This window comes from Equus caballus, chromosome 14 (assembly GCF_041296265.1).
Source record: "Equus caballus isolate H_3958 breed thoroughbred chromosome 14, TB-T2T, whole genome shotgun sequence".
NCBI classification, from domain to species: domain Eukaryota; kingdom Metazoa; phylum Chordata; class Mammalia; order Perissodactyla; family Equidae; genus Equus; species Equus caballus.
Genome location: NC_091697.1, coordinates 68,153,931 through 68,226,019, shown reverse-complemented (window position 1 = coordinate 68,226,019; position 72,089 = coordinate 68,153,931). Strand labels below are relative to the sequence as shown.

General features: G+C 36.7%; 1 protein-coding gene, 1 long non-coding RNA gene and 1 pseudogene across 2 annotated transcripts; 2 read left to right on the top strand and 1 right to left on the bottom strand.

Annotated features, from left to right (window-relative positions):
- The first annotated feature begins 29,847 nt into the window (after positions 1–29,847).
- Positions 29,848–30,875, top strand: LOC138917314 (serum response factor-binding protein 1 pseudogene; annotated as a pseudogene).
- A 2,529-nt stretch (positions 30,876–33,404) lies between these two features.
- On the bottom strand, positions 33,405–38,633 carry LOC138917315 (uncharacterized). The gene is made up of 2 exons (XR_011425133.1): positions 38,480–38,633; positions 33,405–33,584 (listed from the first exon to the last, which is right to left on the bottom strand). It is a non-coding gene; the product is annotated as an uncharacterized lncRNA (long non-coding RNA).
- A 131-nt stretch (positions 38,634–38,764) lies between these two features.
- LOC138917313 (protein FAM170A-like) lies at positions 38,765–51,984 on the top strand. The gene is made up of 5 exons (XM_070233197.1): positions 38,765–38,968; positions 40,705–40,842; positions 41,986–42,135; positions 47,172–47,288; positions 49,014–51,984. Exons 1-5 carry the CDS (start codon positions 38,899–38,901, stop codon positions 49,646–49,648), a joined length of 1,110 nt encoding a protein of 369 aa, XP_070089298.1. The 5' UTR covers positions 38,765–38,898; the 3' UTR covers positions 49,649–51,984.
- The last annotated feature ends 20,105 nt before the right edge of the window (positions 51,985–72,089 follow it).

Genomic DNA, 72,089 nt, shown 5'->3' with positions numbered 1-72,089 from the left:
GGATCCCTTCCATTCTGGAAAGTTCATATATTTATTCTAACAGGAAAAGACACATTCTAAAGTGGGTTTGCTTTTCATCTTCACAGGGCTCCAGTCAGCACCATTATCCAAACAGGGTGTTTGTTCCACCAGCATAGAATATCACATATCAAAACAGAATGGGAAACTTTGTTTCCCTCAGTGGAAGTATGGAAGTACACCCAAGACCATGGCATCCACTTTTTCTACCATATACTGCACCACTCAGAAGTTGCCCAGATGGTAGAGTGTTGGAATAATCAACCAAAGATGTGGTTAAAATGCCAAGTTGTAGGCCATCCTCTGCAAGATTAGGGAGTCTATCCTCCAGTATACAGTAAATAAATTGTAGCAAATACTTTAATACTATACTTTGTCTTTAATAGGAAGACTACAGTAGGTGGAGCGGAAATTGTGCCACTTAGCAATCACAACCAGTGACCCACTGGGAGACACTTTGCATCTTGTCTCTGAATAGTTAGAGGTCCTGGTCCCCAAATGGGACATCAAAAGTCCCTTTGAACTCTAAACTATGGCTGCTACCTGGTTACTTTGGACTCTGTGTATATGGACTAGTAGGCAAAATGAGAATCACTATCTTGCCTTTTTGGACCTCTGTGGTACAAATTATTATGGGTTGGATTTTCTGGAGCAGATGAAGTGGAGTGTGGAATGTAAGATGTTTATAGGGATTGAAACCTGTGAAAAGAAGAGGAGAAAAGCAGGGTTGGGTATAGGAAGAAGTTGAATTGTGATGTATATCTTACAAAATCATGGCCAACTAGTGGGGAGCTTTGGAGCAAGTATTGCTTGTCAGAGTGGTCTGGCATCAGGCTGGGCTTTACACTACTAGCCGATTAAGTCACCAAATACTGACTATCCCAGGCAGATACTGAAACCTGGTAGCCAGGGTGTGTCTATTGATTGTACTTTCCAGAGTGGGCAAACAGTTCTTCCTTGAAGAGAGATTTAGTAGAACCCTTCATGTCTGCTTCAAATGTGATCCATCATAACATTGACTTAGACTCAGGGACCAATTTTATAACAAATTGGTCCTTCACATCATCTGGAAGCTGCTGCCTGAGAGAATATTGGGATGGTGTCTTAAAGCTCAGTCAAGGAACTAAAATAGGGATGATAGTCTTGAGTGGTAGCCTGAATGTATATTTGATACAGGATACACGGTGTGTGTTGAACCAATAGCTATTGAATGGTGCTGTGTCCCTAATAGTTAAAAAACATAGATTTATTCCTTCTAATAGAGCAGCAGGGAAAGAACCAGGTTATTGTATTCTTGGATGTAATCAACACTGATAATCATGAAGAACTAGAGACTGGGGGTTGGTAATAGCTATTGCAGAAAGTGGGGAGTATGTCTGGAGGCTGGAAATCACTGTGGTGCCTCTTGATATTTCAACAGTGAAAACCATAAATGTGCAATTGCAGCAATCCAAGACAACGAGGAGCTCATACTTCTCAGAGATTAAATCTAGGCCATTCCACTGGATAAACAACCTCAATCAGTAGAATTACTGACAAAGGTTAAAAGGAAATCTAGAATAGGTGATAGAAGTGAGTTGATGAATATCACTTACTGCCCTGGAACCTCTTGGAGCCATAGAACTCCAGCTTGTTTAATAACAAACTCTAGCTTGTTATTAACCCTCTAGTTTTTTAGAGATTTTGGCTGGCCAATGGCTTGAAATATCAGTAACCAAATATACACCATGTAGGGCATGAATAGATGTGGGTAGTTCAAGGGATAGGCTGTAGCAAGCACTGGTAATTCCTTATTCTATATTCTGCTGAGTTCCTTGTCAAGCAGCAAGTGGCTGCATGTCTGCTTCTCTGCTTGGTGCTTTCACCGGTGCTGCAGGAGCTTGCTCAGCCCATGAGAAGAGCAGCCCAGAAGCGCCTAATATTCAAACTAGGGAATCCTCAACCACCACAACCAATTAGGCTCAGTATTCTCTGTCCCGCTGTAGGTTGTGAGACAATTCTATCCTTAGTTATCCATAGTGGTAACCGACAATTTATCAAACCTTAGTTGGCGTTTCTGTCTTCCCTCTCTTTTTTCACTTCCTCATTTGTGCTTCTTTCTTATCATTTCTCAAGTAAATCAGTTGTGCCCAATACCATGTCTTGGTGTTTGCTTTTTTTTCAGGAAGATTAGTCCTGAGCTAACATCTGCCACCAATCCTCCTCTTTTTTGCTGAGGAAACTGGCCCTGAGCTAACAGCTATGCCCATCTTCCTCTACTTTTTTATATGTGGGATGCCTGTCAGAGCATGGCTTGATGAGTGGTGCGTAGGGCCGCACCCGGGATCCGAACTGGTGAACCCCCCGCTGCCAAAGTGGGTTGTGCGAATTTAACTGCTGTGCCACCAGGCTGACCCCATTGGTGTTTGCTTTTGAGGAATTCAGACTAATGATAACTTCCATGATTATGATTATTGCTAAGTTTTTGAGGGCAAACTGTGCTCCCAAAGCAAAATTATACTGGAGAAACTAAAAATAAATCGTAAACTATGTTAATACTGCCTCCAAGAAACTAAAGGCTAATGAAGTTAAGCACACTCAGAGATGATCATTTTCATTGACAATTGTTTATTTGAGTTAGCTTATCAGCAAGTTATTTTATGTATTCAAGAATTTTGCATGTACATTACACATTCTGGCTTCCAAAGAAATTGTTTTATCTTTGCTCAAAGATGTGCTCTTTGAGAACTTCAGTAGAGTTCAGCCAGGAGTTAAGGTAAAAACTTGATCATACATACCTTTAAAGAAATAAACTTAATGACGTGCTTGAAATATTATTCTTTATTACTCTAATTTTCCAGGCTGAAGCTGTTGGTACTCTGCGTGTAGATCTGGCCTCATTCTGCACACTTGAACCAGCTCTCTTCACAGTCAGGGGTGTTTAAAGAGTAGTGTGTTACTGGCCTGTCCTGGGGCAGTTGGGCACTGTTCTGACTTTGTACCAATCTCTGCTAAACTTGCTGTTACTCTTCCTGCCTATAACCCTGCCCAGTTTCTTTTGTTAGTAGAACTTTCACCTCCCTCCCTCCACATACTCCTAAGCCACTGTGAAAAAATGACCAAAGCTGGACCAATCAAGTGATCCCTGACAAACCTCTAGCCTTGTTTGATTTTATATGAAGGTGGACAATAGAGTGGAGCATCAAGGGACCTATTTAGCCATCTCATTCTTAAGAGTGAAGGGATGTTATCTACGGCCTTATTATATATATACTGGACCCATTATCCTCAGCTGTGAGACTTTAAGCAAAATTTTAAACTAAGAAGAGCAGTCTCATTCTATGTCCTGTTGGAGGGGAAGGACTGTGGAGTAGATTCCTGATGAGTTTGTGTCTCTGGTTATAGTTATTTGTAACTTTACTCCTGCCTTTCCAGGTTACATGGTTTAATAAGTTCTTTTTCTTTTCTTTTCTTTCTTTCTATCTTCTGTTAATATTGGGATTCTGCCATGTGAAACAAAATAAAATTCTAACTTTTTTACTCATTTCCTGGTTCTTATTTATCAAGTCCCACTGTGTGCTCCACTCCAGGCAACATGTTTCTGTCATGTTACCTATCATATCCCTACATGATTCTTGAAGCTAAGATAAAATGGTAGTCAATATTGTTTTTAGAGTGTCTGACATATTAGGCAGAGATATAAAATTTCATAACTGTGAAATAAATATAAGGTTTTTAATGGATGCTTTTTAGAAAGGAAAATGGATTTAGCACTTACTTGAAATCTACTAGATATAAAAATAATGAGCCCTCTTCTTAGGTACTTCTGCATTACAGTAAAGTCCACCACTATAAAAAATTCACTAAGAGCTCTCTCTCTCTCTCTATGAATATATTTTAATATTGATTATATAATTGTAAAAAGATAATAGAGGTACGTAAAATTTCCATTCATTAAAAATAAATTCAAATTTGATAATAAATGTTTTGGAAATTTAAGTGTTTTCTTGAAAATATCAAACTTGATTCTACAGAGAGTCCCATAAATATAGCTTATATTATGCAGTTGTCTCATTTGTTGTTCTTAGATTTTGACAAAAAGCTGTCTTGGACCTTGGAGTACACTCTTCCTTTCCACAATCTGCCACTATTGCACTGGTGCCTGTTGGAATTAAAGGATGATTTGGTTAGAGCACAGATGGCTGTGGTAATGTCATCACTGGGGCCACATGGGAAAATCAGAGCTATGAAGGCAAACTGTCCTGAAAATAAAATATTCTATGTAGAATGCTAAATTTACTACCCTTGAAGAAGAAACATCTTGAATCTGATTCTTGAATATCTAGTGTCACTCTTTTTTTTTCAATAGTCTGTTTGTATGACAGCTTTCACAAGGGACAACGTGAGGCAGCATTTAAACTAAATTTAAGTATTAGTTCTTATCCAAATGAGTGAATCTCAGAAACATTGAGTTTATTTGCCTATCTCTTGCTTTGAATTTTACCATTATAGACAGATATCACTTATCTTCATGAATAACTCCATAAAATATTCTGGTAATTTGTTTGCAACCCATATAAAATCAGAACAAATTTCCCTTATGTCTAGTTAAAACCATTTCTACTACAATTACCAAATTTTCTTCCTCTCAAAATTTCTGTTCATCTGGGTGAGCTTCATTTTAATTCTCTCTAGGACTTTTCAAATTTTCTTAAACTGAATCACCAGAAAACAAAATTATATATGAGTGAAGGACTAAAGAACAGTGTAAGAATTCTCTTATGTGTTCATGCAGTCTGTGTTATAAAGTGTCCTTTTTACATTATAGTATATTAAAAATGATTATATTTTCCAACATACTGGGGTAAATAGAAGAGACGGGTTACTGTTGGATGGATACAGTCCCTTCGGGGGTGTGGCTAGTCCAGCCCCTCCCTGAATACACAAAGCCAGATGAGGCTGATAGCTCAGCATGGCTGTAAACCACTAGCACCATAGTAGTGAGTTCTGACACATTTGTTGGTAAGCTCTGCTCTCTCGCTTTAGAAGACTTGCTAATTAACCAGCTTTGCATTTTTTGACTTATGTTCGGTTTATGATCTGGGATGATTTAGGTGTATAGGGTAGTATTAAGTTTTTCATTTTTCACATTTAATGGAAATGGCCTATTTCTTTAAACGATATTTACAATATCAATTATTTCTCTGCAATGAGAAATGTTAAAATGAGCAAGTTTCTTCTTCCCCTCTTCTCTTCTCCTTTCATCCACTACCTGATATTAGATAATAACATTATATTTCTATAATGATTTCCTTGAAATTCTTAAATATATTAGTACATCTTTAATTTTTTAGTTGTAAATGGTATACTTTGACTGCTAACTACTACAATTGATGATAGTAGATTAACAACTGTTAATCAACAGACTTACTTTACCTCCAATAATTTTTCATTCTTTTCTTTCCAAGTTATCAGTTCTGTCCAAACACATTGTTGGAACATATAATATTTGTATTCTGTGTTGTAATTCTAATACTTATATTTGTTTTAGACTTAGTCGTATGCTTATATAAATACAGTGATCTTTTTCAATCCTTCTGTAATTTTTCAGGTTTTAAGATTTTCAAGTCAATTCTTGAGTGTCTAAAATTTCTTCTCTAATTCTTGAGAAAGATTCATGAAAATGAAAATGAATTCTTACATGCTCAAAACTCTGTAACCTTTATACTTGAAGGACCGACAGCTGAAAATAAACAACTTGACTCACATTTTCTTTCCATGAATATCTTGTTGGATTGAATATTACTTTGTGGAAATCTGAGGCCATTCTACTTTTTCCACTTATAAGCCAGTGAATTCTTTGCCAGGTTACCCAAATAATGCTTTATCTGTAGATTTCACTAATCTTTTTTAAAGAGTATATTTCAGCATGGACCATTTTGAATCAATTTTATCTAACACATAGTATACCTTTGAATATATATGTTCAAGTCTTACTTTCTTTCTTTTTTGTTTCTGGAAAGTTAGAAATTTTTTTCTGGAAAGCATATATACCTTGTTTAGATTTTTTTGAAAGGAGCTCTAAATTTGCTTATGTTGGATTTCCTTTGCCTGTTTTCTCTATCAATTATTTTCTCCCTAATCCTTTTACTATTTAGTTCTATTTCTTTTTAGTTGCTTTTTAAATCATATTTGTACACGGTCTATCTTTTTATTGTGCTGTCCAATATTTTTTTCAATTCTGTGAGATATTTGTCTTTTCATTTCTAACTTCTGGCAGTCTCAGCTCATCTCTCTGCTCAAAGCCCACCTTGTCTTGACTTAAAAGATCTTAGAGTCTTGCTTTCCTTTACCTCCCCAACTTAATTTCCTGCTCCTCTCTCCTCATTTTCTCAGTTCCAGGACACTGCTGTTTGGTGGTCTTGAAACAGACCAGGCACACTCTTGAGACATTTGGCTGTTCTCTCTTGCTAGAATGCTTTTCCCTCAGATGTCAGCCTTGCTAGTTGCCTCACTTCCTCAAAAGTCACAGTGAAGCCTTCCCTGGCTACTCAATCTACCACTTCGATATTCCTTACCTCGATTATGTTGTTCCCGCTAGAATGGAAAACTCCATTTAAGGAAATTTTGTCTCTTTACTACTATATCTTTAGCACCTGACACAAAGTAGGAGTTCATTAAATAGTGTTAAACAGATGAATAAAAGAATTACAGGTTTTCTTAACTTTATTTCCCAAATGTTTTATTTAAATTTTTTTTTTGCTGTTGGATTTTTAACTTCAACAAGTTCTTTTTCATAACCCAATGTTTCCTTCTTATAGCTTTCTATACCACTTAATTTTATTGATGTAATATTTTCTTATTCTTTCTGAAGCTATTAAACCATTTAACACTTTTCTTCTGATCATTGCTTTGTACTGGTCTCCAACTTCCTTTAATTTGGTCTTTGTTTTTTCTCAGAAAAATGCACAGGACACCAAAATAGCTGATTGAAGTTTTTGTGTATGGTTGTAGCTTATGGAGTGCTGGGCTTCACTGTTGGATATTAGAGCTGGACCTTTTTTGATTATCAAGTATCCAACTCTTAGTGTCTTGAGGTTTTACTCTGGGGCTAGTAACGTTTCCCAGAGAGGATTTATCCACTACAGGACATAAGAAGTATGACTCGGGCTGCTCGTTTTCTCAGAGCAAATAGAGGAAGGATATTGAATCTCACCACTTAATAGGAAGAATTTTCTTTAATTTCCTTTTTCAATATGGTTTCCAAATCCTCACTGGGAGCCATGTGTCTTTCATCCTACATCTGCCCTAGTTCAATCTCTCCAGAGAAGAAAATTCTGATTTTCTCCTGCGTGGGGAAAAGTTGTTTTCTTACCCACAAGATAGGGCCAAGGATCTGTAACCCAGCTTCAGAAAGGTCTGTTCCCTCAATATCCTTACCTTTTCTGTGATTCTTTAGTGTTAATTTGCCCTGTACTTCTTCCATGGCCAGTTTACAATTTGCTTTCTAAGTCTAAGTCATCTAATACTAATGTGTCTGTCTTCCAGGTTTCAAATTTCATTTTTGTAATCACCTTTCCTCTTCTTTGTCCTTTTTGGCTTATCCTTTTTTTTCCTTAAATCTCTCTGGAGTAATTGCAGGAGGGAGCAGAGAAAATCACATTTCAATTAGTTCATTTAAAATGATAAAATTACTTTAAGAGTTCTAGTTTTGCATATTTAATGAACAGTTTTTAGTATACTTTATCCATAATAATTTCTAGCTAAATAATTTAGAACAGCAGACAAATTTAGCCCATTTAATTTCCCGTATTTCTTATTTAGAAGAAATGAGTTATCATAATAGAGTAGAAAAAAATAATGTAATTTTAGGATCTCAAAAGGTCAGGATATGAGCTGTAACTGTGCCATTAAGTCTGTTCTTATATAGTTCTTTAACTTTCTTGGCCTCAGTTTCCCATTCCTTAGGTTAATAGGTTTAGATAGCTGGTCTCTAAGATCATTATAGATTAATATTTTACTTTTTATTAATATAAAAAAGATTACATTGGTTTGTGTGATTTGGCATGGATTTCATTGAATCTGTGCTAAAACTTCCCAAATATGTAATTATCCTGTGCTGCCGCTTAATTGAGATCATTTTTGACTCCATTTTTTATTTCATGTATCGTGACTGAGCTCTGAAAATTTGCTTCTCCACAATTAGTGTAGAGAATTTAATCAGACTCAATTAGCAAAATTTTGCTGTGCTTAGAGGTCCTATTGAAAATGAATATAGAAATCATTAGAGCTAGACAATTACCTAGAGATAATTGATCCAACCTCCTCCTTTCACAGATGAGGAAACTTAAGCCTCTATAGTGATATGGATTTCCCAAGATCACAGGGAGATTTAATTAAAAGGTACTGCCAAGACCTGAACTATATTATTCAAAATCCTGACACATTCAAGATTCTGTCACTGTTGTTGTTGTAGTCATTTTTTTTTCTTTGTATCATTGTGTTTTTGTTCTTTTTTACTTTTAAATAGGGATCAATCGCATGGAGTGATGTCAGCATCCTGGTGGAGTGAACTCTTCCCTTAGTCTCTTCCTGCCAAGATACAACAAAAAGGACATTCATAAACCAACAGAGGACAATTCATACAGCACAATAGCCCTCTGAGAGATCCACACACATATACATCTGAAGTGGGGGTGCTGGAGTTTGCTGGGAGGCAGTGCAAGGAGGTAAGCAAGTCTCCTCTCCCTCCCCAGTGGCAGTGATCCAGGCCATGGGACTTCGCATGGTGACCAGCATGTGACTCTGAGAGGAGAAGGGGGAAAAGGTAGCCCTCCATGGAATGCTTTCACTCTCAGAGTTGCCTCCCAGTCTGTGGGAATGCTCCACAGTGAGGTGGCTAAGTGATTGCAAGGGTGTCCCTACTAAGCTGAGCAGCCCAAGTGGTCAGTGAGTATGAAGCAGGAGAGTGCAGGATAATGCATGTGAAAGAAAGCACCCCTCCCCCCCACCACCTAGCACATCAGCTTGGCCAGTCAACCAGAACAGAGGATCCCCACCAGAGCAGCCTATACCTACATGTGTAGAGCAGCAGCAGCCAGTCAGCAAATGCAGACAGGCCCTGTCAGTACAACTTCTAACAGACAGGTACATCTTCCAGGGGTTGCAGCGGGCTCAGAAAACACAACTCCTGCTACCTCCCCCCTCAGTGGTGGCAGGTAGAATCTGAAACCAGTACTATCACTATGCGATGGCCAAAGTCAACCTCATCAAATAGCATGAAGAAGTATATTAACACTCCAGATCAGAAGGAAAATAAGTACCCAGAAATGAATCTTGAAGTCACAGAAAGTTGCAATATAAATGACAGAGAATTCAAAATAGCTATCATAAAGAAACTCAATGAGTTACAGGACAACTCTGAAAGACAGTTCAATGAACTCAGGAATAAAATGAAGGAACAGGGAATTCTTCACAAAAGAGATTGAAGCTATAAAAAAATTCAAAAATATTGGAGATAACACAATGATTGGAATAAAGAAAAATCTGGAATCCTTAAAAAACAGAACTGACATTATGGAGGACAGAATTAGTAATTTAGATGACAGAAATATAGAAATGCTTCAGATGGAGGAGTAGAGAGAATTAAGAGTAAAAAGAAATAAAGAAACTCTCCAGGAAGTATCCAACTCATAGGAAATGCAATGTAAGGATTATAGGTATCCTAGAGGGAGAAGGGAGGGAGGAAGAGCAGAGAGTTTGTTCAAAGAAATAATTGCTGAGAATTTCCCAAATCTGGGGAAGGAGATGGAATTACATGTAAATTAACCTAATATAACTCCTAATTACATCAACATAAAAAGACCTTCTCCAAGGCATGTATTAGTAAAACTGGTAAAACTCAATGACAAAGAGAAAATATTAAGGGCAGCAAGGCAGAAGAAAATAAGCTTTAAGGGAACTCCTATCAGGTTTTCAGTGGATTTCTCAGCAGAAACCTTACAGGTTAGGAGACAGTCAAATGATATATTCAAAGTTATGAAAGACAGAAACTTTCAGCCAAGAATACTGTATCCAGTAAAAGTATCCTTCAGATACAATGGAGAAATGAAAACTTTCCCAGATAAACAAAAGCTGAGGGAGTTCATTGCCACAAGACACCCCCTACAAGAAATGATAAAGAAGGTCCTCATACCTACGGAAAAAAAAAGGTTTAGAAAGCCTCAAGCAAGGAGATAGACACGCAAAATCAGAAAATTGCATCTCTCTCAGAACAGGATAGCAAACACTTAATTAAAACATTAAAGATAAAGGGGACAAAAGCATCAAAAACAACTATTATCACTTCATTTTAATCACAAACTTACAACACAGAGTAAGTTGTGACAATAATAACTTAGATGAGAAAGAGGAAAGAGATGGAATCTGCTTAGACTAAGGAAATAAGGGGCTGTAAGAAAATGAACTATCTCGTCTGTGAGAGCTTTTATACAAACCTCACAGTAACCACTAAACAAAAAATGAGAACAGAGACACAAATGATAAATACAGGAAAGACTGAGGAAACCGTCATAGAGAATCTGCCAAACTGAAGTGGCAGGCAGAAATACATGGGATGAGAAATGAAGGAAAAACAGAATAACTGGAAAACAAGTGATAAATGGTAGTGTCAAGCCCTCATATATCAATAATCACTCTAAATGTAAATGCACTGAATTCTTCAATCAAAAGACATAGAGCAGCTGGATGGATTAAAAAATAAGAGCCAAGAATATGCTGCCTCCAGGAAACACATCTCAGCTCTAAAGACAAACACAGGCTCAGAGTGAAGGGATGGAAGACTATATTCCAAGCTAATGGCAAACAAAAGAAAGCAGGTGTTGCCACACTTACATCAGACAAAGTGGGCTTCAAGATAAAAAAAGGCAATGAGAGACAAAGAAGGGCAGTATATAATGCTAAAAGGGACACTCCATCAAGAGGACATAATATTTATAAATATATATGCACCTAACACAGGAGCACCAAAGTATATAAAGCAACTATTATTAGACCTAAATGGAGAAATTAACAGCAACACAATAGTAGTGAGGGACCTCATCACCTCACTTATATCAATGGATAGATCATCCAGACAGAAAGTCAACAAGGAAATAGTGGAATTAAATGAAAGACTAGACCAGATGGACTTAATAGATATATATAGAACACTCCATCCTAAAAAGGAATCAATGATGTCCACTTTGACCCAGCTCTTACATGGTAAGTAGGCTTAGATTCTCACCAGTAGCCACACAGCTTACTCATTCTTGTAGACACTTTTTACTCATCTATTATTAAGTACTGATTCAATGCATTAATCCTTAGCTTCACTTCCTATCTTTTTAAGAGACTACTCAAATATAGTAAAAAGGAGCTTGCAAAAACAACAAAATGTTATCATCTGAGATTTTAGATGATAGCTAGCTAAGGAAAATGAGAATCCTTGCTAAAACATTAAAGACTGTTCTCTTTTAGATTTGTTCAATAATTAGAATTGTAGTAAAGAAATATAATATTTTAGCATTTTTCTCTCAAAATTTTATTTGCCAATTGAATGTAGTATAAAATGATTTCTTCACTTTAAGACTTTGTTTCTTTTAGAGCAAAAAGAATCTTCTTCAAGAGTAGATACTTTCAGTGGTATGATGGAAGCTAGTGGCCGGGCGTGGGGAAGGAGGGATTCAGTTTTACTTAAAATGAACTTCCTTTATGATGTAATTTACCAAAGTATAGCTTTTCTTTATAGGTAGGAAAACTCACTTGGGAGATTTTTTCTTGCCTATTTTTAAGCATATAATGAATTCCATCAAGAAAGTCCCTAAAAATGTTAGACTAAGAATTAATATGCATATGTAATCATAATTCATTTTCATTAAATGTCTATGAGGTGCCTAATTAGATTCTCCATGTTGGATAAGACACTTTCACATTTAGAATGTTTTTACATCAAAATTCTTAATTTATAAATTATAAATTTTCATTTTGGTCATGACAGTAGTTCTCCTGGTGATGCATTCTACTCTTCAAAGTTAGGGAAAAATTCCTCAAATTCAATGATAGAGATGAAAATGGGGATCCTAGCAATCCTACTTTTTCTTTAAGGGTTTGCAAGCTAAGTGTTCATCTAAATAACTCTAATCATAAATGAAACTTTTCACTAAAATGTGAAAAAAAAGCTGAATAATTATAAAATGATTGTACATTTTAGAATTTTCAATCAATCCCAGTGGGTTATAGGACTCACAAACTTATTATTGGCACAAAAAGTTATGGAACATTCTTGAATGTTTGCTCCTGTGATGTGGTTCAAGGGATGTGATTTGAGTAAGTCCTGTCTGTTTAATTTGTAGTCACTTTTGTTCTTATGGTCTTGCTACTTTTGGCTTTGTAATAGTCATTTTTTTTCTTAGCCTTCACTATCGTGAAGCAGCAAACTTTCTCTGTTCTCCTTAAAAAGAAGTGATTTTCCACTAACATTACAAATCTACCCAAGTGGCCTAACAGAAATTGAAAGTTTAAAGGCTCAGAGGGACACAGAAAAAAGACGTGATAGCTGTTACAACTTATCCATGCTCAGTGTAATAAATTTCATATATATTGTTCAGTGGCTTTTCTTTCTCTAACAAATCTTTTTTCAGATGCAAATATAATTCAAATGCTACAAATGAGGAAGCTTCCAGAGTGAGGAGAAGGGAAGATTGTTACTAAAGAAAATGAAAGTACAGAGAGATTTTTCTGGGTTAACTGGAGACTCTTCCCTCTGTTTATCAACAATTTTTGCCAGTGAAGGCAGCATCTTCCCTAGGGTCATGCAGGTGTGTGACTGTACTGATGGAGGGAGCCAGATTATGGAAAGTTTTTCACTACCCTATACCAACTTTCCAATTCACCCTCCAATAAAAAATAAATTTTTAAAAGACAGGAAAATTATGTGCATAAAAACATCAAAGATAGCCTTGAGAGGAAGAGAGTTTATAAGCAGTGTATGATTTGAGTGGTATATGCAGATTTCTTAATAATGGATTTCATGCTCCGTGGAGATCCCATTTATGTTTTTTAACCTCCATGCCCAGCACAGGGCCTGACTCCTAATTGATCCTCAGGAGCTGGTGTTGTTTGGTATAATTTTCATATATTATTTAGTACCACCTAGTTGTTACAACACAGGGAGGACTGAGTCATTGCCTGTCACCTCATCTTTCTCATACAGTTAATTTTCACCTTCCAAAGTCAGAAGCCTGTGAGATTCCAGGAAAGGCTATAAGTGAAAAAACAGACCAATGAGTTAGAGAGATCTATGGTGAAAAGATGAGTGATATGCTTTCTTTTGTGCTTTTCATATCTAAAAGACTTCTTCATAGAATTTGTCTTACTTTTTCTAAGTAGGAGAAAAAATGTTGTTTTATGTCATTTATAAAGTTACCCAGACCTATCAGGAACTGTTTAATTAAAATGGCTTTGCTGAGAGTCAACAAGGATACCTGGGCTTTATTGAATAAGAATTTCCAGGGAATGGACCAAGACATCTGCATGTTTAGCAATCCTTCTAGATGTTTCTGTTATACACAAATTTAGGAGAACTAGTAAACTGGATAAAAGGACAAGCTGAATTTAGAGTTGGAACTTTGGGCATGAAGAGACATGAGGAAGGGAAAACATTTCTGTATATTTAATTCTTAACAATATTATCCATTGCTTTTATAAATTTCTTAGATGAAGGAAAACCGTAAAAGTGAGGCCAGTGCCAGTGGTTATTAATAATTTGAAGAAAACGTAAGATTAGAAAAGTATGTATATTCTACAGCTAAGTAAGCTCTATATAAAATAGTATATATGTGAAACAGCAAATATGATATTTCCCCCAAAGAGTAATATACACCTGAATAAATTATATTAACCACTGTTTAACTCATAAGTCTGAAAAGATTTTCCTCAGTGAATAGAATGAAGTGACTAGAATGATAAAGGAGAAGACTGTGTGATACGTAAATAAAAATGTGCACACTTTTACTGCAACACCAACCAAGGAATTTCAAGTTTCAGTGTGTGCGTGTCGGTGTCCTTGGGTCTGTCGAGTTGAAGGCATAAGAATGTTGAGCCAGCTAAATGCTGCCACGGGCAGGAAACTTTTATCATCATGATAGCTGTAGAGCTGGGCTCAGGGAATAACTTTCCTCTTAAAAATCTGTCTCTAAGTATGGTAATTTTCCTGAAATGTCATTATTATGTATTTGGGAGTTAATAAAAATGTTAGGGGTACTCACAGATGTAATAACTCCAAACATTTTTCACTTGTGTAGGATTATTCAGTGATTGGGTCTGCTATTAAACTTGTCTTTCATTTTTCTTTCATGAGGAGTGAATATGCTGAGTTGTTTTTGCTTTGAAGCATTTATCTTTGTTCTAAAATACATTGGTAAGGCTCACATAATACTGGTGTATCTTTGCATTTACTGGGGATAAGTGAATGTGAAAATATATTTTAATGTAGCCATTTTTATACGTACATAAAAACAGAAGAAATATCTGTGTAAATGTACTTAATAACTGTAAATATGTTAAGACTCATAGTTTCTCTTATGTGATAGTAGGCATAGGGAAGTGCCCTATCTTTATCACCATTCTTCTTTCTTCCCATTTCACCTTCTTTTTTTTTGCTCTCTCCCCTTCGCTGTCCTTGTCTATTGCAGTTCATCAGCTCAATAGAGCGCATACTGATCACTTGCAGTGGTATATATTTTATGGCCTAGTGGCTAGCTAATCTTAGAGAAAACTAAAAGAAGAAGACAAATCTATTAAACCAGCTTACCTTGGACTGAAGCTTCCTGAGAAACTGGAATTTTATTTCTTAAACAGGGATAGTCCAGGGAAAACTGAGTCTTTTGGTCAACCTACTGTAAAGATTTTGGAAAAAAATAACTCTTTTACTTAAAAAAATTTTGCTGGAAAACAGAAAGCTTTCTGTTTCATTGAATACTTAAGTGAATGTGTTTACCTCTAATCATCATGTAGCACAAAGCAACCCGAATATTAAAGAAAGAGAAATGTTCACGTGAGATGAATTCAACAAATTTATCAGAAATCGGTATTGTGCTTAGGAAGAGAATTCTCTTAATGGAAATATTGCAAAGAATTATAGGCAAAACCCACTGTATTGGCTCAATATTTATTAACAAAATTTCTCATGTATTTAAAACAGTCATGCTTTTGATAAAACAAAACAAAAGAACAACAAAAGAGCATGACAAACAGATTGCAGAGAATAAACAGATTACCAGTCGGCAATTAACCTTATCAAAGAAAAATTGTACTGGACTGAGTTAAGCAGGCAAGGAAGACTATTTGACACTATTGCAATAAGTGAGAGAGAGTGACTCAACTTGGCTCAAATGAAAGGTAGGAGGATTTTTGAGCCCTATGGTGAGCTAGTGGAAAATTAGTGGAAGAAGTTAGGAGGGAGGTTCGTCAACGTTGGACTAGGCCATCTGTGTTTGCTATTTGGCACATCTCCAATTTAGGCTCCTACTCTTCACAGAGGCTAGCAGATAGGGACGCTGTCTCAGTCTCCTTGGGCTGCCATAACAAAATACCACAAGCTGGGTAGCTTAAACCACAGAAATTTATTTTCTCACAGTTTTGGATGCTAGGAAGCCCAAGATCAAGTTTTCAGCAGGGTGGGATTCTAGTGAAGGCTCTCATCCTGGTTTGCAGATGACAGCCTTCTCGCTCCTTCCTCACAAAGCAGAGGGCGGGGGCATCTCTGGTGTGTCTTTCTCTTTTATAAGGACATAAGTTCTTTTGGATCAAAGCTTCATCCTTATGATCTCATTTAACCTTAATCACCTCCTTAAAGGCCCTATCTCCAGTATAGTCACATGAGGGGGTAGGCTTCAACGTATAAATTTTGGGCGGACACAATTCAGTCCATAGCAAACACTATCTTCCTTGATGTGTACATTCAAAGAGATGGCTCCCAAGTCCTTGAGAAAAACATTTCTCACTTGTAAATCTGGCAAGAGACTGGGAGAAGATTTATATCTCAAAGAGGTAGAGAATTACAATTGCAAGTTTTCTAGTAATGTTCTAAGAAAAGGGAGGTCAGGGACTGGAGTCAGGAATAAACTCGTCTAAAGTTCGGTCAAAGTGAAGGGAATGTTAAGGCTGTTCTGGCCAACTGTTTGGTCGTCATTGCTTCGGGTACCCTCTAAAAAAGAAATCACCACAATTCCTTTATCTTTTCCTTCATTTATGGTAAAGCTGACATAAAATATTCTATACATTGGCCCAGCTATGTCCTAGAGGACCTGGGACATGCTGCATAATGCAATAAGTGGTGACATTTAAATTTGTACTCCCAAATTCTTTTGCTGCTTGTTAACTAAAGGGGTAAAGAAATGAGGTCTATGTTTAATAATAAACTCTGTGTCCCTTGGGATCTCACTGTCCTTAGGCCAATTATCCAATTTTTTCTTCCTATATAAATGACAGCATGGGATGAAGCACCCAGTTCTAAAAGCAGAGGTCAGCCCTTTATGTATCTTTGAATATAAGGGGCAAGATCAGGTTTGTGTAGCTATGTTTTAAGGAAAAAATATTAAAGGTATGTAAAGAGAGGGGGGGAAGTGGGAAAGGAAGGAAAAACAGTAAGAGGGAATGTTGTCTCTTGGATTGGCATCATCAATATTAGCTATAGGTGGTATTGTTGGTACATTGCCAAAGATTCTCTCACTCTCGAAAGTCAACTGCTCACAAAGGGGCTTTTCAATTTAGCTACCATTTGATGAACTTTTATTGACTGAGACAAGATTGGGGTGGGACTAGGATGAGGTGAGAGACACATCTGCCTCTGGGTGCAAAATTTAAAGGGACATCAAATAATTAAAATTAATTCAAAACAGGACGCATATTACTGATTTTTCTTCTGACCCAGGGTCTAATATCTCTCTGTGAGACTCAGTTACTAATCCTGTTGCTATGGAAAATCTTGATATTTTGTTTCCCATGATTTTTTGCATCAGTTATGGTTTTAAAAAATACCACATTAAACATTATTTATCTTGGTTGCCAAACTTTTTTGGCATATCCTTGAATTTTGCAGCCAAGATGGCTCACTGTGTCAGCCTAGTCCCTACACTGCTGGAGAAAGAAATTTGGGATACTTCCTCTAGGTTTAGAATTTGTTGTCAGTCTTTCTAGTTGGTGTAGTAGGTCTAGAAAGTATTACTGAAGCAGTGCTTTCCTCATTGTGCGTTAACAGAGATGAAGATTGGTCTGGTTAAGGACAATATTGTTCATTCCCCACATAAGTCACTCAGACACTCGGGAAGGCGGGATTTTACCAACGGGGCAGTTTGATGAAGAGAACATCTCTGAGAGTATACAGATCGTTCAAAGCACACAATTTCATGTCACTAACAGAGAATTTTAAATGGATACACCGTTGAGTAAGAGATAGAATATGTGATATCTGATGTGACAGTTTCATCATATGCTTTCAAGTCTTTGAAACCTATCTAACCTTCTTTAGTCTTCTAAAGAGGGGATTTATTCAGTCTACCTCTTGGCACTGTGAAGAGAAAATGAGTGTACTTTAATATGATCTATAAATATAAGTTCAAGTCCCTGTGGTTTAGGGGGATATGTATCTCTCACTGTTTACTTAGCTGGGTACCTGGAAACAAATAAATACTATGCTATTTGTTTAAACGACTTTTTTTCTTTTTATTAAGTTCATAATCATGCTATGTGTAATTAAAATATACAGAATCCTAATTTTAAAAGCAAAATAATCTGTAAACTATAGAATAGAAATGTATTATTTCTGTTGGCTTAGAAGGGATGCTTTACAAAACTCTGACAGTTCAAATAACTCTTTTGCAATTTACATGGACCACAACTAAAGTAGCATGAATTAATGTGTTATATCAGTGTTGGCAAACTTTTCTTAAAGGGTAGCGTAATACCTATTTTCAACTTTGCAGGTTATATGGTCTCCGTTGCAACCATTCAACCCTGCCACTGTAGTAGGAAAGCAGCCGTAGGCAACAGTAAACAAATGGGCATGTTCCAATAAAAGTTTGTTTACAAAAATAGGCAGTGAGCTAGGTTTGTCCCACAAGCCACAGTTTGCCTACCCTTGTGTTAGATGCTTCTACATAGTTTATTGAAAACTATAAAATAGGTTATCTATAATAGTGGGCCATAAAGAATTCATGTCATTTATTGAGCTGAGTGTCCAAGCTATCATCTAGACATAAGTGAACCTTCATTACTAATGACTATGGAATAGTTCATGTGTCTATACTCAATCTTATCTCTTAGGATTCTACATCCAACAAGATTATTTAATGTTAGATCTTATTGCAAGGTAGATATGCCATCTCTCTTTTACCAGTATTTTTCCCTCTTATAAACTCTTTAAAAGTCCCGAAAATTTAGCACTTTATTGAAGGCCATGAAGCTTAAGGACATTTCTGCATGAAGACAGTTTGTTTCATTGGCAGTAATGAACACTTCTTAATGGGTCAGTGACTCAGCTAAAACCACAAAATTGAGGCGGCCTAACGTGGAAAGTTGCCGAACTAGATATTTTGTTTTCAGTTGTGTAGGACATCTTTCTAATTGAAGGAAAATTTACTGTAGCAGTCGGGGCGGAGGTTAAGTGGTGCTGAAACCACACTATTTTTAAAGTGGGGCTGCATGTTCGGAAAAGCTGTTCTGCAAGAGAGCACTTTGCTCTGTGCGCTAAGCAATATCTTTGCTGTTTATTCCAATTAATGGCCGCTTGGATATTATAAATTACGAGCAGGAAGACAATATACAGTGATTAAAAAATTGGTGCAAACTGCATTTTATTTAATAACTCTATCTTGGGGAGAAAGAGGTAATAAAGCAGTAGAATGAAATACTAGAATGTCCCTGGTTTGCTTTTCTAAAGATTATTGTATAAATGATATATATTTGAATTAAATTGATGGGACTATGAGATATTATTATAGCCATGCTTTTGGACGGCCCATAGCTAACCCCCATAGTTACATCTTGGATGAGGATAGGACAAACAGTGATTTCCCCAACAGAGAGTTTGAGGAAAAGTGGTTTTATCAGTCACATGACCAAAATCAAATGGAATAGCCAAGATTTCAAAGAACTTTCAAGTCATAATAAACTTCAGAGATTATTTGCTCAACTCTTTAATTAGAGATAAAGAAGCTGATGCCCAGAGAATATGAGATTTTGCTAAAGGTTACACATAATATATTGACGGATTTTCCGTTAGTGCTTTGGTCTGTTTTATTGCTGAGCTTTGCTCTTAGAAATGAACTTTCATCCACATTTAGGCAGTCACAGGGACTTGTAAGCGTGTGGAGACTGTGATCCCAGTGCCAGCATGCAGGTGCTACCAGTTAGTGTTTGTAATGTTTCTTTCACAGCTAGTTTAATGGAATTAGAAAGTTTGCATTTCCACTTATATCTTCTTTACTTCGTTTTAATTTATTTGTCATTAGGCTAGATAGGTTAGAATGCCTAGTATCAAAATCTGAGGTCAATCATAGTTCCTAGAAATTATCTTAATTTACAATTAAATGGGAGCATATTTGGCAGGTGTCATTTTAATGTAAGTGCCCTGAATTAAGGTGGATGATTTAATTTTTTTAATCTTTTGGTTACTTTTCTGGTTTCACCACATATGGAACAAACTTTTGTCTCCAAACCTCTCTTTCATAGCTAGGACTATGGTGAGGCATCTCAGACACACAAATAAGGAGACTTGCACTTGCAAGACCCTGAAATTAAGCATCTTCCTGGATTTTGTGACCTAGGAGCCTCTCTCCTCACCATAGTCTCAGCCCTCTCTTTCTTTATTGATTTCTTCCCTGACAGTATATTGAGAGAATGACCAACAGTTTATGTCTGTAAGGCAATTTTAGCTCTGGAGAAGAAACATCCTACAGTATTATCATATTATCATTTGGTATCGATTCTATTTTAGTCAGAATATTTTGGACATAAAATATTTAAATTGTGAGAATTAACTCGTTGTAAATATAATATATAGTTCAGATAAAATTCTCCTGGTTATGTAATGTAGATTACCATACAACCTAGGGCTCCTTCAGAAATATCTCACTATGTAAGAAATCTCCTAATCTTTCACATTTAATCACAGAGCTTTATCCAGACTTCTACCGATGCTCCATATTTCCCATTTTTATTCAAATGCCTGCTCAAATTCGTATTCCTATTTCCCTCGCTGAGTTTTATTCTTTGTCCTATTTGTATACTGTATACCTTAGAGAGAAAGAGTGGAAAGAAAGAGACATTTATTTAGCTTTCTACTTGGTGAGCCCTTTGCTAGATATTGTTCATCTAATAATCTATCTAATCATTGTATTTCTAAGGTGCCATGATTTATACTTTTTCCTATGAAAAGAATTATTAAGAGACACAGAGTCCACAACTCATGATAATAAAGGCTTTATTTCTCCCTCTTGAAAAAAATTCAATAATGAAGGTATTTTTTATAGTTATATATGTATAGGTATAAAACCTAAATATCTCTGAGCAAACCTCTCATTGATTTAACCCAACTTTAGTTCAAGAATAGTGTGACTCTGTCATTTTGCCATCAGCACAGGTTTACCATTTAATTCCAATGTTTATTGTCCATTGTTAGGATAAATGAAGTACAAACCACTCAAATACAGCATAGATGGAGCTAAAAGCTGTTTTTTGCTAGAACTTCAATAAGTTCTTTGCTGTACGTATTTTTTTTTAAGTAACATTCTAAATTAAATAACAAACCCTTAATCCTGACAGAGAATGAAATTATGAATTGATCCTAGGACACTCGTGAAATTCTTTTGTGTGTTCCAGATAACCGGTGGAGGGATTTTTGAGAGTGAATTGAAATAACTCAGAAAAAGGAAATAAGGACCATGGATTTCATTGCTATGTGTGGGGAAAAACAACACGTGCTTCCATTTTACCACAAAAACAAAAATGGTTATGCTTCCCTGGAGCAGTGTTTCAAAGAGTCTTGGAGCTTTTGGTCATAAAACATATTGTAAAGTCTTACTTTTATTTTTTTCCTTCTGGTGAACCAGTATAAGTGATCACATTATTATATGGAGAGCCTTAAGGAAAACTCAATGGGGAGGATCAAGTAAGTGTTAGGAGAACATTTTAAATCAAAATAAATGCAGCAAATATTTTCTAAAAGTCACTTTCTGTTGCTATAATGAAGTAATCTCCTTGGAGTGAGTTATTGAAGTCATTTTTTTTTTCTTAAATAAAATTACTGGTTGAGTCCCAAAACGATGTGCATAACGTGCATTTTGAATGTCTTCTTAGCTGAGGATTTTGAGTCTTGAGTTTATATTCTGAACTCAATTTAAAAGGTCAAGAATCCAAATTGTTACAGTTTAGTACCCAAAGTGAATAGAGTGCTAATAAAAATATAATTTTTGGTAAATGGCTTTAAATCTGCATAATAATGGTATTTTTTAATTGACATTTTAAAAAGGAATTATATTTTTTAATTGAAGAGGATAATTCTAGACTGTAAATGTTAAATTTTAGAATGTGTTTTACTATTAATTCATATTATCCTAGAAGGTATTTTGAATATATTTAATACTGTTCAGAGGAGTTTATTTAATATTATGGATAGATCACTAACAAGAAGTTTTTTGCTTATGAACATGTCATATTTTAGCCTAAGGAAGTGATGATGAAAACTCAGAAGCTAAATAATTGTATTTCCTTTTTTCACTGAAAATATTCAACATGAAATCATTATTTTATTTTTGTTCTAGATAGACATAAAATCCTTTGATCTACGACCTTGAAATTTGTGAATTACAAGAAAACTGGTTATTTTACATTTATATTTTCCTTGTTTCCTGTGCATTTTCAGAGTTTGTTAACTGTCTCTTAAAAAGTCATATGTTTAAATATGTCTTTCCTGTATTTGTTGAAACTGTCAGAGCACTCCATTTCCTAATTAATCTCGTGGTAACAGAATATGTTCTTTATTTTCTAACATCACATTTTCAAAGAATTCAAATTTAGAAATTATTTTCTTCCGATATCATTTTTAGACTATTTTTAATTTAGTTTCCCACCACGCTACCAAAGTAACCAGTCAATTTAATTTAAGCAGTTCATTTCATTGAGTGTAAGATATTATTGATGATTACTGCTTACTGTTGTAAAGCTAAAATGATCAATTAATTAATTACACATTGTAATTTTTCCATTATTATTTTTTGATTTTCTAGGTTCAGACTAGTTTTTAAAGTATGTAAATGTATGTTGTGTTCTTGAAATAAGCTCCTGGTTCCCAAGGATTATTAATGTAATGGAAGAGATGAGTCAGGTGACTAGAGAATCATCCAAACAAAACAAAACAAAGCAATTATGGTAACTACAGGAGTGAATCAAAGGGTCATAGTAGTATTTAGGATTTGGTACACTTTGTTTTTGGAAGACCCTAGGGACATAAACTGAATGTATAGAGGTATCCTGAGTTTAGTCATACATAGTCATCTATCCTGAGGATGTGTACATTAAGTAGGTCAATAGCTGAGAGAACCTCATTTTCCTTGAGCCATGTGGCGGAATCCTTGACCCATCTCAATTCAATTGCACTGCCACAGATTCTGATTTTTTTTCTTTTTCATTTGCAGATAGCCATGGTCCTTCATTTGTTACTCTACCATTCCAGTCCTATAGAAGTATCAGGGCAGCTAAAATGGAATACTGCTATGAAAATTCAACAAAATTGATAAAATGTGAAGAAATTGATTGGAATAGCTTTCCAGAGGTTAACTTGAATTATAAAGTAATAGTAGTTGTTGAATAAAGAAGAGCAGGTAATTCTAAGGCTTTTTCTCGCGTGTGGGATAGATGGAGGAGGAGAACTGGATTTCTTGGACTGTGCTTGAGAATTAAGTTAAGGATGGAGGTACAGAAGAGATGAGAGATGACACAAGGCATATTTCAATGGAAAAGTAATAGTTAATATGTGCTTGCTTCTGGGGATAACTGGAAGCCAGAGGCCTAGGAATGAATTAAGGAGAAAGAAAGTCATAGCCTGCATAAATTTACGAAAGTAAGAAAAGCTAACTAAGGATGTTCCTGTTATATTTCAATCCACGGAAGCGGTAGAGCTGGTTCAAAGGATACACAAATTATGATAGAAGAAAAACACCTGGAATTGACTCATAGTTTCTTTGTCCCAAAGTAGTGTATTTTCTTTTTTAAAATTAGAACTCAGGCCACTAAATTTGTTATTGTGCTAAAACTAGGAACAGAATTGGATTATCTCCTGGTTTTGACTTTCTCCTTGGGAATAAACTTTTACTACAAAGTAGATTGTGGCATATAGTAACGGTATTTTTATTGTACAGCTCGTTGGTTTGTATTAAATTCCCACCCCAAGATCTGCCTTCTTTTTACAAGGAAACATTGTTCTATGGGATTGTGTGTTTAGATATGCATTTAAAACATGTCTACCACCTTAGGAGAAACAGTAGCCTCTGAGATTTGGACCACACATTGTTGGTACAGAAGCTGAAGATGATGTTTTCATTTACCTCACAAAATGCCACGCTTTTCTGTGTTTAATTTCTATTTCCTTCTTTCCCTCTACTTTTCACCCTTTTTGCATAGTTAAATCTTCAAATCTGGTAAAAAAAAAAAAAAAAAAAAAAAAAAAAAAAACCTCAACCCCACTACATTTATTCTAAATTCACGAGGATTGTATTTACTTAAAAAAATACTTCTTTCAGGATTGACACAGTACTTCTGCTTTCAGTAAATCCAACAATACTCAGTGTTACTGGATGTTGGATGGTAGCTTCACAGCATTAAGAATGCAGCATGCAGCATGATGAAGATCAAAATGACTTACGCAGGCTTGAGCAGCTGTGCTGCCCATAGGATCAGGCATTCTAGTTGGTGTGATGAAACGTTTATAAATTAAACCATTCATGTGCATTTTGTATTGATTTTCTAACATACAAAATGAGTGTCTTACCAGCAGAATAAAATACAATAAAATATGTGTTTTTTTAAATTGTGGGATCAATAATTCGAAGAAAAATTCAGAAAAACAAAGAGTAGTATTGATGTCATCGGGGAAAACTTCACTTAGACATTTGGACTTGAGCTTAACTTTGAAGAATTGGAAGAACATGGTTAAAAGAGAGGAAGGAAATATTTCAGCAAATCATGTCAGCGAGGGGATTGCCCTAGACCAACTAGAATCGCATTAACCTGTTAGCCTCTCTAGTACATATCTCATGCGAGTGGGCCTTTACTTTTATTTTTCAGTGTGTTCTTGTGGAGCCCTTGGCAGCTAAATTTCCAGAGGAGATTTCACATCTGCTTGTCATATAAACTTCAGCTCTGGTCTAGCGGTCTAGCGAGGATTAAAGTCTTCCTGAGATCCTGACTGAGCAGCATTTCTCCCGCTTTATTTGACATAGCACTCTATCATAGCGATGTTGGCTCCTTCCCCACTCACTGTGTGCTGTAAATCCACTGCACGCTACAAGGTCAGCTGAGTATTAGATGCAGGGTCCTGTCAGAAGTGCTGACAGCTCCATCTTTCTGAGGGAAAGGGAATGCTGGGTCCTGAAATTTGGTTGCAATCCTGGCCCAAGAGTCAAAAATGCTTTCATCTGAAGGATGTGATGATTATTATGGACTATGTTTCTATGATTGTTAAATCTCTTTCCAGACATGAATCTTGTGTTGTCCCTTCTTAAAGTTTTTGGAAGTGCTGAGAGGGAGAAGGAGCTATAATTGAAAATGGGCAGGAGTGGCAGGAAGAAAATAAGTCCAGAAAGTGACACAGAATTATATATATATTTGTTATGTATCTAGTAGTTACATTATGCTTCATTTTTCTGTAGTGCAAGATGGGAGATTTATTTTAAGAATATTCATTGCTTGTATAAGGATGCCTTTAGGATCATTTTCTCACTCTGCTTGTCCTGGTTAATTTTCATTTGAAAAACAGTGATTTCATTGCTTGAAAATAACAAGTTACATTAAAATAGAGAAAATCAAAAATTGCAAAATATCTTCTGGGTAAAAATGGTGTGGTAAAGCTATATCTAACTATCTTCTTTCCTTAAAACCTATCAAAATAAAAGTTAAAATATACTTTTCAAAAATAGTCACTAAAATTTCCCAGAAACAACCAAATAAGGAAAAGAAAACGATACCAGTTCAAAGAGGAGTGGCCAAGGAAAGAGATGGAAGATTCTACCACGTCTCAGGTTGCTTTTTTTTAAAGATTTTATTTTTCCTTTTTCTCCCAAAGGCCCCTGGTACATAGTTGTATATTTTTAGTTGCAGGTCCTTCTAGTTGTGGCATGTGGAAGGCCGCCTCAGCATGGCTTGATGAGTGGTGCCATGTCCGTGCCCAGGATTTGAACTGGCAAAACCCTGGGCCAACAAAGCAGAGCGTGCGCACAAACTTAACCACTTGGCCATGGGGCCAGCCCCTCAGGTTGCTTTTAATACTACTTTCACCACCAAAGCAGGATTAGGGTGTGAGTGCAGGATAATGCAATCTTAAGAATAGATGAGTGGACTAACGAGACTGAGTGGGGAGATGGAAAAATATGGCAGAGAAATTAACCCACAAGAGGAAAAACCCTTAACTGTTTCCATTGGATCTCAGGCAGGGCTAGTTTGATGGGCATGACACTTGTGCATAGGGCCCCACATTTAGAAGGGCCTCATGCTTGATTTAATACTCTGCTGTCACATTCTTGAAATTAACAATTTTTAAACAAAGGGCTCTGTATTTTCATTTTGTACAGTGTGTCACAATTTATATAGCCAGTCCTGATCTCTGGGAAAGAACCCACATCTGGTCTCACAAGAGGGATTAGATGCAAGTTGGAAGAAAAATCCCTAAATGAGGCACTAGCTACCCTGAACACATATTAGAATCATCTGGGGAACTTTTTAAAAATTACAATGCCCAGGTCATATTCCAGACCAATTAAAAGGAGTCTTGATGGAGGTGAGGACAGATGGGGATAGTGGGGCAGGGTGGGACAAAGCACCAGTATTTTTAAAAGCTCCCAAGGTGTTACAGTATTCAACCAAGAATAGCAAGCACTGAAAGGAAAAGGAATGAGAACACACAAATGTGGAACCAGAAGAGACAGGCACATTAAGAGGTCCGAGTGAAGCAGGCAAACTAGACTTGTGAATTACTATTGATGAGTGTTATTCTTTGTGTTTCTGTTTGACCTAGAAATTGTTGCTGGTGGAAGAGGATGAGAGAAGGATTTGAATGATTGGGATGATTTTCTTGGACAGAGGCTTTATCTTAAGAGATCTACTCTAAATTGGAAGAAGACAATACCACCTCACATCTCACGAGCAGTGAGTAGGAAGAACCTCAGTACAGGACATTTGAATTTCAGTAGGGAGAGCAGAATTTGTGTTAACCAGAATGTGGTGCCAGCTGAGATCTGTTGGTAACACCTACCTATCAAACTCTGGGTCAGGGAAACGCAGATTCCCAACAAGCTGTCTACTAGTCTGATTATAAATTAACTAATTGTAGAAGTGGAACTAGAAATAGGAATTTTCCACCTTAAATGAATGGACCTGGCGAGACAAAGCTTTATAAATTATGGTTTGGATAAGTTTAATGCTCCCTCATTGATAGGAGAAAGAAGGAGGCAGGCAGTCCCTGGTTAAGTAGAGGTCTATAGGATTAGAGATTCTCAACATTCAGGGAAGGCAGAACAACTATGAAAGTAGAAAAAGTGGGGGGTGGTATTCTAAAAGCCTGTGAGTTACCGCAGAAACTGGATCTCACTCTTTGGGGAGGAAAAGTACTTTCATCAGAAAGTTTTAGCAGATGCAAAAGTAGCAATATGAACCAATCTCGTACAGTAGTCTTCCCTTATCCACAGGGGATACGTTCCAAGACCCCCAGTGAGATGCCTGAAACCACGGATAGTACTGAACCCTATATATACTATGTTTTTTTCCCACACATACATACTTATGATAAAGTTTAATTTATAAATTAGGCACAGTAAGAGACTAATGACAACTAATAATAAAATAGGACAATTATAGAAATATATTGTAATACAAGTGGATCATAGCAACCTCAGCATATGACTTTTTTTCTTTCCTTGCTAAGTCAAGAATTTTCACCTTTTCCTTAAAAGAAGCACTTTATGGCTTCTCTATGGCATATCCAAAGTGTCAGAATCATTACTCATGCATTTGAAGGCTATTATTAAGTAAAAAAAGGGTTACTTGAACACAAGCACTGTAATACTGTGAGAGTCAATCTGATAATTAAGATGGCTACTAAGTGACTAATGGATGGGGAGTGTACACAGCTTGGGCAAAGGAATAAGTTACGTCTTGGGCAGGACGGAGTAGGATGGCAGGAGATTTCATCATGCTACTCAGAATGGTGTGCAATTTAAAACTCATGAATTGTTTATTTCTGGAATTTTCCGTTTAATATTTTCAGACTGTGGTTGACCATGGGTAACTGAAACTGCAAAAAGTGAAACCACAGATAAGGAAGGACAACTATATCCTTTTTCCTTAGGTTTCCAGGAGAGATAGTCATTGCCATAGTCATTGGCTTTGAGAGCCAACTGAGTTCAATTATGGCTCTTATTGAGTATGGTTAGGCATTCTGGGGTTGAACAATCCTGGCCTTGGTATCTTATCAAACCTTGTGAAGTATTACACTAAAATAAGCCAAAGTCTTTTACTTCAAACACAGCATTGATGCTTAAACTCAAGTGCTAGGAGTATCACCAAGTTACCTCAATCAATTTTCAGTTCTTAATTACTTTGGATCAGTCTAATCACCAGAGAGACAAATTCTTAATAGAAATGCATTGAGACTTCTGATTTCTCAAAATATAGTAAATGAGCATAGACCCACATTCTTCCTCGCACAATCCCCATCATGGACAGAGTGCAAAAGGCCTATGGAGGCTGATGGGTTGGTTAAACTACAGTAAAAAATGAGAAACATCAAGGATGAGAAATACAAGTTGGCTGGGTGACAGTGTGTCTGTTGAAACAGCATCCAAGAGTGGAATAGGGCAATTGTATATGTGAGTATGGGTGAGGGAGAGATTGGTAAGTATGCCCTGGTCTTCCTCAGTATTTGATCTGTAAATTAGAAAAAAATCCCATCCAGCACTGGGCTGACTAGGAGTAGTAGGGTAACATCAGAACTACTCTAGGACACCCCAGCTGAGGTGCGCAGTGCATGACAACACAGCACAACAAGGGATAGTGATTACCACATGGAAAAAGAAGGATCAGGGCTCTTTGCCCTGGAAATAAACCCATCTCCATCCTCAAAACTTGGAGGCTAGGACTAGAACATTGGTCTTTCCACACAGATTCAAATTACTAGGCTAACAAACCACTATCTCCAGGAAAGAGTCATCTCAGAGAGAAAAATAAAAAGGTGTTTTAGCACAGCAACCACTCTAGAAGAAAGACAAAAAAATGGACAATCTGGACAAGTTAAAGTAGATTTATAGGACCAGGCAGAAGAAATATAGGGGATAATATTGGGAACATGACTCAAGAAAAATAAGACACTAAAGTATTGACTGAAAATATTGAGTCTGAAAAATAATATCGCTGGTGAAAAACAATTCAACTAATAAGCTGAGCTGCAGAATGGATACAGCTGAAGAGCAAATGTGTGAACTAAGAGAAAAGGAAAAGTTAACTCTCCCAAAGCCAAGACAGTATATCATGACCAGGTGGGATTTATTTCAAAAACAGAAGTATTGTTCAATAATAAGCAATATAGCAGTAAAACTTACGATATTATATCCAAAGGTAAACCCATATGACGAATCTCCATAGGTGCTGAAAAAGCATATCACAAAATTTCACATCCATTCTTGATTTTCAAATGATTAATTAAAATTAAAATAGATGAATATTTCCTTAACATGATAAAATGTTTGTCTTGACTTAAAATACAACAGTTTACTTAGTGGAGAAAAACTGGAGACATCCCCTCTATAATCAGGAAAAATAGAAAAATGTCTACTACACCATTGCTGTTTAACATTTTATTTAAAATATTAGCTAACACGATTAGACAAGATAAATATGTTAGTGAAACAAGAATTGTGGATTAAGCTAAACATGGTTAACATATAAATCAATAATCTTCACATATGAAAGCATCTAGCTGAACAATATACTGAAGAGTACACTCCATAAACAGCAAAGTAAAATAAAATATTATGAACATACTAAACAAGAAATATGTAAAAGTGATAGGAAAATTAAAATGTTTCTGAAGAAACCGGAAGGAGGCTTGAAAAAATGAAAATACTCAATGTTTTTGGATATGCAGATTTAAGATAAAAAAATGTCAGTTATCCATGAGTTAACATAAATGTAACATAAGCCTAATAAATATACCAACAGAGTTGAGAATTTTCAGGAGCGCTTACAAAGAGAGAAGAGTAGAGAGTTTGGGCTGGAACCTTTAGACATATTAGAAATTTTAGGAAAATTAAGAAATCGTAGCAGAGGGAAAGCAATAAAGTAAAAAAGTCTTTCTTTTCTTTTTCTTTTCTTCTTTTTTTTTTTTTCAGTTAAATGATTAACTTTATGAATACCTAGACCTAATATAATGAAATCCTTAAGAAGCAGTAGGATACAGTGGAAAGAGCATTGGAAATTAAGTGATTTGGAATCTCCTCCTACTCTAACAATAATCATCTCTTGCACTCTGAAAGTAATTTACTTTGTTCATCTGTTAAATAAAGGCAAATAAATTGATATCCTCAAGTTATTATCTGTCTAAAAAGTCTGTGAATCACAAAATCAAGTTTCTTCTTTGTCTTCATCTGGATTCAATGTTTTTTTTCAAAAATGAAAAGAATGCTAAAAGCTGCTGTCAAAGTTTTAAAAGATGCAAGACAAAATGTTGCTAAAGTTAAGTCATTAAAGAATGCTTCAAAAGAAAATCACTCCAAAGACACACTGTGTGTTCAAATGATGGTGCAAGCAAGTTACAGCATGAAGTAACTATTATTAGTGAACAAAGAGGGAAAGAAGCCAAAATATTGACAAAGAAACCAATAAGCAATTCAAAAGAAAAAAATAGCTAAGATGCAACACAGACCCAAAGTAGTGGACTTTCCAAATTCATCAAAGCCTTCAGAAAAGGAATTTGTAGTTTTCCCTGAGCCCCAGAAGACATCTGGTGACCCGAAAATGAAAACGTTAAGTCAAACAAAAAAAAGCAAGGGTCCAATAGCCCTCTTGGTGGTAAGAGTGATGGGCAAGAATCACATGAGGAAGAAAGGTTTTACGAACGGTCTTCTATGTCTTAGGGTAGTGATAGTGGTGATGACTTCTTCATTGGGAAAGTCATTCTTCCTTCTGAAAGAAGGAAAATAGTTGCCATTCTTCAGTTAAGGAACAAAAAGAAACCCCTAAAAGTGTTATCCGAAAAAGATATACTTGAAATCTATCATCATATAAGAAAGGACAAAAACAAGTTAAGTACAGAAGCCAGGGAGTTTCAATCAGTGCTTTTCCATTCTTCATCTGGATCTAAAAGCTCTATAAGAAATTGCAGAGAACAGCAGGCTCTGAAAGGCAGAACTCCAGGTTTGCAGCAAAAGGAACCACAGATCAAGAATCAGTTTCTTTAAAAATACAAAACCCCAATTGCAGCTGCCCCTTCTTCCTTCATGGAAGCAAGCAAGAGATGAAAAAAATAGCAATCTAAAATTGTTGTTTTAGGGGAAAAATTTACATTCAATGACTGATTAGTAAACTTTTTCTGCGAACATTTCCATCTAAAAATTCTTTTACTTCCTTTTTTTTTTTAACTAGCCTATTATTTAAACATGTATTTGACTAAGTCTCAGGAGAGGTTGTAGAAATAAGTTTGTTCTTGTCTTTGTTTTTCTTTCCTAAATGTCTTCAAGTTATGTTTACATGAGCCTTTCACAAATCAAGTGCATACTCAAATTGATTTTTAATAATATACTTCAGAATCCTTCCTCTATGAAATAATTTTGGGATTATAAGTGTCTCATATTTCTCATTTATGCTCATCATGAAATGTATTTCACTGGTTCAGCTCTGTTTTTGCCTTGAAAACAAATGTCATGATATATTTAAAGTTACAATAGAAAATTATGAGGAAACTGTAGCTATTTAAAATAGATCACTTCTGTTAAACTTATTAGCAAAACTAAGAAACTTTTATTATGGGTATACAGATAATAAATTATACAAATCAAAATTAAAGTTTTATTATAGTTTAAAAAATAAAATAGATCCCCAAGAAATCTCAAATATTAGCACTAGGCATTTAGCATGGATTTCTCTTTTAAAAGATTTATATTTGTAAACCGTCTGTTGGTTAGTAACTACTTTCTCCTATGGTGCTTGAGTTAGTTTATTAAAAACTTGTGGAACATTATGTTTTGCTATTATGCAAACTCCCATAAAGAAACTTAACTACAGGTAATTTGACACAATGAAACATTAAATATCCTTTTATCACCATAGGAAGAGATGTTTTTATCACCACAGGTAGTAAAAGACAGCCATTGCTAGAAAACAGATAGAACTTTTTGCATCTAATCTACCAGAACACTCATTTTAAAGTGCATTTAAATGAAGAAAGTGGAAAAATATTCAGCAAAGTAGCACAATGCCAATTTTTAAGAGAATTTTAGAGAAGCAGTTCTTTCATAAGATTGTCAAAGGCAAATGAGAATTGCCATTTTGGACTAATAAAGGAGAACAACAAGGAAATTGACTAAAATGACTTCTGTCATTAAAATTAAGCAGGATGTGAAAATATTTAGAATAAGTGCTGAACATAAATTAACTATTTCAAATGCATTCAATATGATTTTACCAAATTTTCAGCGCTAAACCCTGACATTTTGACTTAGGAGTTTTGTAATTTTTTTTACCCCTCTTGTGTGAAAACATTCAGCATACAATCAACTCTTGATATATATTTATTGAGTGTTAACAGTCACCCAGGAAGTGTGTTAAGACTTTTATCACTTAATCTTCAACTCCATAGGATTGCCACCATTTTACAATGAAGAGATTGATGCATAGAAAGTTCAACTTGCTTGCCTAACTTCCAATAGGTACTAAGTGAGAGATTTGGGATTCAAACTCAGAGCTTTCTTCCAAGACCATGCTCTTCAATTACTCTGCCTTACATTCATAAATCTGACTCAAGCCAGGTCATTATAGGAACTAACCTCACTTGTATCTTTCCTTTCAAGCTACACATTCAATAAGGAATTATGGCAGAATTTAAAAGAGAAGATTGGAGGACAGGTTTGGGATATTAGCCCTCTCTTATATTTTCCTCGCTTACTCAATCTTGTGACCTCTATTCCACCTTCCATCAGTTGTCAGAAGCAAAAGCCAAGTAGACAAAAATTGAGAAGTCTAACTCATGGCTTTCTTTTTGCATTCTGTTTTTCTTCTTTGTGCTCAACCTCACACTTCTCTTTGGACAGCTTTGCTTCAGCAGGGACTTGTTACAGATTGGATGTTACAGGAGGATGTGAAGTCTGTTATTTAAGCTTTCTCTTGAGAGCTGGCATCAAGCAGGTGCTATTCTAGTCAGTATCTCTGACCTCTACAAAATCTGCTGTTTGGCAGTGTTAAAAAGCTAGGCATTATTAAAAATCCCATAGCTGGTTTGTGAAGTCAGAATTTCCACTGATAGATTAACCTGATAAGTAATGACTCTAATAAGCTTATACACTGTATTATTAAAAGCAGCGTTCAAAACAGAATACAGCTTCTCTTGGGTCAAGGAAAAATCAATTTTGTTTTATTTCATGTTAATTTAGTAGAGAGACTCTGCATACTCACTAGTCACAAGACCAAGAAGATTGGTTAACTGTCTGAGACTTTAACCTTTCCTCTTTATAAATTATGACTAATATCCACTCTTTTGTGAGAACAAAGGATGTATGTAAATGAGTTTTAAAAAACTGTTTATTTTATTTTTGGTGAGGAAGATTGGCCTTGAGCTAACATCTGTGCCAATCTTCCTCTACTGTGCATGTGGGATGCAGCCACAGCATGGCTTGCCAATCTGTGTGTAGGTCTATACCCAGGATTCAAACCCACGAACCCCAGGCTGCATAAGCTTAACCACATCACCACTGGGCTGGCCCCTGTAAATGAGTTTTAAAGCTAAAATATTCTGTGTTAGAATAGATATGTTCTATTATGAGATGTATTGTTTCTTTAGCTAATCCAAGTTAACTAATTTAAACCAGAGAAAAGTTCAGCACACTTCTATCTGAATTAATTCATCTTTATTTATCTATAGATTTATACATATCTTTGTTCAATAATTCTCAAATGTCTTCTGCAGCTTCTGATACTAGAGATATAGCAGTTAACAAGGTAGATCATAAATCCAGCCTTTATAGAGTTTACATTTTGGTGGATATCTTGTATCTTGAGGATTTTTTTCGCCCCTAAAAATTTAGTAAGAGACAACTTATCATTGACTCATCCCAACTCTATGTATAATTGTAGCTGTCCATTTAGAAGAGTTTATGCCATAGCCTGAGTTGCTATTAAATGTTACAGGGTGTATGTTAAAAAAAATAAAATAAAACACCTTGACCTGTGAGGATGTCTTTAAGACAGGGTACCTCATAAAGCAGTCATAAGTTATATAATTGTATTCATGTGCATTTCACTATCATTGGAAGTTTACCAGACTGAGTAGGTCACTACTGTTGTTGAATGTGTTTCTTTTCTTTCGTTGATCATTTTTGGATGATATTTTACATAATTATAATCTAATTGGTTAGCACATAAATTCCACCTTGTATTTGTAAGAGGACAATTACATAAAAGTGTTTATCAAGACTCTTATACTCCTTCAAGATTCAGAAACTTTCAAGGATGTGATGACATTATTAAGTAAAAGTACTTTAAAAAGAAGAGGTACTCAGAGAAAGGAATGCAGAACTAATTATCCAAACTTTTCAAAATATTTTCCCCAGATTTATGTTATTTTCTTTACAATTTAGCACAAATTGGGGCTGGCCCCGTGGCCGAGTGGTTAAGTTTGCGCGCTCCACTGCAGGCGGTCCAGTGTTTCGTTGGTTCGAATCCTGGGCGCGGACATGGCAGTGCTCATCAAACCACGCTGAGGCAGCATCCCACATGCCACAACTAGAAGGACCCACAACAAAGAATATACAACTATGTACTGGGGGGCTTTGGGGAGAAAAAGGAAAAAAATAAAATCTTTATAAAAAAATTAGCACAAATTTAGTGTCATTAAGTAATATATATTAAAATGGAAACTCAAAAGTTCTTAAAAATTTTAAGCTTAAAAATTACTCCAAATTACTTAATTGTAACCATTTTCAACATTAGCTGGATATCATTGTAGTTGAATATACATATCTATGCCTATGTACAAATAGAGGGATAAATGGATGGGGGGATGGATGATGGACGGATGAATAAATGAGTGGATAAGTAGAAAGAGAAACAAAACATATTTTACAGAAACTGAATCATACCATAATTATTTGATTAAAATATTAAATTTAATTATACTTGAATTTATCAGAAAAAATGGAACAGGAATGAATCTAAGAATGTTGTTGAACTTTAAATGTTTCATAAACATTAGTTTATTAATACTTAAAATACCCCTTATGGTTAAGAATAAAGATAAGAAAAATAGTGAGGGGGTATAATTTTAAGTTTCATTTTTAAGTAGTATCAGTTCAATTCTGCCATTAATGATGAAATTAACACCTTTTTACCCACTTTCTCTCTACCTATCTCCTAGTTTTTGTAGCAATTTCTGCTTTCTAAAAGTGTTTAAAACCTACATTCTCTTTTATAATCATAATCTCTGCACTTTTGTTTTATTTTTGCATTTAAATGGATTCAGTGCTCTTCCCTGGACATTTTACCATATTCATGGTATATGAGGGATTTTTTTTTTTTTAATCATCTCTTGGTTGGCTGGATTTCATTGTCAAGTTAATTTTTTGGATGCATTTTCGGGTAAGGTTCATGGATGCCATACTATCGAGAATTCTGTTTGCTCTTAAAATTTTATGATTACCTATGTCTGGCTTTTTTTACTTCAGAGAGGATACTGAGCGCTCACTACTGTGCTAGACTGAGTATACAGAGATGCATGTTTCGAAATTCCTGACCTGGAAAACTTTACTGTACTAAGTGCAGTCACAATTAAGCCCGAGATGTTGTATGAGTTTTCAAGACAGGAGGAGCAGATTGATCAAGAACAGAGATAAGAAACATCACGCAGAGGTACCACGGGAATTTAAATAGTGCTGGAGGGCCTGGTGAGACAGAATAGGATGACAGCAGGTCTGGAGCTGTAGACCTATACCAGTGCTTAGAGGCCTGGAACCCAAATTTCTTCATAGGAAATGGTATAATATATTGGGTCAGTCAGTTTCCACCCCACTCCCACCTCTATCCTCAGGGCCCTGCTGTTTGCTGCCAGTATTTTACTGTCTTTTGGCGTGGAGTGTTAAATTTGTCATTTCATGGCATTTTCATTCTTTTTTGAGTTGGCTCTATTACAGAGTTATGACTTTTTCAAGAATGGCTCTTATAGCACACATATTCCCTGAAAAATTTTTGGCACACATTTGACAGTCTGCCACTTGCTTTAACACTTGAAAACAACTTGGCCGCTAATCCTATTGTGGTATCACACCTTCTTTTTATCAATATCTGCAGCTACTACTCTGTTTTCAAACAGTAGATGTTGCTTTATAAAAGGGTAAAGCTAGTTTAATGTTCAGTACTTATAAGAGACTTTCTTCTTCTCTTAGGATATCTGAAGAATTTCATTTGTTTGTTTTATCCTTTAAGATAAAAAAGTGTAAGTGGGCGTTGTGAATTTCTATAAGTTGTCCTCTGTCTTTTTTTTCTTGAAAAAATATGTCCCATTTTCATTTATGGTTTCAGTTCTTCCTGCATCCAAGGAATATTTCACTGTGTTTATCTTGAATAATTGTCTGGTTTATTTGTTAACCTCTTTATTATTGTGTTACACCATTTGTCCTTTCTTTTTTTTTGATCTAGTGTCTTCTAATTAGTTACGTATTTATCTCTTCCCTTTACACTCATCTCAAATCTATATATCAGTGTTTCAGTTTGAAGTTTTATGTTTTCTTCTGGTTCTAATTTGTTTATTTAGTCCATTTTGACGTTGTTCAGAGTCTTATTTTTTTTTTCTCAGCTCTAAATTCTCCATTTTTATTTCTTTGCCTTGACTCATCGTTTTGTCTTCGAGCTCTTGTTTTATTGAACCTAGTTGCCTAAATTCTGTACCATGAAGAATTCTCATGTAGTTGCTCTTCTATTTCTTACGTTTAATTTCAAACTATATCTTTTGTTTCTTTATTTCTTTCTCCTTTGTTGTACTCAATATGTTTACATAGTTGCTGTGCCCTTTTTTTCTTGCTGCTCCTGTTTAATTTGGATTTCTCTTCTCAGCCTACTATATTTTACTATAGGTGAGTTTACTCTGCCACTCTCTGTTTTTGTCTTGGTGTGGGAGCTGAAAAGTTCACTTTTCCCCACCCCCCTCAAAAAAGGTGTCAACCTCCTCATCCCCAGATTCTGTGAATGTTACCATAAGTGTCAAAGTGTCAACAGAGCCATTGCAGATGGGATTAAGTTAAGGATTTTGAAATGGGAAGATAATCCTGGATTGCCTGTGTGGGGCTGATGGAATCACAAGAATCTTTGTGGGAGGGAGGGAGAAGAGTAATAGAGCAGAGATATGACTATGGAAGCAGAAGTTGAAGTGAGGAGTTTTGAAGATGAAGGAAGGAGCAAGAGTCAAGGATTGTAGTTAGCCTCTAGAATGGATTTTCGCCTCGAGCCGCCAGGCAGAACCAATCCTGAGGACACCTTGATTTTAGGCCATTAAGACCCATAATGGAATTCTGACCTGCAGAACTATAAGATAATAAATTTATATTTTAAGCAACTAAATTTGTGGTAATTTGCTATAGCAGCAAGAGGAAACTAACACAATAAGGGATCTTTAGAATAATCCTTTCTCTTACATTTAGACCTAATTTGAGCCATTTTATTTTTGGGAGAGGTGTTTTTTTTATTTACGGAGTATTGAGTTAATAATTCTTATTCATTAGCCTGGTCAAGGAATCGCTTATGTTTATTTCATTGAATTATATTTTCTTTTTATCTCAGATCACCCGTGCCTTCCTGATGCTCCTCCCTGTAGGCATATATTTTAATGAACTTGACTTCTATCCTTGGAAATTAATTCTATAGCATGCACCTACTACATTTTGCTTATCCATTCTTCTTGGGTTGGAAACTAAACTAAAATTCCAAATCCCTGTTAGTATAATGATGCTATGACTGTCATCCTTGTAAAGACCCTCTTATGGCGTGGGGTTCTGTGGACATAGGCTATATGCTTATTTAATTTTACAAAATGTAGGCTAATTGATCTTCAACATGGCTACATAGATCAATACTTCATTTTACATCATGGTCTTTATTAGATCATTTAAGTCCTTTTTTCACATATCCTTCTAACCGTTTGTAAGGTTTGATCTAATTTTATCATTTGAGAGACGTGAAATAGTATCTAATCCTTGTTTTTACTTTTTCTGATAGCTAATAAGGCTGAGAATTTCTTGATAAATGTGCCTATCATTTAGTGGTTGTGAGAGACTGAGCCCATGGTATTGGGGGGAACACTCAAAGACAGGGGCTGTTGGGGGTAAAGGAAACTGAAGGAGACTAGATCATGGCCTGGTTCTAATGTAACTGCTAAGGTTGGAAGTAAATACATATTGCTCCTAAGGGTGGAGGTGTATTCAGTGGTATTTAGGAGGTAGAACAAAGCTAACCTCAGAGTTCAAACCCCATACAGAGCCCAGCTGTTTCCAGAAGATTTAGACTGGGGCCTGGACCAGAAGCATAAAGAATGAGACCTTTAGGCTTGACCAAGACAGGATTCATGATGAGGGCTGGGGCTGGAAAGCCAGGGGCTTCCTCTTTTCCCAAATTGCTTGAGAAATGACAAGGGAAAGGGTGGCAAGAGAGACAATGGCTTGTTTTAAAAATACAAAAGACTGTTCTCAATAGTGGGGGAAATTCAATAAATGTTAGAGTTGTATGGAATTATGAGATCTTCTCAAATCCATACCTATTTACCAATATACACCTCACATATAACTTACATTTGTACATAAGTTAAACAGCACTATTAATAAGATACAACTTTTACTGTTTTCTATGAGACAGGCATGATTCTAAGCCAAGTTCTCTCAAGTACTGCCTTATCCTCACCACTGAGAAGATTTAGTAATGTGGTTACCTTAGACACATAAAGTAATTTCCTTTGTTTAATGTAAGTCACCTGTCCTCTGGTTTTGATATCAAGTATAAGGTGTAAAAATTTAAGTTAATGATCATTTCCATTGGATAAAAGGCATCATCCTAGTCAATGGATTGTCAGCCCTGCAGTCCTTGAATACCAGCTGGGTCCCTGGAGTGCACTGATGTAATCCATAGGTCATAGTATACTGCTGAGGCCTTAAAGAGGGCTTGCATCATAATAGCCCTGATGGTGTACTGAGCACTGGTCAGGACAGTGATTTAGTGAGGAGATAGCCTCTCAAATGGTTTGTTGTTCTTGACTGTATTAATTTGATTCTGTATCATCAATGACTTTCGGAGAGCAGAGTTTCAGAGAGAAAGGTAACTGATTTGAGTCACTCTCCAAAGAGTTGAATCATGAAGCGGAAACAAAAAAGGAAACACCTGGAAGATGCATACATCCCCCAAAGTTCGAACAAGACAAAAAGTATGTGTTAAGCGTATTCTATGAGCTCAGGGTAACCAGGAATTGCCTGGTAAAGAAAAAGGGAGAGAAGATTCCTAGTCGTGGTGGGGGAGGGAAGGAAGGGAGGGAGAAAACCAAAGAGGGGGCGAGAATGGGGAAGGGGGACAATGAGGACGGGAGATGTATGCTAGTTTTTTGAGGGCCCAGGCAATCTGAGACTAAAGAGGAAGTTCAACTAAACAGATCCTTGTCTCTGTGGCTTAGCATCTGTATTACCTACACCATGTCTGAGTTACTGTGTCACAGACATAGTGGTTGATTAATATAATTTTTCTTATAAAAGGTATCTCCTTTTATTTGATTTTTGCCTAAAGACATTGGTTAATCAAATGATGCTGTTATAAGTTTTCCAATAGTACTTCCTCCCATTAGTGAAGAAGAAAGCGTGGCTCGTAAAGATGACCGAAAAATTGGGAAAAATGTTTAAGTACTTAAATCTGGTTGTTCAGGGATGAAGGTATAAAGTCATAAAGAATTTATTTACTCAGGAGTAAAAAGAAGTTGCTTTGCCTCAGACTATGAAGATGTAAATGTAAGACTCCTATGTGAAATGTAAGAAAAAAAAACAGGATACACACACAGACACACACACACTATTTAACCAGGATGGTAAAATTGAAGAGAAAGTTTGGCTCTTTCTGGAAAATGGGAAGCTGAAATAGTTCTGGTTGCTGTGGAGATTAAAAGTCAACAAGTAACTCCTATGAGGAAGAATCATTGTTCAGTGGTGGGAGGGAGACAGATTGGAGCCAACCCCAAAGTTCCAAGCGATGGCTCATACTCCTGAAGAGAACTTGATATTTCCAACGTTTGAGATTTCTGCATACTCCAGTGGGTCCTTGGAGAGAGGCCTGCAGAGGGAATCTGTCTTCATTTCACCTTCAATAGAGTTACTGCATGTTCAGAGATGTATTTGAGTGTAAACTGTAAGACAAGTAAAACATACACTCACACCTATTCACATATACACATATATAGAACATAAATAAGCCAGGAGAACAGAGATATTAATATCTAACATAACTGCACACTAGCTATGTAGTAGGTCCAATTATTTGCCTCTCAAAAACACATTACATCCCTACTTCAGTAGTTAGATTAGGCTTAGTAACTCATACGCAAATGAATCTATTTATTGTTTATGTAACAAATCAGAGTCTAGGTGCAGGCCAATAGGGCAAGTCTCCTCCATGACTTACTTCATGGGCTTGGACTGATGAAAACTTTCTTATCATTAACATGCAGCTTTCAAATAGATATCAACACCCCAGTCAGCTAGAAAAGAAAAGAGCATTGAGGGGCACAGAGGTCTGCACAGTTATGCTTGGAAGTGGCTCATGTGCTTTCCACTTATTTTCCATTGTTGAAAACTTAATCACATGGTTAGAACTACCTACATGGGAACTAATATAATCTAGTTGTATGTCCAGGTAGAAAGGAGGCAGCTAGCAGTCTCTGCTCCATTTACAAAGAACACACCTTGTGCAAACCCAGTCATTCGTGATATATATTGACAGAATAAATATTACTGTCTGTAATTTTCATAGGAATCATCTTATGCTATCCATGGAGATGGAGGCCATGTGTATTCACTGAACATGTCACATAGTAGATTCTTATTTTTTGTTTAATGGATGGATAAATACACAAACACCCAACATAGATCACATCTCTTTTATTTTTATTTAACTTTTTAGAAACGTTGAGTTTACAAGAATATGCTCTGCAGCCTAGACACGATAGAGTGGTCCCAACTCAAGACCAGGAAGCAAAGGATTCTTCTCCTTCAGAATACTTCCCCGGCGTCTCTTCTGTAGACAAGCTGGCTGGTGCTGGTAAGGAGGGACGGCTTAATAGAATGCAGAGGGAAGTTGGGATGTAGGCAGAGCCCAGAGAAGAGCTGAGTGATTCTGCCCAGTAGTCAATACAAGGCTGCCCAGTACCGAAACAATTTGGTGAATGCCTAACAGTTAAGTCGTGAGGCCTTAGTGTCAATATTCTATCTCTTGACCCCTTCAGAACTCAATCATTCATACTTGTTTCATCTGATGCAGTTTTCTACTTGTATGTTACTATACACTTGGCCATACACATTCTTCATTTATTTGGCTCTTCGCAAAGTTCCGTATTCTGAAAGCTCATGTATTCTTTGTCTTACATCCTTTGATTTTTCACATCTTTGTGTTCTCTCATTATTCCCTTATATTTTACAAACAAACTAATTTGACTAGTCTCAAAGCGAGTATTTACAATAATAACATTGCACATCTAAACCACATTAAAATATGTAAAACACACAAATCTATAAATATAAGACATGTAATCTAGACACATAGGTATGTGCTGAACTAACACACAGACACAAAGAACACATACCATCCTCATTCAAACACAACTCACTCCATATTCAGATTTCCAAACCAAAAGAATCACACATTAACCCTAACCTAGTTTTAACCAACATGTTATGAGTTTACACATGTGAAGCACATCACATTCACTATACCATTTTTCTGCAAATGTGCATAATACATCTACCAGAAGCATTCATGAGACATGACGATAATCTTAAACAGTTAAATAATGAGCTACGAGCCTGGTTAACCTTGAGACAGGGACAGTGGCATACTTATAATCAATAGTGTATTTCTTCAAAAATGAAAATTTACCAATTGTTTCCTTGGAGATTGTGAATCTCTGAGAGGTGGGATATAGGGGATGAAAGTGTGAAAGATGTAGAGGAAGGCAAATGGTACCAAAAATCTTCACCAAGGTGTGTATGTATGAGCAAGCATGATGGCAGGATCCAAATAGCAGCACAGAATACTGAAATATGCCAATTGTCTGCCGAAGCTAAAGATAAATGTTCAGAACAAATTAAGTCTTTCCATGGGGCGGGGCAGAGTGGAGTAGGTTGGGGAGAAGAGTGTGTGAGAGTGGAATGAGCTGTTTTTTGTGACTTTTATTCCATTTTCTAGGAATCTCAAACTTTAACCAATATAATCCTCAATTTGGGTACTCTTTGGAGAACAACAACATGGTCCGTGAGGCACGAGACAGATCCTCTGAATCAGAATACTTCTCATGCTACTCTAGTTTCTCAAATTTTTACAATGTCTCTAACACTGGTAAGGATAAAGAAAAAGCAGCCAAAGTCTAGGCAGATCAGGGCAGTGGGATCTGAGCACACCTGTGGAAATGCAGCTCAGCATCTCTGCTTAGCCACTGGTAGAAAAGTGTACCTTGGGCCCAGTCGTAATCTTCTCTTCTCTCTTCTTATTTGGGCGTTGAGGTCTCCGTTTCTGTACCATCAACAGGAACTCATTACAAATGTTTTTCAGCTTTTTGGGTTTTAGGGAGGAGCTCTGTGCATACATTTTGGAAAAATGCATTTATTGGGGAAGAGGTAGAATTTGTAGGCACCTTGTTCATAATTGCTGTGTTGTCAGTTAAACTTAACAGTGAAGAATTAATGTAAAATTAAAACATAGCTAGTTGTAATCCAGTAAGGTCTGACAGCAGAAAATGTAAAAGAACATGGGACTGTCGGTCAATCATGATGAAGAGTCATATGGATAACAAGTTGGCAAAACGAGCGCACAATGTAAAACTACAACACATAACTATAAGTTAGATTCTGCAAACACAACAAACAACCAGTTTTAACTCTGAAGAAGATGATTTAATTGAATAATGTTGTAGAGAAGGTAAATAGTTTTTAAAATAGTTAAAGATGTAAAAACAGAAAACACTGGCAAGAAAAGAATAGATTAAGAACCGAAAAGTAGTTTGAGATGTGAAAAATATTGTCTTAGAAATTATATAAATGTGGATGGTTAAATAGCAAATTAGACATAGATGAAAAGAAAAGCCATGAACTGGAAGATAGAGTTAAAGAATTAGCTGCAATATAAATCAGAGAGAGAAATACATGGGAAACATGAAACAGGGATTAAGATAAATGAGGCTAAAATTTCAAAATATAATACATGCCAACTTGAGGTTTAATAAGATAAAAACAAAGAAAATAAGGCAGATAATCAAAGAGATAATGGCTAAGAATTTTTCAGAAGTGATGGGAGACGTGAATCCTTAGAATCAGGAAACATTCTTAGGAAGTGCATTATGGAGTAGATAAAAATAAATCCACACATAGGTACACTAATCCCCAAATTCAGAACTCCAATAATAAAGACCTTAAAGGAACTAGAGAGAAACACAGAATACTTTCACAGGAATGATGATTTGTCAGACAGTAAACTTCTCAATAGCAGTTGTAGAAACCTAATGTCAATTTGAAATAGTATGCTGAAGATAAAGAACAGTCACCATCCTATGAGAATAGGGTGAAACAGAGAAATTTTTTGGAGAAAACCCAGAAAAACTAAAATGTAAAAAACACACCCAGAAAGAATCTATTTAGAAAAATGAAATAGAACAGAGAGGAAATATGATAGTCAGAAACAAAAGGTAACCTAAGAAATTGGTAATGCTGTGATTGAGTATAACTAGGCTTTGCTGATTAAACGCCAAGAATCACAATCACTAAATTGGAACTGACCAACAAAACAGGTGTGACTAAAGTGTTGCATGACAATAATGTGTAAGAGAGTGACTGAGAGTTCAAATGTTCCAAGTTCCTTATTTTGCACAAAGAGTGGGTGGCATCACTGACTGAAACAAGCAGCTCTGCACTCAGGAAAGAAGGGAAATAGGGTGAATAGAGCCTCCTCATTTGGAAAGCCCCATTTAATTCCAAATATATGGAGATCCTTAGTCTAAGGTTAGTATATTTCCTTATTAGCTATAAAATGCTGTAAGAAATTACCATAAACTTAGTGACTTAAGAAAACACACATTTATTCCGTTATAGCTCTGGAGGTCAGAAGTCCAAAGTATGCCATATGGTGGGGCGGGGGCTAAAGTCAAGGTTCTGTACTGGTAAGTCGGGTTCCTGGTGGAGACTCCAGTGGAGAATCGACCCCGGGACTCTGCTAGCTTCTAGGGGCCTCCTTCACTTCTTGGTTGGCAGCCTCTTTACCTTCTCGTTCCAAATTCTTGCTCCCATTGTCACATCTATTATTGCTTCTTTTGGCTTTGGTTGCCTTCCTCTTGTAAATATCCTTGGGATCACATTTAGGACCCACCCATATAATCCAAAATAATCTCCCTGTCTCAGGATTCTCAATTTAATCACATTTACAAAGTGCCTTTGACCTTATAAGGTAATATTCACAGGTTCTTGGGATAAGCTATGGCCATCTTCAGGAAGGCCATGTTCAGCCTAGACGAAAATGAATGTGTTAAACATAATGACATATGTATAGTCAGGTAAACAAATATTAAACTATCTAATATTGACTGCGCTTTTTGTGACAGCACAGTTCCAAGACACACTGCAAGCAGCTCCATAAACACAACATACACATATTCACCTGGCCATCCCCACTTGGGAAAAATTAAAAATTACTGAATGCTTATATTTTAGAGGTTTTGCTGGAAAAGAGACTGCAGTTTCCATGCGTATCTAGCACAGATCGAGCAATCAAAATATACTGAATGGATGAAAAATTGTAATTATCTCATTAGTTTTCATTCGATTTAACAAAAATCTTGAAGAAACAAAAGGAGACTCCACAGCCTGCTCTTATTCCCCAGCCGGGGGAGAAAAAATTATCTATCTTACAATATTTATACAGCCTCTTCTTTGCCAACAAGAATACTCGTAAGCGGAGACATCTCAATTGGAGGTGGGGTGGGAAGTGTAGTATTAAGCATAGCTGAGAGAGCTGGCTGAGATTTCCTGTCCACAAGCTGATAGATAGGAGATAGAAGCCGGGACAAAGCCATGTCCAGACTACACCAAGAAGACAAGGTCACCTTTTCCCCTAGGAGGTATTCATTGCATCTGTATAAAAGAAAACTTTAAGAGTCAAGAGAGATCTCAGAAAGGACAACAGTCTAAAAGTGCAGGAACAACAGAACAGGGCAATGTTTGAGAAGGTGGAGGACTAATGAAATGGCAGACTTGTCAGAGAAATGGGAAGACTAACTCAATCTGTACCTGAGGTGATGAAATGTGTTGGTCACAGTGTGGGCACATCTCTGACACCAGTTTGAAATGGACCAGAAAGATCTAGTGTAAAGCATCTAAGGAGGACATAGTGGATTCCACTTTTGTGTTCAAGAGGAGAACAAAGTACCTTAGTGTATGTTCTCTCATGGGTAAAGAAGGGACAGAGATTTGAAAGAGATTTCTTAACTTCCTGCCTCCCACAACCTTCTACCCTCATAAAGACAGGTGGATATTTACTCCATCACACCCACAACTAGACTCAGCATCATATGCTCATACTTTTCCCTCCATAAAGACTCATCCCTTCATTCTCCATTCCCTGCTCCCATTTCCTTATACTCTCAGACACACGCATAAGCTCGTATTCTCACATATTAAACCTCCATGCCCTTATTTTGCAGCATATGCATTCCTCCAATTTGCTTCCTATAAGCTCAGTTTTTTCAATACCGCAATCTCTAATTTGCACAAATAATCCGACTCTTGTCAGACTCCATATTTCATTAAACAATGTGTGAAGCCATCAGAATCATATAACATCTTCTAGAACTCTTCTCTGTTCCCACTCCCTTAGTCCCTTCGCATAACTCCACAATCTTGGAGTTCACATGATCTCTATTCTATCTATCCTTCACATAGTCAGTCTGGAACACTTTCGTGGCCTCAACAGACCTCACAAAATTGCTCAGATCCACACAGCCTCTCATCTAAACCAAACAGGTGTTACATAACTACCTGAACATCAATCGTATGTGGCACACAGATCACTCATCATACGTGGAAGATGTATTGCCTATACATATAGAAAATTATGCTGCAATGTCACCCAATACATCACACTCACATGTACAATGGCCATCTCACCGCCACACTCACTGCATGAGATTGCTGAGGGAGCATGACGGACGTTCACACATCAGTCTACACTCACCAAACATGACATGTACACTAACTCTGAAAAATATACCGCAAACACTTAATTTCACCATCCCCACACAAATATGACCCACCAGCCGTGCACCAAAGATCTAAGAGACAAAGTGGATGTATTTGGAGGAATCGGAATTTGGTTTCAGACTTACCTGAGGTTTTTAAACAGACAAGAGGACTTAATGTGTTTGAGTTATTTTATCAGGAATAAGAATTTACTTGTTTATTTACTGAAACTTGGCAATGTAAAGGCAGAGTCTTTTCCATTGTAAATGTCAGTTATGAGGAAGGAAGAAAAGCTAACTGGGGATTTTCATGATATCTTTAAATCCATGGTAGAGATAGAGCTGATTCAAGAAATACACACATTCTAGTCAGAAAAAAACCAATAACATAGAATTTACCTGTAAACTGGGAGAGTTTCGAGATCGTTTATGGGGGTAGACATTATAGATGAAAAACTGAGAGCCCTGTGTGGGAAGGGGACACTGGGAAAGGTGACACACTGATTAGCCCAAGGGATTGCTGTGCCATGTAAGAGTAAGTAAGCTCCTGAGAGGGAAGCTGTGGCCAATGTCAGGAGGGATAGTCTGGAGTCAACCTTTGGGATTGTATTGGGGTGTCCTACTCAGGGTCAGAACCCGGCAGTTCCACTAAAGTCCTGGTCCTGTGGAGCTCTGGCAACAGAGGCCTTAGTGTGAGGGTCCACAATAGCAGGCGTCTTGAAGAGGAGGCAGGGGACCAGAAATGGAAATCATTGCACTCTTTCCAGTAAAATCTAACTCTCCCAGGAAGCAGCAGGACATTCAAATGATCGTGCACAGCTGACGAACTGACCTACTTGACCTGCATACATACTCCAAATTTATTCCTCTAGTCAATCGTGTAGTAATAACAAACTATACTGGCACCTTACCATGTACCAGGCCAGAATTTGAGGCTCTGATACACTGTGGAAGACAACATAGGCTCCTCATACGTAATCAGAAACACCTTTCCAACAATATTTTTGTATACCTGGATGTTGGAGCTTTGAACAGAATCTAGACCGTGATCTTCCTGAGGATAGATGCCGTGTGTGTTATTGTATGTGGTATTCCTTGAATGTTTGGTGAAGGCAAAAGATATCATATATCTGATTTTCCTTGTCTTTCCCAGAAGTCTTAGACTCAGTTGAAGACGATGAGCAGCCTGGACCCTCTGGGTTGCCCCAAAGAACCCTTCCGAGGGCAAAGGATTCAGACTCAGACGACGTGACCTCTGTGTCTTCCTCAGGCACGTTCGTTCACAGTGGTATGGGTGTGTGGGAGAGGAGGGGCTGAGGAGGAATCAGGTGGGGTGGTGGGGCAACGCCTAGAGTTAGAACTGAGCTCCTTTGCTACAAATGTGCATAATACATCTACCGGAAGCATTCGTGAGAGATGACAATAATTGTAAACAGTAAAATAATGAGCAATAAGCCGGGTTAACCTTGAGACAGGGACAGTGACATAATTATAAGCAATAGTTTATTTCTTCAAAAATAAAAATTTTCCAATTGTTTCCTCTGAATCAGAGATTGTGAATCTCAGAGGTGGGATACAGGGGATAAAGTGTCAAAGATGTAGAGCAAGGCAAATGGTACCAAAAATCTTCACCAAGGTGTGTAAGCATGAGCAACCTTGATGGCGACATCCAGATAGCAGCACAGAATACTGAAATATGCCAATTGTCTGCCGAAGCTAAAGATAAGTGTTCAGAACAAAATAAGTATGTCCATGGGGCCGGTGCTGAGTGGAATAGGTTGTGCAGAACAGCGCAGGAAAATGGGACATGCTGTTTTTATGACTTTTATTCCATTTTCTAGGAATCTTAAACCTCCACAAATATAATCCTGAATATTTTTCCTGTGCCACCTCTGCAGGCAAACTTCTTGCTGCTAATGAAGGTGGTAAGGAAGATATAAGGGTAGGATCTGAGCTTGGACAGGAGGTACAGTGTGCCTCTCAGCCCAATCCCTACTTATTTTACTTTATCCTCAAAACAGGAAAGGGCTTCAAGGCGGAGGGACTAGGACTAAAACCTCTGTAGAGGGACAAATAGGGAGTGTGCCTTCAAAGATAGGACAAATGTCTTCAGTACAAACTTCTGTTATATGGGACAGCTGTGGGAGAGAGAGTGGGCAGTGCTGATATGCATATGGGAATTTAATCAGAACCTTCCCCCTCAGATCAGCACGAACTCATAGCCTAACGCACACTTACACATCTATACTCCTTCATAGCAGGTACGGTTCCATTTCTTCTTCCTTTCATTTTTTTCTCTCAAATACACATGCCTTCCTTTCCTACCTATCTTTTCTGTTCTCTAGTAGTGTTACGTAGGTACACACTTACACCTTCATTCCTTCACACAATCATCCTCAGCCTTACGCATTTCCACACTAATCCCATAAATAATTCACATCTCTTCAAACCGATAACGTCTTTTAACTCCCTCACGCTAGGTCAAACTCTAGAAAACTCATATGCCTTGAAGGGAATGCACTTTCGTATGCAATCTTTCTAATCCATGTGGCACTTCACCCAGAAAGCCTTTGGCCCATCCTAGAGCTGCACATTCTTAGTGCTCACATACACTTCCTCTAACACCCGAGGTCTTACTGTCTCACCGTAAGAGCAGCTACCACTCCTGCACTTGTTCACATGTACTGTCACGCCACACATCACACACACACACACACATTCACCAGCTCCTTTTATGAACATCTAAAACACTCACCAGATATGTCCGAGAACATACATACAACTCCACGAGACATACCACACCCTCATTCCCACATAGTTATACCATTTACACACCTCAAATGAAACAGCACACACAAAATTCTGAAGTATCACATATATATATGTACATCCACTCCACATGCTCTCACATAGGAATATTCTCATGGCCACCTTAATTCCTACAGATTTCACACACTTATTCTGGTATTCTTATGTTTGAAATTTTCTTTCCTAGGAGTCAGTCAAGTACAGAAAAGTGTTTCTTCTCTTGGATACCCTTTGGTATCTCTATCCCAGAACAGGGAGCAATGGGAATCTCCCTTTCCACCTCCTTTGGATAATAATAATAAGCCCCCAGTGCGTGTAACAGAGGAAACGATCACAAAAATTTGCTACATTGCTGTCCCAAGAAAAAGGAGTACAGCTGTCTTAGATACAGAGGAAAGGTTGGACCCCCCAAGAAAGAAGAAGAGAAAAGAAGAGATGAGCTTTCCTGAAGAGATCCACACACCAGTCAGCCTCTCTGCTTTGGTTACGAAGGAACTCCCAACTGAGAGTGAGACCAATTTTGCTGGCGAAGCTCAAGAGAAAGAGGAGGATGCTGGCACTTCAGCAGAGCCTACAGCTCCGGGGGAATGTTCTAGTGCCAACGTGCCTGAACCCCCGGTGGCCGTGGACAATGACTTCAAGTGCATGGGCTGCTGCCAGATCTTCCCCAGCTTAGAGGTCCTTCAGAAGCATGTGGAGCACGGGATTGAGCAGGGCTTTAGCTGCCATGCTTTCCATCTTGCCATGGCTTTCCTACAGAGCAAGAAGAACAAGAAAAAGAAGAAGAAGAAGATCAAGAAGACAACATCTACATTCCAGTAAGAAAAATATTTTAGCACGAAAACCACGTTGTGCAAGTAAACAGATTTTTTTTTTTTTCCCCAGCCCCGAAAAGGGAGGAAGTAAAGCAGGCCAGACTCTACTGAGAGGGCTTCACCTTTGCCATCCAGGCATAGTACCTGCCTTTGTTTATGCATATCTCCACCCCCACCACTACCACCACACCCCTAGTAGGAGCAGAGACTCACTTTTAACACTATCTACTGCTGTCCTGAGAAGGAGGGAGAAGAAGGCTGATCATACCACGCAGAAGAGCACGATTTCCTCACATAAACTAAAGAACAGTGAACACCAGTTTATCATCTCCAGCACCACAACTGAGGAAAGGAGACTCATTTCAAGAGGAAACTGCTGTGGGCCAGACTGCACAAGAGGTGAGAGCCCCAGACGTAAGAGAGCACCTCAAGAATACTTGGGATTCAGGGTTCTGAGAAATGGTGGGTCCGAGAGCTGCCTCCCACGTTCCATAACTGTGCCGAAGAATTTCCTTGAGAAGGATATCTATTTGGAGGTGGAATACTTGGTTGATGACAAATTCATGAGACTACTTCCTTTCCATGGCCTTTCAAGCTTAATCACTTTGGATGTGTAAAAGCTATTAACTTCTGAAAAATATAATCTGCGTGTCATTTGCGCTGTATTTTCAAAGATAAATTTCAATTTTTGTTTGTCACTCTGACATCTTCAATCAGAGGGACAGAAACAATCAATGAAAATTGAAAAAGTCTTATAACAATTCTCAAAGCTCTACAGAAGGGAAATTAAAACAATTCAAGTCTCAAATGAGGATCTCTATAATTTGTAGCTTTTACCCTTCTGAAATTATTAAAGCTTAAAACTGCACTATGGCATTTGGGACACCTGTTTATATACATATTTGATTATCTTGAAACTGTTCTGTGTTCCATCCTTCCTCATAGATATGTATGCATAAGAAGTGTATGTGCACCTGAGTGTGCACAAGTTCATAGACACCAAGAGGCGAATTACAGTTGCTTTTGCTTTCATCTGCCTTGCACTTTTTCCTTCTTCTTTTGATAAGAGACTCTACCTTCTGGCCAAATATGTGGGCAAGTAAGTCAGACTAGCCAAGCAAAGTCATTGCTTCACTGCTTGACTTCCATGACTGACCCTAGGGGTAAACATCGATGAGTGTTGGACCAATCTGTACTGATCGCTTGGAAAATTAAAACAGAAGACATAGAGCTTGTGGGGGTTAGTAGTGAGTTTTCCATTGTCTGCAACTCACATTTACGTCTAGGAGCCTCTACCACCGGACTTGCTTCAATTCCTCTTTTTGGAAAGAACTGGCTGTTTTGACTATTACTTTAATTCGCTGAGCTTCCCTCCTAACCCTTAAATAAATGCTTGCTTTCTCCAATTATCCAGAGTCATTTACTGTTGTTTGTAACCTAACGTACCTTAATTTGGTACAAATTGTCTTGAACATTATAATTTTTTCTATTTTAATAGTTGAAATGACGTAGCCTAGAAAGGAGAAACACATTATATTCCTCTGACTTTATACTAAAACAGTAAGGAATATGCTCATGCTCAGTATGTACACTCTGTCCTTGCTTAGTTAGGAAGGTGTGTGCAAAATGTTTGGGCGCATATACGAAATGATTGGACTTCGCTCAATACAGTGGACCTGGGCCTAAATCCCTTACTGCCGCTTAGCAGATGTGTGTTCTTTCTGAGTCAGTGCTCTCATCTTGAAAATGGAGAGCATAACTCCTAAATAATAGGAATTGTCGGAGTAATAAGACACAAGTAAAGGACCTAAAGCAGTGTCTGGCATGAACAGTTACTCAAAATATTTTTTCATTTTTAATTTTGAGATTTGTTTTCTTTACCTCTGATTATCAGCAGTTTGATTATGATTTGTCTGGGTATAATTGACCTTTGTTTTTGGTTTATGTTGTTTGAGATGTGCTAAGCTTTTAGAACTTTTTAATTTTGAAATAATTGTAAACTCACAAAAAGTTGGAAAAACAGTCCAGAGAGGTCCCATGTGCCCATTACCCAGCCTCCCCCAACATAATCATGGTGTATTATCACAACAAGAAAATTGATTGGAACAATACAGTGAACCAGACGACAGACTTTACTCAGATTTCACTATTTTTGCATACGCTCATTTTTAAAAAATTTTATTTTAAAGATTGGCACCTGAGGGGACAGCCTGGTGGCACAACGGTTAAGTTCACTCGTTCCGCTTCTCGGCGCCCCGGGGTTCGCCGGTTCGCGGACATGGCACCGCCTGTCTGTGGCAGGCGTCCCACATAGAAAGTAGAGGAAGATGGGCATGATGCTAGCGCAGGGCCAGGCTTCCTCAGCAAAAAGAGGAGGACTGGCAGTAGTTAGCTCAGGGCTAATCTTCCTCAAAAAAAAAAATAAAAATAAAAAAATAAAGATTGGCACCTGAGCTAACAATTGTTGCCAATCTTCTTTTTTTCTTTCTTGCTGCTTTTTCTCCCCAAATCCCCCTAGTACATAGTTGTATCTTTTAGTTGCGGGTCCTTCTACTTGTGGCACATGGGATGCCGCGTCAGCGTGGCCCGATGAGCCATGCCATGTCTGCGCCCCGGATGGGAACCAGCGAAACCCTGGGCTGGCAGTGTTCCATTGCATGATGTAGAACAATTTAACGCGTCACAAATTCAGTGGTCTTTGGGTGGCTTTAAGTTATTGGTGATTATTCATAAAATTTCTATGACATTAATGTACAGGTTTTTGTGTGAGCCTAAGTTGTCATCTTTCGAGTATGAATGCCTAACAGAGTTATTCTTTCGTCACGTGGTACACATGGTAAGTGTCTATCTTCCTTAAAAATTGTGGACTTTTTTCCATAGTGGCCATCTTATTTTCATATTCCCACTAATGGATGAGAAATCCAGTTTCCCTGCCTCCTCACCATTATTTGATAGTATAAGTATTTTTAAGCCATTTTACTAGATAGGCAGTAGTATCTTGTAGTTTTAATTTGCGTTTCCCCAATGATTAGTGGTGCTGCGCCTCTTTTCGTGTACTTATTTATCATATGCACATCTTTTATGAATTGTCTGTGTAAGTCTTTTCCCATTTTTAAATTGGATAGTTTTCTTATTATTTAGAGAGTCCTGCGTATGTTCTGGATACGATATGGATTTATTGGATACGCAATTTGCGAATAGTTTCTCTGAGTCAGTGGCTTGTCTTTTCTTCCTCTTAACAAAGTCTTAGGCAGAGCAAAAGTTTGAATTTTTACACAGCCCAATCTCTGAGCGATTTTCTTTCATGGATAGTGCCTTTGGTGTCCTGTCTAAGAACTTGTCACCTAACTCTAGGTCCCAAAGGTTTTCTCCTCTGTTCTCTTCTAAAAGTTTTATGGCTCTACTTTTTACATTTAGATCTATATATGATCCATTTGAGTGAATTTTTGCACAAGGTGTAAGGTTTAGATGAATAATTTTTTTCACTGAGGTCCGATCGTCTCAGCACCATTTTATAAAAAGGCTATTCTTCTTCTGCTGAACTGCTTTTGAAACCTTGGTCAAAACTCAGCTAGTCACATTGCGTGGGTCTATTTCTGGGTTCCCCATTCTGCTCCACCGATCTATGTGTCTATCCCTCTGGTGTTCTAAGCTTTATTGATTGCTGTAGATATTCATGAAGTCTTAAAAATGGGTAGTATGATTCCTCCAACTCAATGCTTCTTTTTCGATATTATTTTAGCCATTCTAATTCATTTGTGTTTCCACATACATTTTAAGAGAAGCTTGCCAATATAAATATAGTAAAATCTTTTTGGGATTTTAGTAGGGTTTACATTGAATTTACAGATCATTTTATCAAGAACTAACATCTTTAATATACTTGGCCTTCCAAACCAATGAACATTATATGTTTCTCCATTTATTTAGGTCTTTGATTTTTTTGTTAGTATTCGTACTTTTCATTATCCTGATCCTGCACATGTTTTGTAAAATTTATACACTGAGCTTCTTGAATCTGTAAATTTGTCTTTCACCAAATTTGAAAAATCTTTGGCCATTATTTCTTTAGATATTTCCTGCTCTAACCTCTTCTCCTTTCCTCTGGGACACCAGCGGCATGAATATTAGAACTACTGATATTTTCCCACAGTTCTCAGAGGCTCTGTTCATTCTTTTTTTTCAATTTTTTTTCTCTCTCTCCTTCGGCTAGAATTTCTACTTATCTACTTTCAGATTCACTGAATCTTCCCTTTGTCATCACGATTCCGCTCTTTGGCCCAATCTGTGATTTTTTAACTTTAAGATATTATAATATCCAATTCTGAAGTTTCCTGTTGATTCTTCTTATTGTTGTGTAACTCTCTCTGTTTCTGTTCTCCACTCATTTCTAGAGTGTTTCTAGTGACTTCATAGACCACAGCTCTAATAGCAGCGTTAAAGCCTTTTTCTGAAAATTAAAACATCTGTGTCATCTTGAGATCAGTTTTCTGTTGACTGTGTTTCCTTAAGAGTTGATTATATTTTCTAGTTTTTTGTTTATTGGGTAATTAGAATTGTATCTGATACATTTTCGATATTAAAATGAAAGATTCTGAGAGGTGTTAAAATCCTATGGCAAATGTTTATTTTATGTTTTTGCACGCATTCAATCTGGCTAAGTTCAGAGTGCAAATTCTGTATCATTTTAGGTGTGTGATGGCTTGATCGTTAGTTCAGTTTTCAAAGCCTTTACTGTGCTTCTTCGGGTCCATCCTGCAAACGCATCACACGGGTTAGTCAGGGACTTGGCCCAAAGTGGACACTCAAAATATCATTTTCATTCATTTTCAATTTTAAGTGCAGCTTGTTTGAAGTTGAATCATATGGAAATTTTGGATTTTGAAGGTTTATTAATTGTTAAAAAGCAAGCCATTTATATTTATCTTATCTCTGCACTATCCAGTATGTTTGTTCAGAAATTGGAACATGGCGTTATTCTGCAAAGTGACATATATTACAGTTCCACAGTGGATTTTGTGAAATAGCCAAAGAATAAGATTTCCTATGAACTACCAAATCCATTTTTGGCATTTACTATTTATTCTTATTTTCTAAATGATGGCTAATAATTCTAAAATCTATATGGATTACATTAACTTGATTTTTCCCATTTTCCCATTTTCCCATAAAAGCATATGTATATATCCTTCTGAGATTCAAAATCTTCCCTGTGCTTGCGTTCATTTTTGTCCTCAGTTCCAGTATACCTAATGTTAGGTCGAGTATAAAATAAATCTTTAAAAATTCTACTACTTTCTACAGTGGCTACTATAGAGGGAATTAAGTATGGAAAATTACCTGTTAAGTGTAGTAGGGATAGCTCTTTAGTTTTTTACATGTTGGAAATTGAGTTCTACATGTGACACTTTCTGACATTACAGTGTTGTGCCTTTGTTTTAAATTCATACTATTTTTTATGTTGTATAAATTCTCCTTGTTCATGGCATAGTAGTTTTTAAAATATTTTCCATTACAGATAGAATGACTTAGAAAGAGTTTTATATGTTTCCATTTTGAAAATTGAAAATTCAGGAAACTCATCAACACTAAAAAGAAATGAGTTAAACCATGAAAAGACATGGAGGAACCTTAATGCATGGGCAGGGAACATATGGGAAATCTTTGTACTTTCCTCTCAGTTCTGTTGCTAACCTAAAATGGCTCTAAAAAATTAAAGTCTTTGTTAAAAAAAATATAAAAGCTCATCAACATCACATGTGATAATAAATGAAATCAAACTATATGTCCTAAAGTTTAATACTCTTTGCGCAATAAACAGTTTTTGAATTTGTAACACATTATTAATAAGCAAGAATTTAAAATACTAGCTCTTTCTTGTTTCTAAGAAAACATATTCATATCAATAGTGTTGCGCTCCCACTAAGAGTTGGACTTGAGGACATAACGTACATAAAAGTAATTCCATTCGGGCATGGCCATGTTTATTTGCATTTCTTTTGCGTTTTCAAACGGGAAAAACATAAGAGATTAAATACAGATGTGTTTATTCTGAATATAGGTGGATAGGTAGATACATAGATGAAAAATTGATGATAGATAGATGCGTAGGTAGGTATAGACAGAAAGATAGATAGACAGATAGATGGATAGATGATAAATGACCCCAGTGGCTCTGAGTTCTTTAAGAGATTCTTGCAGTTATTCTCAGAGGTAGGTGTTGATATCTGTAAATGAATAAGCTTAGCATTTAGAGGGAAGATTTTCATGTATGAGTCCTAACTTGTACTTGGGGTCCAAAAAGTTGAGAACCAACTTCTTTTTATTTTTTATTTATTTGTATTTTTGAGGAAGATTAGCCCTGAGCTAACTACTGCCAATCCTCCTCTGTTTGCTGAGGAAGCCTGGCCCTGAGCTGACATCCATGCCCATCTTCCTCTACTTTATATGTGGGATGCCTACTGCAGCATGGCTTTTGCCAAGCGGTGCCATGTCCACACCTGGGATCCGAACTGGCGAACTCCTGGCCACCAAGAAGTGGAACGTGCAAATTCCCTGCTGCACCACCGGGCTGGCCCCCCAACTTCTTTTTAAACTCCATTTTTCTTATGTTTCTAGGCTTTAAGTCTCTGTCTTTTAAGTAATAGTGTTGCAAACATTCAGTGATCATAATAAAATGAAACCATAAATATGAAATCAGAAAGCAAAATTCCTCTTCAGCCAGAAATAAAACATCCAATTTTTAATCTGAAAAAAATACAGAAATGTATTAAAGTATCCAAGAGTGCAAGAAACATAATGAAAATAATGTGTTTACTTACTTTTCCCAGATTATGGTTAGACCTATTTAGGGATACTTCATCTGAACTGGTGTCTGGCGCTTGCAGAAAAGTGTATTGTGGAAATTATTTGAAAACATCACAGACTTTTGAAGGATAGGTCAATCTTTCTTGTATGAAGAACTTGTAGGAACACGTATGCACCCTCAGGCACATCGATAATGTACTTTCACAGCAACAAAAGGAGCCCTTGTTGGATATCTTGCTGCGTCATCAACTTACTGAAAATGTAAGCAGTAAGAAGATTTCAATTTTGTTGCCAAGTCAACTGGCTCAATAAAAAGCCCATGAAAACTATTTTAGCTTCCTTTTAGTGACTAGGTTACCCTCATTAGTAGAGTTAAAAATATGTATCTATTTTTTGCAGGGAAACAATATGAGCGTCATAAAATCCAGTAAGCAATGCAGGCCCCACCCTTACTGCAATAAGGCTCAAGAGATGGTGCATTTCACCAGCAGCCCCAAGAATAATAGCAATAGCACCTGAGCACACATCATTGACCATATATTTTATACCAGGAAGGAGAGTCTCTTTACCAGACTGTAGGTGTTAGATTCGATCTGAGATGTTTGAAGAAGCTCTCAACACAAAGTACAAGAATATATGATTTTCTGTTGTCAATCTATTTTAACAGTACGATGTACCAACTTCACTCTACTAGAATATAGAGTGTTTTTCTCATGAGGATTATGATCATGAAATTATATCTGCTTGTTATTGAATGAACCCGCAATTTCTGATACCCTATTCATTTCAAAGTCACAAATAGGAGAGAAGACTATTTAGGTGAAACTGCAAATCTTAACCTTCTCCTCATTTATAGGAAACAAAGTTTTTCCACTAACAGCTTGGTTATTCCAGGGCAAAAGTTACCATGCAGACTTTTGTAATAGTTCCAAGTAATAGAACATTACTTTGCAATCAAAGATTGAGTACTCATTCTGGGAAATAGACGGGAAAGGTGACCAGTAGGCCCTGCCCTGTCTGCTTTCTCTCTCCTTTTGGCCTTGTCATTCTTACACTAGCTAAAGGCTGTGTTACTTGCTATAATGTTTCTCAAAATGAGTGCAGGTAAAGTAAAATTTTGAAAATATTAAACTAATATATGTCAATCTCCATCTCCACCTCACTCCCACCCAGGAGCTGCAGGAATGCCGTCTAGAACAGGAGAGACTTATGAGCACTTTACGAAGAAAGAAAATGTAGTATAAGGAATATTCCTGACACTTTAGAAGAGGTGGAAAGATTCGGCCTCCCAGTTCCTAGGAACATAGAACTGGAAAGAGGAGGATCAGGAAGGAAAGAAAAGGTCAGACACCAGGGTTTCTGCTTCCCTCACACATTTCCAAGGGTGTAAGTGTGTAATTGAATCATCCAGAAGTATATGGAAGAAAGAATTAACATAAATGTTAGTCCTTTTGTATGAGGGTAGGCAGGCTTGGGGATTGGGATTTAGAAGAAGTGATGGCAAGCCTTTCTAGTTCTCAATTCGTTCTGTGCCCCATTCAACAGGACATATGATTTTGTGTGATTTTGGCAGAGAAAGATGTTTAGGCCAATTATCAAAATCAATTCAGTTATCTATTGATATTACAAGTATTGCTTTTATGAACAAGTGTGTGTGTGTGTTATCTCATACGTGTGAATGTATATTTTCGGAATACAGTCCTGGAAGATCAACACATAAGTGCATCTTTAATTTTGTTTGATATGGAAAAATTATCCTCTTTAGAGGTCGTACTATTCCACATTCCCACCAGTGGTAATCTGAAATAAATTATTTTCTCCAGTCTCATCAATAGAGTATATTGTGGTACTTTGGATTTTTGCCAATCATATAGGTGAGAAACGATGCATCTATTGTTTTAATTGACTTTACTCTTAGTGAGACTGAATATACGTTCATCTGCTTAAGGGTCATTTGCATTTCCTCTTTTGTGAACTTTCCATGTCTTTTAACAATTTTCTCTCAGATTTGGTCCCAATTTGTAAGACCCTATATGTGTATAAAAGGGAGATTTTCTTCCAGTATGTCTTTTATTTGTTGACTTTGAATATGATTGTATTATTGTAAACAGAGTATTTCAATTTTAAAGATGAGACCTTATACATATTTTTATTTATTGCTTCCGGATTTTGATTCATAGTTAGACTTCTATGCTCTTTGATTATAAAGTAAGCATCTATATTTTTTTCAAGGCTATTTTTTTTTTTTTGTATTTTCCTTTTAAAACAACTGATGGTCTGAGGCATTGATCCAATTTTTTTTAATAGTTCTTCAGTTGCCCTAGTTTCATTTATTTAAATGTCCACTTTTTCGTCAGTGTTTCGTCGCTTTTCCACCATTGATTTACCATCTTTATCGTATACTAAATTACATGTGGACTTAGGTCTAATCTAGATTTTCTATTTTATTCTTTTAAAATCTTGCTCCCTCTTTTCTCTCTCTCTGTCATTTTTAAATGCCACAACACTGTCTTGAATAACGGCTTTATAGAATGTTTTAATATTTCATAGATTTAGACTTCTCTCATGGTTTTTCTTTTTGCCAGGAGTTTCTTGGCTATTGTTGCTTGTTAATTTTTCCATGTGAGTTTTAGAGTTAACTTCTCTAGTCCAGGAAAATGGAAAAAACAAACCAAAACAAAAAGGTTTGCTGGTATTCTTCTTGGGATTACACTATACTTGTATTTTATCATGGGGAGAACTGGTGTTTTTATGATACTATATCCATTAGCATATAATGTGCGGCCATTCGTTAAATCTACTTTGAGTCTTTCTTAAACTTATATCCTAAAGGCTTATGGTTCTTGTTAGGTTTAGTTTTAGATATATTGTAAATGAATTTTTAGATATATTGTAAATGAACTATATCTTTTAATTGACTGATGTGTTTAGCTGCGAAGGTTATTGATTCTTTTTTTGAAAGTTGTGATTATATCAACATCACGTGTTTAAAAATAGTTCTTTGTGATTTTATTTCACTCTTTTTCAAAAGTTCATCCTGTAGGACCAGCTGCTTTTCCATTTTGATTCTTTGGTCTGGCTTGTAAACTTTGTTGGTGGGACAAAAGCTACATTTCTTCTAGGGTTCCAGGGTTAAAATCACCCCTTCTCTCTATTTAGGAAAGACAATTTTTAGTACTCTAATTAGTGCCCACTGATTTATGAATTTTCCACTCTGGTTATTAGGTACAGGCATTTTTCACAGCCCTGTGTGAACTACAGACACTATTCCCTCTAGTCCTTTCAGGGCTTAAATTGTTTCCCAGCCTTGACTGTTGTCATTGCATGTATTCCATAATTAGTGCTCAGCTGAAAATTTGAGTGGGACCCTCTGCAGGTCTCCAGACTCCTCTCTGTGGGCAGCTCTCTTTTCTCATTGCTGTACCTTACAAACTCTAGGTCCTTGGATTCCTTGCGCTCCCCACTCTGTCTCCTCAACTAAAGTTGTCAGGCAGCCTCTCCCTGGGTTTTCCCTCCCCACGCCTTGGCCTTGGAACTTTCTCCAGGCAGTAGGAGGGAGCAGTGTCAGGCTTACTTCATTAGTTTCCTGTCTCTCAAGGATCACTGGCTTTCACTGCCTGATGTTTTGAGTGCTGTTATTTCATATATTTTGTCCATCTTTTTTGTTGTTTATGCCAGTGGGTAATCTGGCTCCTTTTCTCCATGTTTTTGCTGTCAACTTTATTTTCATCAAAGTAAATCATTCTAATTCAAATAATTATTGTTTATAAAAGTATGAAAACAATGCTACAAGTTTTATATTAAAAAATAATTGTTTTCAACTCTTTTAGTCTTTTTGGCAATTACTGCCATATGTGTAAGATAAAGTGGTGTTGGGGCTGGCCCTGTGGTGCAGCAGTTAAGTGCACATGTTCTGCTTCGGTGGCCCAGGGTTCGCCAGTTCGGATCCCAGGTGTGGACATGGCACCGCTTGGCAAGCCATGCTGTGGTAGGCGTCCCATGTATAAAGTAGAGGAAGATGGGCAAGGATGTTAGCTCAGGGCCAGGCTTCCTCAGCAAAAAGACTAGGATTGGCAGTAGTTAGCTCAGGGCTAATCTTCCTCAAAAAAAAAAGATAAAGTGCTGTTGCAGTAATTTGATTATTAGTTTTTAGATCACTTTGTGATTTTCCATGATGGAAGCTGAGAATTTATTTTCTTACCACTCCCTCTCAATATTTATAAACACTTTTGTATGTATATGTGCCTGCACAAATACACAGGTTTCCCTTATTTCATTTTTGCAAACTTACGTCCTCTAATCTTTTGGAGGCCTAATTTATCTAAATCAGGATTCTTTATTTCATTATGGTTCCATAAGTTTTCTTCCCTTAAAAGATGTATAATGAGGGGCTGGCCCCGTGGCCAAGTGGTTAAGTTCGCACGCTCCACTGCAGGAGTCCCAGTGTTTCATTGGTTCGAATCCTGGGCACGGACATGGCACTGCTCATCAAACCACGCTGAGGCAGCGTCCCAAATGCTACAACTAGAAAGACCCACAACGAAGAATATACAACTATGTACTGGGGGGCTTTGGGGAGAAAAAGGAAAAAAAATAAAAACTAAAATCTTTAAAAGAACAAAAATAAGATGTGTGATTAATGAAATTACGTTTCCTCTGTTTACAAGTAGTTTTTCCTGGAGTTGTTTCCCCCTCCCATTTCCAGTTTGATGTTTTGTCCAATTTTTCAACAGTGCCATAAAAGTTCTTTGAAGGTCACTTTCTACATGTTAAAATACAACAGATATTCTATCAGTCTCACTTTTCCTTTGAGACATTCCAGCCATAGTCCTCCACCCTTGTGAAACATTCTGGGATAGTTACTTGCTGGCTCTTCTGCGCAAACATCCAGTGCTCTTGTTGGAAGCTCTGCTCCATGGCTCCCAGATCTTCCTATTATTTTGGTCTACTCCCTTGTTTTAGTGGAATAAAACCTCCAGGAGTTTTCTGAGAAAGAGTGCATTTGAGACCTTCAATGTCTGAAAATGCCTTTGTTACTGACATGCACTTAAGTTTGGCTTGTACAAAGTTTTAGAGTGAGGCATAAAAGCTGATTGGAACCTCTGTGACTATATGCAGGATTTGTCAACTAGTGGGTTTCACTAGGGTAAATGAGAGAACACTAGACATTTCCAATTTCACATTTGTAGGGATTTTCTTTGGGGCTATTTAAATTCTCCAGGAAAAAGTAAAAAAACTCTTCTAATCTGCATCTTGGGAAAATGTGTGCTTATCAGAATACTCTTAAGCCAAAGGGTATTTTTGGAGTATTCCAACAGAGTGTTGTTGGAAGACAACTAAGAGTAGCAATTCTGTATGAATTATTTCAATCAATTTCCCTGTGTGCATAATGTATCTTTCCCACCCCATTCAGACTATTTTTGGTTTCAGTGATTTGGAATCAGCTAAGGTTTTCCCCAGAAGTGGTTCTTGGACTTTAGCATGCATCTCAATTACCTGGAGGGCTTGTTAAAACAGTTTGCACAGACACATTTTCAGATCCGTGATTGAGTGGTGGTGGTGCCTGAAATTTGCATTTCTAACAAGTTGCCTGTTCATGTCGCTGTTGCTGGTCCAAGGACTGCAGTTTGAGAAGCACTGTCCTTATATGAAGTTTGCAAATGTTACATATTCTTTCACTGCAATACAGAAAATTTATCTTTGCACACAGTTCTCAGTACAATGGAACACAATGGTAAAATTTGCCAGTCTTATGTGATTTCATCGAGAGAGCTTTACCTGTTTGGGTAGTTTTAAGGCTTTTGAGGAGAAATTTGACCAGCTGTCTCTCAGAGTACCCAGATTAGAAATAACTCCATCATGAAAGAAAGGACTTCAGCAGAGTGATTACAGGTTAATTAAGCTCCCTATGTGTAACTTCCATCATCTCCTCTGGGGATATCAATAGATCCCACATGATGGTGTTACTGCGAAAAGTTCACAGGGTAATAAATGAAAATCATTTAGTGCAGAGCTTGACCCACAGGAAGCTCTCAATGTGTTGTTGTCATCATCGGCAGCAGCAGTTTTATCATTATCATCATCAATAAACTGATGCTGTGACTAATAAGAGCATATGAGATTCAGGGACTGACTCAGCTCTAATGCAAACCTTCAGCAAGTATGGCATCCAGCTGAGCAATTACGCCTCAGCCCTGTGGTACATGAGGAGCAAGGGAGACAAAGATGAATATCATGACCCTGCTCCTTTCTAAGCCATCAGAAATAAAGTCCTTATCACTGTCCCAGGGGTCTTGTGTCTTCTGCCATCATTTGTGAAACTGTGACAGTTAAGTTTTTAGCTTGCAAGCAGAGTAAAACTCAGAACTTTCATTAGTTTTAATAACATTTTTTAATCCTGGTGAAAGAAGTCATGTTGTTCATTAGTTGTACCATTAAGTTAATAGTCTTTTAGAAAAGAAACCTCTACAATGTGAAATTGCAAAACACAAATTATGTCTCTCATATATATATATATATATATATATGTATACTATACATATACACAAGAGTCTTTACGTTCTTTGAAGCATAGGTAAAATTGTAAAAATATTTTTCAACATTAATTTTTTAAAGAATTTTTTACTGAGAAGTAACTAAAATGTAGGCTGTTTGTATGTGTTTTGAGGTCAATATTGCTGAAAATGGAGCTTAACAATACAGTTCAATCGGATTCCTTTTCAGCTTCAGTATCTGTAAAGCTAATGTCCCTAATATTCCACTAAGTGTCTTCCTTTGCAGAGGGTTGAACCCATTGCAGTTTAATTCTGCTCAGATATTTTATTTAGGCTTAAAACTGTTGCCACATTTTTTGTGATCCCTTTCCTTGTTGCTAGTTTATTTTTCTCACTGGTGTTTGGGAATAGAGTATTCTGATATTTTGCACAATGTGAAATTTCTGTGTCTTAAGTAAATCAGGCTTCATTAAAGTGAATTTCACTTCCTCTCTTAAGACGGCAAAATTACATTAGTTAAATGTAGGATTTGACAAACTGTTTTAAGTAGTTAATATTGCACTGTTTTGGGGAGCAAGCTAATATATCTGTTTTACTGTATTGCCTCTCGCATTTCTAAAAGCTTATATTTATCTCAAATATTTGTTATATTCTCTACCAGCATTGTTGGGGAGGTCAGTTTTGACTCAGGCTTAGATGGCAAGTCAGTACACTGCCTCGTTACTGCACAGTATGTTTTACAAATAAACAAAGCTTTCAGCATGTCTGATGAGAATCAAACATTTCATGATTTTCAACATTTCTCAGCTGACCTCAACAACATGCCAAAAGAGTAGCTTTCATTCTTTCAATCTTTACATTTGGCACCTACTTACTAAATTATCTTAATTCTGTTAATTACTTACTGTAGATAAATATTTGGTCTTACTCTTAAACCATTAAAAATTAATAGAACTGACACAATAGCTACCAATGTGTACATAACAACATACTAGCCACCGAAATGTTTCTTTTTGTACAAATTCTTTACTTTAAATTGACTCTCAGCCAGGGATGAGACACTAGGAACACAGATGGAGTCCTATCTCAGAGTCAAAAGCCTTCTGTTTTTCATAACTCAAGATTCATGGCTGTAAGTAGTGAGGCAAAGCTCTTGGCTGGTCAAGAACAGTGGAAAATAATGCAGTGCATTAGGGATCCAGAAATATTGACGCCATTGTTATGAGCACCTATGAGCACAGAATTGGCTTTATACATTACCATAACAGATTGTTGGTGTATTTTAGGCACTGAAAAATACTACTTCCCTCAAATAACAGTCTTCTGCTCATTCGTTAGTTTTAATCACCAGAGAGACAGTGGATCAAGAGACAGGACATAAGGTTTTGTTAAAATTTAGGTATAACATACAAGTACTGTGCCCTCTGTACTCGCATCTTTCGCTCCGTTATTCATTTTGCTGTGTTGTCATTAATATAGTCCTAAGCCACTGCTCTGGCCTCTCTTCTCGTGTCACCTTGAATTTCTTTCTTTACTTATAAATTCATGGAGACCCTATAGGAAGATATTTGCCAAAGTAACAGAGATGTATAACTTTCTAAAAAAGAGTGGAAATTATGCCTGTCTCTTGACTTTTACATGTAAAATCATTTTGTCTATGACAAAATTGCTTCTCCATCCACTGTTAATACTCTATTATGTTCTGTGTCTCTGTTGAAATGCAATAACTATGTCTTTTCTTTGAGGTGATACGTGTGTTAACATGGCTCATGATTCATAGATGGTAAAGTTAGAAAGAGATGGTTTAGATCCACTTTCTTTCATAAAAAATAAAACAATAGTGTTCGAGAAGGTTGAAGATGAAGAAAATGCCCAATGACAGCATGCCCACTTCTCTTTTCTCCATCCCCAGATAAATTTAGGGTTTGGTCACAGTTAATACCATTAGTTTTACGGTAACTTCTGGAATTATTGGTTTTGTGATGAGGATTTTACCTTTAAACCACTGGAGACTTTGTCAAGAAACCTGCGATAATCTTTGTTGAAGAGTTGGGCTCAAAAAAACCCTGTAATACACACAATGGTCATAATATTTCTTATCTCTATTTGGGCCCCCATGAGGTCACTCCTTTGTTTTTCACCTCACCTGCTTACTACCTTTTCTCCCTCATTTCCTGTTAATTGTGAATTGCACCCCAGGTCCTGACTTGAAGTATTATCCTGTCTTTGACTTTGTCATCATGCTGCCACGTTCATCTGCTCTTCTCTGATCAGTTGATGGTGTTTTCGTTCCTCTATGGCAGAGTTTTTACTTGGGCACTATTGACATTTTGAATCAGGCACTTCTTTGCTGGGGTGGGAGGTGGGGTGGCTCGTAGGATGTTTAGCCGCATTCCTGGCATCTAACTGCTACATGTAAGTAGTGCTCCACCTCCCTCGCCCCTCCGGTTGCAACAATCAAAAACATCTCTAGACATCGCCAGTGTGCCTCTTGGGAGAAAAATTGCCCCTGGTTGAGGACCTCTACCTATAGAGTTATTGTTTTTTTACTCCTATGCCGGAGGAACTTATTTTTTGTTGAGTTTCTTGCCTCAGCTCTTCTATCTGCCTCAATTCCTCAAAACACCCAGATATTGGTAAGGATTTTTTCTCCTAAGAAGGCCAGTGTTGAAGAGTGCAGTAAGCCACCCATGAATGCGGAGTTGGATAATTCTTCCTCAAGTGCCTACACCTCTTTTCTAGGCACTGGAAAGGCAGTCAAATGGATTACCATTCTACTTTCATTAAACAGTAAAAGTAGTTATTCTTACACATCGCTTCAACTCTTAAGCCAAATTACCTTGAGTCGTATCTTTAATTTCAGGCAAAACTCTTAGCAGCATCTTTTAAAAATACTTTTTTAAGGACTTTAACTTTTAGAGAAATTTTAGATGTACAGCAACATTGAGAGGAAGGTACAGAGATTTCCCATATATGCCCTGCCTCTCCCATGCATAGCCGCCCACGTGGTCAACATCCCCCACCAGATAGTATGTTTTTTACCAAGGAAGAACCTGCACTGACACATCAGAATCACTCAAAGTCCGTAGTTTACCTTAGGATTCACTCTTGGTCTTGTACATTCTATGAGTTTGGACAAAAGCATAATGTCATGTATCTCTCATTATAATATCATGCAGAGTATTTGCACTGTGCTAAAAATTATCTGTGCTCTGACTATTCATCTCCTTGCCAGATCCCCCAACCTCTGGTTGCCATTAATGATTTACTTTCTCCATATTTTTCATTTTCCAGAATAGCATCCAGTTGGAACAATGTAGCACATAGGCTATTCAGATTGGCTTCCTCCACTTAGTAGTATGCATCTAAGCATTCTCCATGTCTTTTCATGTCTTAATTGCTCATTTCCTTTTAGTGCTAAACAATATTCCATTGTCTAATATTTATCCATTCACCTACTGAATGATATCTTGGTTGCTTCCAACTCTGGCAATTATGAAAGCAGCATCCTTTAAAATATATCCATTTTGTTATCCTGTCTTACTATATGATCAGAAGTTTCTTTATATACCATCTGTTGAGCTTGGAATTTATCATTGGAGCAGTTATATATCTTCTAGTTTCAGAATAGTCCTCTAAAGCCCGTTTAAAACATAGTCTACCTGTAGTGTTGGTAGATTTTCGCTGCCACAGGCTACAGTGCATCTAACAATTTGGATGCCAGCACTGTCTGTCTACTTGCCAGGGTGGAGGAGGCAGATGCTCACAGGCCATGAAATCGCTAGACAGTTCCCACAGGGACTTGTGAAGGGGAGAAAAGTTGTGGGGGGGGGGGGGGACTGGGCCAGGAGGATGCATTCTCCAATCGTGGATCTAAGACTGTCTCAGTTTTCCTTTCCTACTACTATCTACTATTTATGCCCAAGACTTTTTTTTCTTTCTTGCTTTTCAGAAGAAAAGGTATTCTGCAAACTTCTTGCCCAATCTATACTCCTCTAGTAAGCACAGTCATATATATATACATAATTTTTCAATATTAAGATTTTAAGGTTGGAAAACACTGAAATAAAAAGTCCTGGCTTGTCCTTTTCTTTTTTTTTTTTCAAAAGTCAGATAACTTATTGTGATTATGGCATATCTTTCTTTACAAAGATAACAGAGGAAGATGCATCTATGTTTTAGAGGGACAATGGCCAGTTTTTCAGTACAGAGAAGGCTGGCCAAGGCTGATGAGTGAAAAACCGAGGATCCTCTAGATATAAGTGGGAAGAAAGGAAATGGGATTAGGGATACCGAAAGAAGAAAGTATATTAATAGCTATTTAATATGTTATATAAAAATGGATTCACGGCCGCCCTGTGGCCTAGTAGTTAAGTTCACACGCTCTGCTTTGGCAGCCCGGGATTTCACTGGTTTGGATCCTGGGCGCAGACAGGGCATGGCTCATCAGGCCATGCTGAGGCGGCGTCCCACATGCTACCACTAGAAGTACCTACAACTGAAATATACAGCTATGTACTGGGAGGATTTGGGAGATTAAAAAAAAAGAAGATTGGCAACAGTTGTTAGCTCAGGTGCCAATCTTTACAAAAAAATGGATTCAATTAATTCTGACATTAAGAAAGGATGTTTCCCTATTTTTTTACAGTCACACAGAGAGATTGTTTGAAATGAAGTTGTCACACTGTCCAGGCGTTTAGACTTTATACATGTATAAATACTATACATATTATTTAAAGATATATCTAATATATAAATAAATACATATTATGTCTATAATTTAAACATGTGTGTGTATATATATATATATATATATATATATATGTATCAGGATCTTCTCCATTAGGGAATGGGGAGTGATGGCCTTTGTACCCTCAACGGGTTAGTCATTGGATGCAGACTCCACAGATAGGCACACCCTTGGATGAGGCTGCCCTATGGAGCCCAGGCAATCTCTGAAGGGGCTGACATATGATGTTATCTCCTGACTCCTTGCAACTGGGAAAGCACTTCTTGAAATGGGGTCTGGAAGGGACGTAATCCTGTCCTCACAGAACTTTAGTGATATATTGTCAAAATTCTAGTATGTCCTTTCTGCTCCACCAGAAAGCATAAAAGCCTTGTCCCAGGGAAGGTTTTGTCAAAGAGTCTCATCTTAACACCTTTGGTTTCTCATACTTGTAGCTCATGTTGTGTCTTGAATTATTGAAACGTATAGATGTGTCAGAGAATAAACACAGTGGACACCACTATGATAATCACCACAGTCTCAATTTTTAAATTGCTTTATTTTATTCCCCAAATTAATATAAGTTCAATGAAGAAAAGTAGCGATGAAACGCAAAGCAGAAAACTCGTCTCAAAAAACGTAACAAAAGTCTTTCACGTACCCATCAAGAGGTAAATTTTTCTAGACGAGTTTCATGTGTTTATCATATTCCTCTACTATTCGTTAGTTAGCAATATAGGAAAATATTATTGCATGTTAATAAATATTCTTATTAGCATGTTTTCATCTTCTGTTGTGCCTATATTATAAAGAAGCAAAATATATTTAATTAACTCTCTAGTATTAGGAATTTATTTTATTTTCCTGGTATACACTTACAAATAAATAATTTTGTACATGAATGTTTGCACGAATGTCACATTATTGTTTTATTTATTGGGGATGAACATTCTGTTCTCTGGTAGGTGTTATGCTCAGGAATTGGTTGATTTCATATTTTAGAGTAAGGCACTCAAAATAGACTTGTGCTCAACTGAAGAATAGTGAATCCGGTCACCGTCAGGGAGGGAGCCAAACAGAAGTTGCGTAAATGCCAGGCCCTTGGCTGTCTATGGAGGACTCCAAAGGCAACAGTGTGTGAACATTAAAGGCAAATTGTGTGAAAATATGAAGAAACAAATAAATCTCAAACATGAGTTTAATAATTCTATGAATTTTGGGGAGAAAATTTGTTCAAATTTCCTTTTTTTTTTTTTTTTTTTGCTATCTCTTTGAGTAAATCAAGGCAAAAAAAAAAAAGCATAGGAAAGCTTATCCGGAGATTTTAAGATCTGCTAGAGTTTGATAAGGGCATTAGAACCAAACAGAAATACCTCCCATACAAATTTATTTGGGAATATATTTGGATGCTAACATTTTGTGAAAGAAGTTTCACCTTAAATGGAAAAGAAATGCGAAGAGTGACCTGATGGTCGAGAAGACCATGGGTTTTAAACATCTAAAAATCTAAAACAAAGTTTTCAAAAATGGAAAAACCTGAGACTAAAGCAAGCAAAAAAATAGTCTGGGATCATTAGAAACATTTATTTTCCAAGGGGTCTTATCTTTTATTCTAACCCTATGAAAATTGTCTGTCTTTGGAGTACACAAATATTATTGAAGCCGAATGATTGTCAGTGCGATACAATTGAAGTTCCCTTGTACAGTTTTAAGGATGCGTGACTTGTTATTTTGCACCAGTGTAAAAGAAAAATGTTTCCATTTTCTTGCAGTTATACCTAATGCATGATTCAAAACTCCTCTTTCTTTATTCCTATTATTCGTCACATCTGGTACGGATTAAGCAACTTTAGGCCCCTGGTCTGTAACTCTGACTTGCTGAACAGAAATCTGATAGCCCATTCTTCTCTGAACTCTACATTTATAGAAAGGAAAGAAAAATACCCAACTTACCCCAACATGTTAGCAGTCTTTACTCTTCTTTCCACTGACGTCACATTTTTCCTGCTCTTTACTTAAATTAGCTATTGCATAGTTCCACAACTGAGATGCTCCGAGTGCTGATGTAACAGTCCTTCCCAGGGCAGGCATATAAAATCAGCAGGACAGAAACAACTTCATAAAGAAACATGAAGCTCAGACACGGTTAATTACCTATATATCTCAAGGAAAGCAAAAGACATAATGGGATTTTTAAGTTTTTTTCAGCAAGTATTTATCAGTTTTACATAAATGGTGATTATAGTGATGTGTGCAATCTGTCCTCATGGAAATAATTTGGGTTGAGAAAAATGGAAAGGTTCTGCCTTGATGATGATGAGACATAGCTTATAAAATGACATCACCGTTCATTCAGAAAGTTGGTTGGATACTTGAGCTTTTTCGGTAACAAATTGCTGCTAGTTGTTAGCTAAGCCTGGTTAACAAGAGTGCTGCAAAGGAGGGGTCAAACTGCTGCACACGGGTTCATGTTGTGGCCTCTGGCAGTGATGTAGGAAAGTGAAGGTAGCCGATGTGTTTATAAACTATGACTAATATCCAATCTTTTGTGAGAAGAAATGATGTATGTAAATGAGTTTTTTAAAATTGTTTATTTTATTTTATTTTTGGTGAGGAAGATTGGCCTTGAGCTAACATCTGTTGCCAATCTTCCTGTTTTTGCTTGAGGAAGATTCTCCCTGAGCTAACATCTGTGCCAATCTTCCTCTACTGTGCATGTGGGATGCAGCCACAGCATGGCTTGCCAATCTGTGTGTAGGTCTATACCCAGGATTCAAACCCACGAACCCCAGGCTGCACAAGCCTAACCACATCTCCACTGGGCTGGCCCCTGTAAATGAGTTTTAAAGCTAAAATATTCTATGTTAGAATAGATATGTTCTATTATGAGATGTATTCTTTCTTTAGCTAATCCAAGTTAACTAATTTAAGCCAGAGAAAAGTTCAACACACTTCTATCTGAATTAATTCATCTTTATTTATCTATAGATTTATACATATCTTTGTTCAATAACTCTCAAATGTCTTCTGCTGCTGCTGATACTAGAGATATAGCAGTTAACAAGGTAGATCATAAATCCAGCCTTTATAGAGTTTACATTTTGGTGGATATCTTGTATCTTGAGGATTTTTTTCCCCCTTAAAAATTCAGTAAGAGTCATATATATATAAATTTTTATATATTTATATATAATATATATATTTTTTGATATATATATCATTTATAAATTTTTGAAATTGTTCTGGGTCTAATTAAGCTATGCAAAATATCAAATGAAATATGTGGTTTAGGAATATCCCTTATGAATATATAAGTGTTGAAAACGGGAAGTTGCTAATACCTATGGGATTCAAAGCTGAAGAGTTTTTTCTCTCTCTTATTGAGAAGTAGCTAATGGAATGGTATTTAAAAAAAAAAAAAAAAAAACTTAGCAGCACTGTCCCTTTGATTGACCAGTTTTTGTAATGCTGTTGAAATGAGCAAAGGATATATGACCCATGAAAATATCGTTGTAGTTATAATTTGAGATGCTTGTTGCTAATACTTCTAATTATTAAATTTGCTTCTGATTTTGTCATGCTGAAAAATGATTAATTGGCAAAAATGTGAACTTATATGTGGATATAATTATCATTGCCTAGGACCAAAAGACGAAAAATGTGCTAGTGGATTCAATCCTTCACCATATCTTTCCATTGTCAACCTCCTTATTTTCCCAGAAAATCAAGAACACACCACCCTCCTACAACACACACATATACACCAACACACAGTTCCATACATAGGTCACATAACTTAGTCATTTGTTCATTAAAATTCGTTCATTAGAACTTGTCCCGCTACAAAAATAACAATAATGCCCCAAGTTCTGATTGTTTCTCTTATGATTCAATATCTCTGCATCAGATTAAAAAGAGTTTTTTATATTAACTTTATTCAATCTAGAAAATAAATTTTCTTCAAAATTTAACATGGAAGCAGGAAAATAAATTATAGTCCTCTTTGGTTATTCTAGTGTTTGATTAATTTTATGGATAATTTTTGTCACAATTTTAATTGTTCACCATCTTGCTAACATGTGAATGGGAAAAAAATAAAAGGCTCAAAGTGAACTAATATCAGTTTTTTAATATATTCTAGTAATTCTGATAAAAGATTATAGTAAGGGATAATATTGAGACCAATAAATGAGGAATTACTTGTGCTTTTTATTCTTTATCTGAATTACCTCATCTATAGAATGGAAGATATCTGTTTTTCTCTCAGTAGATAGAAATATTCAAGTGTGTATAATCCATAAGAGTATATTTTCCTCTGTTCATTCTTGTAATTTGGCATCTGTTTTTCTTTCAAAATATGTTGTCTTGCTACTATTTATTGAACAATCTTATAAGAGGTGACTTGAAAAGACAAAGAA

What these genes read in the sequence shown, in the direction of transcription:
- LOC138917313 (XM_070233197.1), top strand. Translation starts at nt 38,899, where the DNA reads ATGAAGCGGAAACAAAAAAGGAAACACCTGGAAGATGCATACATCCCC. An exon ending in AGACAAGCTGGCTGGTGCTG is followed by an intron (nt 40,843 to 41,985) that starts GTAAGGAGGGAC and finishes TCCATTTTCTAG; the next exon opens with GAATCTCAAACTTTAACCAA. An exon ending in TTACAATGTCTCTAACACTG is followed by an intron (nt 42,136 to 47,171) that starts GTAAGGATAAAG and finishes TGTCTTTCCCAG; the next exon opens with AAGTCTTAGACTCAGTTGAA.